General features: G+C 36.3%; 1 pseudogene; it reads left to right on the forward strand.

Annotated features, from left to right (window-relative positions):
* Positions 1–6531: 6531 nt before the first annotated feature.
* LOC702121 (elongation factor 1-alpha 1-like) lies at positions 6532–32971 on the forward strand (annotated as a pseudogene).
* Positions 32972–72089: the final 39118 nt, after the last annotated feature.

A 72089-nucleotide genomic window follows, 5' to 3' on the forward strand; every position in this document is an offset into this window, starting at 1 on the left:
TAGAGAACCAGGGAAGCCTGTGACATAATTCAGTCTGATTACAAAAGGCCTAGGAAACTAAGAGGGCTGCTAGTGTAAGTCCCAGAGTCCAAAGACCTGAGAACCTGGAATTCTAATGTCAGAAGACAGGAAAAGATGAATGTCGCACCTTCGAGAGAGAGAGAGAATTGGCCTTTCCTCTGCCCATTTTTCTACCTGCTACCTGGGCTCTCAATGGATTGACAGATGCCTGCCCACATTGGTGAGGGTAGATCTTCCTTAGCCTATTTTTTAAAAATATTTTTACTTGTACCTCAGTACTTACTCAGATTATTGATTCAAATGCCAGTCTCTTCTGAATATACTCTCATGAACATATCCAGAAATAATGCTTTTCCAGCTACCTGAACATCCCTTAACCCAGTCAAGTCGACATCTAAAATTAACTATCATAGCCTCCAGATTCCCATTCTTTGTTTCATGAATAGTGGAACTGTTTGTCCCCATTGGTCAACAGGAACAAAATGCCCATCAATCTGACTTGAGAAAACTTTAGTTGAGCTTCTCTCCTTTCCACAGGCCCCTCAACTTTGAGCTCATGTTATACTGGAGTAGTACTGGTTACAGTAGGTAGCTAGTCAGGCATAAGCAGGGCAGGAGAAGGCTCCCCCACGCACACCACTAGGAAAGTCAGGTGACCATCAGATGATGGTCAGGCGGTTGTTAACTGTTTCTCTAAAATAATAATTTGTCACAGCTGGGACCAGGGACAGGCAGTCTTCCTATATTGATAGGAAACACTTAAAACTGGGGATCAGCAGCTTCCTGATAAGATCTCAGGAGGTGGGTGAATGGGCTCAAGCATGCACATTATGAGGCAAAATGGCAGAGTATGGCCTTCCAAGGACATTCCATGGGTAAAGAGACAACGCCTCAAGTCAGTATGCCTACAACTCCAGTAAACACATTGCACATGCAGGCGGCCCACCCCAAGGGAAGAATAAAGGGAAAAGGGATGCAAGACACTGGAAGTAGGCCAGCATATAAAACCCTAAGTCAAAAGGTCAAACCACGCACTTGTCCTTCAAGTTGCCTGCTTGGGCCTCTTCCTTTTATTGTTGCTCTAAAGCTTTTTAATACACTTTCACTCCTACTCTGAAACTTGCCTCAGTCTTTCCTTCAGTCTTATGCCCCTCAGTCCAATTCTTTCTTCCAACAAGGCAAGATTTGAGGTTGCTGCAGACCCAGATGGACTTGCCACCAGTAACAGTATTATTAAGTAAATTCTATCTTTGCCACCTTTAATTAGTATCCAACTTCATTTTTCTTTAACTATCAGAGACTGCTTTACCCAGAGGTCAGTCTATCTTAGGAAGGGCCACTAAGAGGGGGTTGTGTGCTGGCTCTGGCTGAGGGTGGACCAAAGTTGAGGACATTTCAAAGGGAGAACAAAGGAGTAGTAAGGGGAAATGACTTGGGCAGGGGATGGGATGGGGATGGAGTTGAAGGGGCTTGAACAAAGTTAGAGATGTGAAAAATTACAAAAAGCAGGTAAGGGTGTTGGTCAATGTCAATGCAGTTAGGCCATCTGTGTTTGCTAATTGACACATACCTAAATTAGGCCTATCTTCCCACAGACACTAGGAGACAGGGGCTCTCTCCTTCCCGATGATTATATTTCAAAGGAATGGCTCTCAGATCATTGAGAAAGATGTTCCTGGGTTGTAGAAGATACATATATGTCTCAAAGGGACAGAAAAAGGGTTTGCAGTGTACGTTATTTTTAAAGTAAATCCTTCTAAGAAAAGGGAGTTCAGGGGCCTGTAGTTAGTTTTGGGTTGGAACATTCAGGAAAATTTTTTGGCAGCATTGAGCTTTCTCATGAGGGAACTTAAGGGTGCTGGGGTCATCATCCTAAAGACATGGCCTTGAGCTGTTAGACACTATGCTAGTGTTTGTTCAAGTCTCTTGGTATGGAGGGGGAGAGATACATAAAATTGTTTGTGCTGAGAGTGTACAGCTTTCATAGAACAAGGTTGAGGCCCAGTTAAGAATGGTCAGAGTAGCCTGAGTAAATTTTGGTCAAGAAGATAGTCTTTGTTATGATGTACTGTCAGATCATACCACATCCACACACTCATCCTACTCCCCAGTACTGTTTTTTTCTAGACTTGTTCACTTCTCCCTACAAAAGTAAAGCCCTTTTCTGCCTGGCTTTTGAGATGCTTGCAGAGGTCAGCATATTCCCCATTGTAATAGCCATCCACTTCTTCTGTCATAGTTCTTGTCCACCATCTTGCAATAATCCTTTGCAATAAACTCTCTTCTTACCTAAGCCTGGGTTTATTTTTTATTTGACATCATAGCACTCGATAATTATCATCTTGTATTATAACTACTTGTTTCATGTCTGTCTTCCTGTAAACTCCGTAAGAACAAGGACCATGTCTGTTACCCAGTGTTTAGTGCAGCATGTAGTATCAAATAGGTGTTCAATAAATATTTATTGACTGAAACACTTATGAAAAGATTCTGTATCGAGAATGTATTTATAATTATAATACTATATACAGAGTTACGTCATTCTCCTCTGTATATTGACCGCATTATCAAATATGAAGGTTTTTAAGGGTAAGGGGGAAAATAATGGTGCTAGTAATTTCCTTTGCTACAGTTTACCTCCTTCAGTCACTGAAGAAGAACAGAGACTGACAGTATTACCTTTCTTTTTTTTTTGTAGAAATATGAACCTTCCCTTTATAAATTGTAGAGAAGAAAAAACTTTTCTGCTATCCTCTTACGTTCAGGCCCCGGGACCTGTAAATTAAGCTGACAAAAGCCATATGAGCAAAAGAAAAGGTATGTGGTTGTGAAGCCCGAGTGTCTGAGATAGGTCTTGGGTTAATTCAGAAAGTTTATTTTGCCGAGGTTGAGGACACATGCCTGTGACACAGCCTCAGGCGATCCTGACGACATGTGCCCAAGGTGGTCAGAGCACAGTTTGGCTTCGTACATTTTAGAGAGACATGAGACATCAATCAATGTATGTAAGATGAACATTGGTTAGGTCTGGAAAGGCAGGACAACTGGAATCGGGGAGGGGCCTTCCAGGTCACAGGTAGATAAGAGACAAGTAGATGCATTCCTTTGAGTTTCTGATTAGCCTCTCTCTCCAAAGGAGGCAATCAGATATGCATTTATCTCAGTGAGCGAGGGGTGACTGAATGGAATGGGAGGCAGGTTTGCCCTGAGCAGTTCCCAGCTTGACTTTTTTCCTTTAGTTTAGTAATTTGGGGGCTCCAAGATTTATTTTCCTTTCACAGTTTTTTTTTAAAGCTTATATTTTTGTGTGGGTGAAGGCCTCACAGAAAACAAGTAAAAACTCAAAGAAGCAATTAGACTTGGGGGCTTATACCATTTTAACAAAAGGAAATACATTGTAGACAACTGACTAGACAAAGAAAAGAGAGTTTCATTTTCTAGGAGTGATAAATTGTGGGAAAGTGACTAGGAAATAGAGTAACTAATGGAAGGTAAAGCTTGTCTTAGTAAGATTGGTTTATGCAGACTTAGCATTAACTCTTATGTGATGATAAGTGTTGCTCTCCCCTTCCTCGTTGAGGGAGGGCACCTTTTTAATGGAAAATTTATTCCTTGCTTTTAGGCAGATAGGGGAGGACAGAAAGCTCTTCCTGCATCTACTGTTTCTCAGTTTCCTTTAGCTCAAAATAATCTCTATGCCAAAGTGGCTTATTTTAAAGTGGAATATTCTGATCTTCTTCAAGATCCTTGGCCATTTATAACAGAAAGAATTTGAGGATTTTTGTTTTGAGATCTAGTTTGTTGTTATTTCTTTTGATCAACCTGAAGATATTTTTCATTTGTTCCTATATTTCAAAAGTAAGTTAAAAAGGATAAAATTTATGTTTTATTTTCCATTGTTTCCCACTGGAATAGACTACACACTTAACTGTACTCTTTGGTAAACTGTTCAAATTAATCCCAATGATTATATTTAAGGTAAAGACCTATTTGCTGCGTATTTAGCAGCCCACTAAAATCATCGATCTCATTGATATCATGGCTCAGTTTCCAGAGTGAGACTGATAATTAACAATGTAGATTAGTTGCTACAGGCGAGATCTTTGTGTGTTGATATGCTGGCTTTCAGCTCTCTTTTTAAGAGTACTAATCACATTTGCATACTTTTTTCATTGTGAAGACTTTTATTGCTGTCTATAAACTTTGAAAATATCTTGAGCATAGCAGCAACTGTGCTCAATTGTTCATAGTCTTAGTTCCTTCGCACTTTAATTGTTAAATGAAAGCAGTATTGCTGAACAGAAAAGACATACCTCAATTTGAAGAAAAAGAAAGACACTTCTATTTTGAAAATAGCCAAATCTGAAATAATGTAAAAGATTTATAAGCAAATGGAATGAAGCTGCTTTGTGATTTAAGCTTTACAAAGGATAGCAACTAGAATTATTCAATATGAAGGTCAAGCTCAAGAAGCAGTGTTCACTTTTTAAAACAAATTTCTAGTTAACATGGCAAATATAAATACAGCACAATACAAGGGCAGAAGGAGGGGAGTGTCACAAGGTGGCCTACACTGTGTTTATAATCACAGCTGGCAATGTTTACCTAACTTCTAATCCAGTTAGTCAACCACTGTATTTCTATGTGAGCAAGATGATGTAGATTATTGAAAATATTCTATATGCCAAAATAAAGCCAACAGGCTCATGAGAAATAGTTTTGACTAGGTTTATTTGATTTGGCAGAAAACAAAGAAAATGACAGCAGGATTTGAGTGGTAGTTTGAGATTTAGTTTTCCTACAAAAATATGGCAATTAGTGTATTTTATTAGTATATTACAATGATTCCAGTATAATTTTTCATGACATAGCCAAGTATGGCTCAAGTATCTATAGTGGCTTAGGACAGACTGCAAAATGCATAGACCCTGTGGTGACTGAGACAGCTTCAGGTTCTGCAGGCAGAGATATAGCTACAGAATGCGTTATTGTATGCCCAGAGAAGGAATCAGTAACAGAGAAAGAGAGAGAATAATGGGATATCCCTGCAGATGGTCAAAGCACATTGATTCGAGTGATATTGTATGATCAAAGCTAGGAGGTGTGCAGCATTCCAGGAAGTCTACCATAACATAAGAGGGTTCATGGGCTATAGGCAAATCCCACGGATGAACATTACTGGTAAGACAAAGAAGTCCCCAGTCCTATAGAGATCTGAGTAACGGGCTATAGAAGAGGAAAAACCTTTTTCCCCCTACCCGTTTTAGGTTCATTGGCTGGGACCTGTGAATTAGACTGACAAAAGATAAATTAGCAGGAGAAAAGCAAACGATTTGATTAACATGTGCCCCATATATACACATTGAGCAACGGACACTAATGATGTGAAACTCAAAGGAATGGTTAAAATGTGGGCTTACATAACATCTTAACAAAATAAAAATAAATATTTAGAGAAGTGGCAAAACAGAGGAAAAGGACTTCGAGTTTCTAGGAAAGTAAATTTGGGGAAGGTAAACACACGGGGGAAACTAATGGAAGATAAGGGCTAGTTAGTAACATTTGTTATGAAGATTCATCTTGGGGTGTCCCTAGGCTGCTGAGGGTCTAGAGTTGTCTGTGATGATTAATTTCAATTTTTCTTGGTTGAGTGGTGAGGGGAGACACCTTTACAAATTCATACCCTGCTTTTAGGCAAATAGGGGCAGGGCAGAGAGCTTTTGTATCTTGTTATCTGCTTCTTCCCAACGGCTTTTGCCTCAAGAAAATCCTTAAGTCAAAGTGGCACATTTTGGGGTGGTATATTCTGCTACTCTTCAAGGTTTATTAACAAGACTCAAGGAAATAGCAGAAGCCAATTTTCAGAATAGAGGCATCTGGTTTACACTGGACTAGCAGAAATGTCACTCACAGCTGAGAGATGGGCTAGAAAGACTTCATTACCTCCTGATTAAGGATAGGATTAAGGACAGGATTGGTCCTTCACTGTAGATTGAGGTTAATCAGTGCAGTTGTGGTGTGATTAAAGACAAAAAAAGTGAGACAAGGTCAGTGACATTCAGAGCCAGGAAACAAACTTCAAGAATTCAGAGTAAAGTCAAGCAAAGGATGCCTTTAATTTGTTGGAATTCATTATCTGGTATTTCATGAAAAAGATGTGAATGCTTTGAACATAGGTAGAGGGCAGCCTTTTCACCTGCACACTCAATTGCATTGCCACTTACTGGCTCATGGACAATTAAGGTGTCATTTTTCTCCCTTTTTTAAATCTGTTTTTTTCCATCATTACTAGATCATTTCCATCATTATGAATTTGTATGTAAATTCGCTACGTTTTATCCCTGTGATGCTTGAATTTAATTGTTTCATATGACAAATTTGCTCATCTCAGGAAAGCTCCTTCAGGATTCTGGTTGCTCTCTGTGGTATTATAAAAAATGTATTTGGCCTTTTAGCAATGGGTTTGCCACCAAAACACAGGTGTCATGAAAAGCACACCTAAAAGCCAAAATGGGAAAGGAAAAGGCTCATGTCAGCATCATCGTCATTGGACATCAAGATTCGGGCAAGCCCAACACTACTGGCCATCTGGTGGACAAAAGAACCACTGAAAACTTTGAGGAGGCTGCTGAGATGGGAAAGGGCTTTTTCAAGTATGCCTGGGTATTAGATAAACGGAAATCTGAGTGTGAATGTGGTGTCACTATTGATATCTCCCCATGGAAATTTGAAATCAGCAAGTACTACATGACTTACTGATGCCCCAAGACACAGAAACTTTACCAAAAACATGATTACAGGCACATCTTAGGCTGACTATTCTGTCCTGATGCTTGCTGCTGGTGTTGGTGAATTTGAAGCTAGTATCTCCAAGAATAGGCAAACCTGTAAGCATGCCCTTCTGGCTTATACACTGGGTGTGAAACAATTAATTATTTGTGTTAACAAAATGGATTCCACTAAGCCACCCTGCAGTTAGAAGAAATATGAAGAATTTATTAAGGAAGTCTGCACTTACATTAAGAAAATTGGCTGCATTCTTGGAAGAAGTGGCATAGGTACAAAAAACAAAAAAGAAAACAAAATTGGCTAGAACTCCAACACAGAAGCATGTGTGCCAAGTTCTGGTTGGAATGATGACAATATGCTGGAACCAAGTGCTTAGCATGCCTTGGATCTAGCGATGAAAAGTCACCTGTAAAGATGGCAATGCTAATAGAATCATGCTGCTTGAAGCTCTGGACTGCATCCTATCACCAACTCATCCAACTGCCAAGTCCTTTTGTCTGCCTCTCCAGAATGTCTATAAAATCGATGGTGTTGTTACTGTCCCTGGTGGCCAAATGGAGGCTGGTATTCTCAAACCTGGCATGGTGGTCACCTTTGCTCCAGTCAATGTTACAACTGAAGTGAAGTCTGTTGAAATGCACCATGAAGCTTTGAGTGAAGTTCTTTCTGGTGACAATTTGGGCTTCAGTATCTAGAATTTGTCTGTTAAGATGTTCATCACAGCAACATTGCTGGTGACAGCAAACATAATCAATCAATTGGCTTCAGTGCTCTGGTGATTATCCTGAACCATCCAGGTTAAGTCAGTGCTGGCTATGACCCTGTACTAAATTGTCACACAGCTCACATTGCTTGCAAGTTTGCCGAGCTGAAGGAACTGATTGATTGCTGTTCTGATAAGAAGCTGGAAGATGGCCCTATATTCTAGAAGTCTGGCGATGCTGCCATCATGGATATGATTCCTGGCAAGCCCACGTGTGTTGAGAGTCTCTCTGACTATCCTCCTCTGGATTGTTTTGCTGTTTGTGGTATGAGGCAGACAGTTGCTGTGGATGTCATCAAAGCAGTGGACCAGATTGCTGTTGGAGCTGGCAAGGTCACCAAATATTCCCAGAAAGCTCAGAAGGCTAAACGCATATTATCTCTAATACCTGCCACCCCAGTCTTAATCAGTGGTAGAAGAATGGTCCCAGAACTGTTTGTTTCAATTGACCATTTAATAGTAAAAGACTGGTTAATAATAACAATGCATCATAAAACCTTCAAAATAAAAGGAGAATGTTTTGTGGACCATTTTGGGTTTGCTTATTTTTATTTTTATTTTTTTGCATGTGGCAGTTTTAAGTTATTAGTTTTTAAAATCAGTACTTTTTATTTTCTTTTTTCTGACTTTTATTTTTTAAGTTCAGAAAGTGTATGTGTGGATTTGTTACATGGGTGAATTGTGTGCCATGGGGATTTGATGTCCAGATTATTTTGTCCCCCAGGCAATGAGCATAGTACCACATAGGTAGTTTTTGATGCTCATCTTCCTCCCACCCTCCACCTTAAGTAGGCCCAAGTGTCTATTGTCTATTGTCCCCTTCTTTGTGTCCATGTGTACTCAATGTTTAGCTTCCACTTATAAGTCAGAACACGCAGTATTTGGTTTTCTGTTCTTTTGTTAGTTCATTTAGAATAATGGCCTCCAGCTCTATTGATATCAATGCAAAGGACATGATTTCATTCTTCTTTATGGCAATGTAGAATTCTGTGGTGTACATGTATCACATTTTCTTTATCCAGTCCACCACTGATGGTTATATAGGTTGCTTTCATGTCTTTGCTATTGTGAATAGTGCTGGGATGAATATATGCATGCATGTGTCTTTGTGATAGAACAATTTAATATTCTTTTGGGTTTATACCCAGCAATAGGATTGCTGGATCAAATGGTATTTCTGTATTAAATTATTTGAGAAATTTCCAACTGCTTTCCACAGTGGCTAAACTAATTTACATTCCCACCAGTGGTGTATAAATGTTCCCTTTTCTCTGCAACCTTGCCAGTATCTGTTATTTTTTGTTTTTAATAATAGCCATTCTGACTGGTGTGAAATGGTATCACATTGTGGTTTTGATTTGCATTGCTCTAATGATTAGCAATGTTGAGCATGTTTTCATATGCTTGTTGGCTGCATCTATTTTGTCTTTTGAGAAGTATCTGTTCATGTCCTTTGCCCATTTTTTAATTTTTTTTTTTTTTTGCTGTTAAGTTCCTTATAGATTCTGAATATTAGACCTTCGTCAGATGCATAGTTTGCAAATATTTTATCCCATTCTGTAGGTTGTATGTTTATTCTGCTGATAATTTCTTTTGTTGTTCAGAAGCTCTTTAGTTTAATTAGGTCCCACTTGTCAAATTTTTTTTTTTTTATATTGCTTTTGTTGTCTGCATCATGAAATCTTTGCCAGGGCCTATGTCCAAAATGGTACTTCCTAGATTTTCTTCTAGGTTTTTCGTGGTTTTAGGTGTTACATTTAAGTGTTTCATCCATCTCAAGTTGATTTTTATATATGTTGAAAGGAAGGAATCCAGGTTCAATCTTCTGCATGAGGCTAGCCAGTTATCCCAGTACCATTTATTGAATAGGGAATTCTTTCCCCATTGCTTGTTTTTGTCAGCTTTGTTGAAGATCAGATGATTGTCGGTGTGTGGTTTTATTTCAGGGTTCTCTAACCTGTTCCATTGGTCTATGTGTCTATTTTTGTGCCAATACCATGCTATTTTGTTTGCTGTATCCTTGTAGTATAGTTTGAAGTCTGGTTGGGTGATGTCTCCAGCTTTGTTCCTTTTGCTTAGGATCGCATTGGCTAGTCAGGCTCTTTTTTCATTCCTTATACTTTTTTTTTTTTTTTTCTGATTCTGTGAAAAATGTCGCTGGTAGTTTGATAGGAATAGCATTGAATCTATGAATTGTTTTGGGCACTATGACCATTTTAACAATATCAATTGTTCCTATCGATGATCATGGAATGTTTTTCCATTTGTTCATGTCATGTCTGATTTATTTCAGCATTGTTTTATAATTCTTGTTGTAGAAATATTTCACCTTCCTGGTTAGCTGTATTCATAGGTATTTTATTCTTTTTGTGGCTATTGTGAATGGGATTACTTTCTTGATTTTTCTCTCAGCTTGGTGCATTGATTTTGTATCCTGAAACTTTGCTGAAGTTGTTTATCAGATTGAGGTGTCTTTGGGCAGAGACTATGGGGTTTCCAGGTATAGAATCATATGATCTGGGAAGAGAGATAGTATGACTTCCTTTCTTTCTTCCTATTTGGTTGCCTTTTATTTCTTTTTCTTGCCTGATGGCTCTGACTGGGACTTTCAGCACTATCTTGAATAGGCGTGGTAAGAGTGGGCATCCTTGTCTTGTTCTGTTTCTCCAGAGAAATGCTTTCAGCTTTTGCCCATTCAGTATGATGTTGGCTGTGGGTTTGTTATAGATGGCTCTTATTCTGAGGTATACACTTTGATGTCTAGCTTGTTGAGGGTTTCTAACATGAAGGGATGTTGAATTTATTAGTATTGAAAGCCTTTATGGCATCTATTGAGATGATTATGTGCTTTTGTTTTTAGTTCTATTTATGTAAAATCAGTACTTTTAATGGAAACAACTTGCCCAAAAAAATATGTTATAGAATTTTGAGACCCATAAAACAAACTTCAATGAGAAAAAAATACATATTATAGATATTTGCTTAATATGTAAATATATTTCATATATTTATATAATATATTTAGCTAATATAAATATATAATAAATGTATATATAAATAAATGTGTTTATAAATATTTATATGTAAATATTAATATCTATTTATATTAACTAAATATATATTTATATTATATAATATATATTTGAAATAAATATATTTTTAGAAATATATTTATTTCAAATATATTTAGTTTATATAAATATATATTTAGTTTATATAAATACATTTTATTTTATATACTTGTATTTATTTTATATATAGATACATTTTTTATAATAAACATTAATTTTATATAAATATATAAAAGTTTTAGATAATAAATATGCATACTAATTTTATATTATATACATAAAGATTAACAAAGTAGATAGACAGCTAGCCAGACTAATAATAAAGAAAAGAGAAAAGAATCAAATAGACACAATAAAAATAAAAAAGGGAATATCACCACTGATCCCACAGAAATACAAACTGCCATCAGAGAATACCATAAACACCTCTATGCAAATAAATTGGAAAATCTGGAAGAAATGGATAAATTCCTGGACACATACACCCTCCCAAGACTAAACCAGGAAGAAGTCAAATCCCTGAATAGACCAATAACAAGCTCTGAAATTGAGGCAGTAATTAATAGCCTACAAACCAAAAAAAACCCAGGACCAGACAGATTCATAGCCAACTTGTACCAGAGGTACAAAGAAGAGCTGGTACCATTCCTTCTGAAACTATTCCAAACAACAGAAAAAGAGAGACTCCTCCCTAACTCATTTTATGAGGCCAGCATTATCCTGATACTAAAACCTGGCAGAGATACAACAAAAATAGAAAATTTCAGGCCAGTATCCCTGATGAACATCAATGCGAAAATCCTCAATAAAATACTGGCCAACTGAATCCAGCAGCACATTAAAAAACTTATCCATCACGATCAAGTCGGCTTCATCCCTGGGATGCAAGGCTGGTTTAATATACACAAATCAATAAATGTAATTGATCACATAAACAGAACCAATGACAAAAAGCACATGATTATCTCAATAGATGCAGAAAAGGCCTTCGATATAATGCAATGCCCCTTCATGCTAAAAACACTCAATAAGCTAGGTATTGATGGAACATATCTAAAAATACTAAGAGCTTTTATAACAAACCTACAGCCAATGTCATACTGAATGGGCAAAAGCTGGAAGCATTCCCTTTGAAAACTGGCAAAAGAAAAGGATGCCCTTTCTCTCCATGCCCTCTCTCTCCACTCTGATTCAACATATTATCGGATGTTCTATTCAGCACAATCAGGCAAGAGAAAAAATTAAAGGTATTCAAATAAGAAGAGAGGAAGTCAAATTGTCTCTGTTTGCAGATGACATGATTGTATATTTAGAAAACCCCATCATCTCAGCCCAAAAACTCCTTAAGCTGATAAGCAACTTCAGCAAAGTCTCAGGATACAAAATCAATGTGCAAAAATCACAAGCATTCCTATACATCAATAATAGACAAACAGAGAGCCAAATCATGAGTGAACTCCCATTCACAACTGCTACAAAGAGAATAAAATACCTAGAAATCCAATTTACAAGGGATGCAAAGGACCTCTTCAAAAAGAACTAGAAACCACCGCTCAAGGAAATCAGAGAGGATACAAACAAATGCAAAAACGTTCCATGCACATGGATAGAAAGAATCACTATTGTGAAAATGGCCATACTACCCAAAGTAATTCATAAATTCAATGCTATTCCCATCAAGCTACCATTGACTTTCTTCATAAAATTAGAAAAAACTACTTTAAATTTCATATGGAAACAAAAAAGAGCCCGTATAGCCAAGACAATCCTAAGCCAGAAGAACAAAGCTGGAGGAATCACACTATCTGACTTCAAACTATACTACAAGGCTACAGTAACCAAAACAGCATGGTACTGGTACCAAAACAGATATATAGACCAATGGTACAGAACAGAGGGCTCAGAGATAACAACACACATCTACAAACATCTGATCTTTGACAAACCTGACAAAAACAAGCAATGGGGAAAGGATTCCCTATTTAATAAATTGTGTTGGGAAAACTGGCTAGCCACAAGCAGAAAACTGAAACTGGACCCCTCCCTTACACCTTATACAAAAATTAACTGAAGACAGGTTAAAGAATTAAACGTAAGACCTATAAACCATATTAACCCTAGAAGAAAACCTAGGCAATACCATTCAGGACATAGGCCTGGGCAAAGACTTCATGACTAAAACACCAAAAGCAATGGCAACGAAAGCCAAAATAGACAAATGGGATCTAATTAAACTAAAGAACTTCTTCACAGCAAAAGAAACTATCATCAGAGTGAACAGGCAACCTACAGAATGGGAGAAAATGTTTGCAATCTATCCATCTGATAAAGGGCTAATATCCAGAATCTACAAGGAACTTAAATTTACAAAAAAAAAAAAAAAACCCACAAACAACCCCATGAAAAGGATATGAACAGACACTTCTCAAAAGAAGATATGTATGCAGCTGACAAACATATGAAAAAAAGCTCATCACTCGTCATTAGAGAAATGCAAATCAAAACCACAATGAGATACCATCTCACGCCAGTTAGAATGGTGATCATTAAAAAGTCAGGAAACAACAGATGCTGGAGAGGATATGGAGAAATAGTAATGCTTTTACACTGTTGGTGGGAGTGTAAATTAGTTCAACCATTGTGGAAGACAGTGTGGCGATTCCTCAGGGATCTAGAACCAGAAATACCATTTGGCCCAACAATCCCATTACTGGGTATACACCCAAAGGATTATAAGTCATTCTACTATAAAGACACATGCACACATATGTTTATTGCAGCACTATTCACAATAGCAAAGACTTGGAACCAACCCAAATGCCCATCAATGATAGGCTGGATAAAGAAAATGTGGCACATACACACCATGGAATACTATGCAGCCATAAAAAAGAATGAGTTCATTTCCTTTGCAGGAACATAGATGAAGCTGGAAACCATCATTCTCAGCAAAATAGCACAGGAACAGAAAACCAAACACCTCATGTTCTCACTCATAACTGGGAGTTGAACAATGGGAACACATGGGCACAGGGAGGGGAATATCACACACCATGGCCTGTCAGTGGGTGGGGGGCAATGGGAGGAAAAGCATTAGGAGAAATACCTAAGGTAGATGACGGGTTGATGGGTGCAGCAAACCACCATGGCACATATATACCTATGTAACAAACCTGCATGTTCTGCACGTGTATCCCAGAACTTAAAGTATAAATACACACACACACACACACACACACACACACACACATATATATTTATAAACTGATTCAAAGACAAGAACAAGATAAAGGAATTGGAGATGGATTAGCATAGAGAAGAGATGCGTAAGGAACTTGTACATTACTGCTTTCAGATTTTTGATAATGAAGTTGTTAACCAATTGGACAAAAAACAGAAGGGAGTTAAAATTAAAATTGCAAAGATTTCACTTTGGTCAAAGGGTGTATTTTTATTTTTATGTTTTAAATAACATTCTTCTATTCATTCACCAATCATTTTTGTAGCCTCCATTTTAATTTGGGCTATTCCAAGGTGCTGAAGTTTTTCAATGATGACCAATCAGAATCTCAGATTCTACTGGGCTTAAAGCTGGATGGAGCTGGATGTCAAGGTTATAAAATGCCAAGAAAAGGCCATTGAAACTCATTAAAGAGTCTCTTTGCATTGTTAAAATAAATAAATAAATAAGTTTTATTTAAATAAATATACATATTAACTTTATATAAATATATATTTAGGAAAAATATTTTAAATAAATATCATATACATGAATTGATGTAAATAAATATATATCATACAATATATATTTTTATATAATACATCATTTAATATGTTTGATCTTTGTACTCAGTTCTTGGCGCAGATCATTGGCAATTCCTGAGTGATAGTAGTGCCTTTTGTTGTTCTTAATGAGTCTCTTTTAACATCATCTGAGTTTATGCTAATGAAGTGACTAAGCATTGGGCCCCTAGATAGCTTTAGGTAGGGGGTTAGTCACCAGAAAGACAAAACTCATGATTAGAGGGTTAGAACTTTCAGTCCCATCTCCTAACATCTGGCGAGGGAATGGAAGCTGTTTGAGTTATCTGAAAACTCTTGGACAATGGGATTCAGAGAGCTTTGGAGCTATTGAACACAATGAAATGCTAGGAGAATGGTGCATTCATAATGGGAATGGAAGCTTCACATCCCCCCCACCATAACTTGCCCTATGTATTTCTTCCAGTTGGCTATTTCCATTTTGTAGCCTTCATAATAAACCAGTACACCTAACTAAACTATTCTCTTGAGTTCTGTGGGTTGCTCTGCTCAATTATCAAACCTGAGGAGGTATTTGGGATTGTGGAAACGCCTGAATTTATAGCCAATTGGTCAGGAGTATAGGTGGTTCTTAGGACTTGTAACTGGTATCTGAAGTTGGGGAAGTCTTGTGGGACTAAGCCCTTAACCTGTTGTTTATGTGCTGACTCTGGGAGTTAGTTTCAGAGTTAACCTGAATTACTGGACACCCAGTTGGTGTCAGAGAATTGGTTATTGGTGTCAGAATAAAACATGTACACAATTGGTTTCAGAAGTGGTGTCAGAGAAAACACCACAAAGTCTTGTCCTTTTTTCTTAGAAAACATAAAAAAAAGAAGGTTAGTGGTATGAGTTCTTGTTGCTATAGCTGTCTTGAGGCCAAAACTGATACTCCTAATCCATCTTTTTTCATATTTGCTAGATTACCTTTACCATCAGTTAGTACCCCTATTGATCCAGGGGGCTTACCTGGTGAGATGACCCATGATCTCTTCAATGGACTGAATTGTGTTCCTCCAAAATTCGTAAGTTGAAGTCCCAACCCCAGTCACTTGTGTGACTGTATTTGAATGTAGGGCCTTCAGGAGGTAATTAAAATTAAATGAAGTCATAAGCATAGGGACTGATATGGTTTGGCTATGTGTCCCTACCCAAATCTCATGTCTAATTGTAATCCCCACATGTCAGGGGAGGGGCCTGGTGGGAGGTGATTGAATCATGGGGCAGACGTCCTTCTTGCTGTTCTTGTGATCTGTTCTCACGAGATCTGTTTGACTGAAACAGTTCTCACGAGATCTGTTTGATTGAAAGTGTGTAGCACTTCCCCCTTCACACTCTCTCTCTCCTGCTTGGACATGTGAAGACGTGCTCACTTCCTTTTTGCCTTCTGCCATGATTGTAAGTTTCAGAGGCCTCCTGGTCATACTTCCTGCTAAGCCTGTGAAACTGTGAGTCAAACCTCTTTTCTTCATAAATTACCCAGTCCCGGGTAGTTCCTTATAGTAGCAATGTGAGAACAGACTAATACAGGGCCCTAATCTGATAAGATTGCTGGCCCTATAAGAAGAGGAAGAGAGGAGATTTCTTTCACTTTTCATGCAATTACACCAACGAAAAGATATGTGAGAACAAAGAGGCTGTCTGCAAGCCAGGAAGGAAGCCCCTACCAGAAACTAAACTTTTCCAGATCTTGATCTGGGAGTTCTAGCCTCAAGAATTATAGAATTAATTTTTGTTGTTTAAGCCATCTAGACTGTGATATTTTGTTAATACAGCTCTAGAAGACTAAAACACTCTCACCCCCAAGGGTTCTAGGTCCCATGTTACTGTCTTAGTCCATTTGTGCTAGTATAACAAAATACAAGAGACTGGGTAATTTATAATAAACAGAAATTTATTTTTTTACAGTTTTGGAGGCTAGGGAGTCCAAAGATCAAGGTGGTGGCATACAGTGTCTGCTGAGGGCCTTCTTGCTGATCCTCCCATGGTGGGAGGTGGAAGGGCAAAAAAGGGGATGAATGCTGTGTCCTCACATATTAGAATAGGAGAAGAGCCAAACTGGGCCTAAGCTAGTTCCCTCCAACCCTTTTATAATCCATTTGTGAGAGCAAAGCTCTCATAACTTAATCACTTCTCCAAAGGCCCCATCTCAATACCATGACAGTGGGGATTAAATTTCAACGTGAATTTTGGAGGAGACACATTTAAACCATAGTAGTCACTATGCCTTTTTCGGGTCATGGCTTCTGCCCTTGTCCATTTACTACAATATTGGGCAGGAGAGTACAAATAGACAATGGATAAATAGAATCCCAAATGTATTCTTCCCTGTTCCCATTATGTAATAGCTATCCTATCTCCTCCAGGTTATCAAAGTCAAATACCCCTGCCAATATGATAACTAATGTTTTTGCTTGTTGGTCTCTTGGTTCTAGGAGCCTAAAGTTACCAGATGGCAGCTGTAACTTAAAGTTAATATGGATTTTACTATATCCCTAGTTTAAGCATACTGTCCCTTGGAACCAGGTTTTCTAGACCCCTGAAAATTTCTATGTCCTAATCCCTAGTCACTGTGACTATGTTACATTACATGGCAAATGGAACTTTACAGATGTAATTAAGGTTATTAATCAGCTGACCTTAAGAGAGAGAAATTATTCTGTATATCCAGGTGGGCCCAAACTAATCACATGGATTCTTAAAAGCAGTAAAGTGTTCTCTAAATAGAGAAAGGTGCATTAGAAGAGAGACATTAGAAGAAAAAGTCAGAGATTTAAAGCATGAGAAGGACCTGATATGCTGTTGCTGATTTTAAGATGGAGGAGGCAACATGATGAGGAATGCAGGTGACCTTAATGAGTTGAAACAGGTTTCCAGCTGAGAGCCAGCAAAGAAATGAGGACCCCAGGCCTACATCCATAAAGAACTAAATTCGTCCAACAACCTCAAAATCTTGGTAGCAGATTGTATTCCAGAACCTTGAGATAAGATGCCACATCAATCAATACCTTGATATCAGCTTTATGAGACCCTTGATAGAAAGAGCCAACCATAACTTCTTAGCTACAGAACTATGGGTTAACATTTGTGTCATTTTTAGCTGCTAAGTTTGTGGAAATTTGTTACAGCAGCAATAGGAAATGAATGCATCCACAGAGTCTGAAGTTGCAGAGATAAGAAGCACACATTGCCAAGTGGGTCACTGAGGGTGATTATAAGCAGGGCCATTCCTACTTTTACCTTTTGGCTCTCAGAGACATGTATGATACCTACTAGGGACATGGCATTATATAAAGGTCATTATATAAAGGTCATTATATAAAGGCCATATCCTTGTGGGTTGTACCCCATCCTTTTAAGATATGGTCTCAAGCTGGCTACTCAATTGGTTCTTTATTATTACATCAATTTATAGGTGAGCAGCATCTAAATTATGCAGTATGTCATAGGCTCAGAGAATTTCATGGATATAAGCCCACTACTAAAATCCCTTTTCTGTCAAGCAGGTCCTTGATCTCCAACAAAATCGTGTGGTATCCTATTGAGGCAGCAAGCACTCTGTAAGTTCCCAGATAGTCATGCTGGCCAAAGGAAGAAAGGAAATCTCATAGCTAGGATATATGCCAGTTCCAATAATGAAGAGAATTGCCTCCACAGTCTGGGATGGAAGGCATCTGATGTAATTCCCTTGCCACCAAGGGGTTGATTGGTCTCCTTGAAGGAAAGTGCCATGATAGTGACTCAGATAAAGTCTCGTTTATAGCTGGGGTTCTACATTTGGCAGCAGCAGTAGCTAGATCAGTCTTGGTTAGTAAGACTCAACGATGTTTAGCCCCTGCTTAGCCTCCATACTTGTGACCAGGGCTTTTTCATTCATGTGTCCATTGTACCAGACTGGAGTAGCCTAATTGGCCTAATTATGTTTTCTTTTGTTATTTACTGCCTCTTTCATGCCCTCTGGTAAGTGTTAAAATGCAAAACAAATATCTTCACATTGCATGCCAATTCCCATAGGTCAGTCCACTATGTTTCTTACACTGACCTCTTTATCTTTGATTTTTCAATCTTTTTTCTTCTAGGTTCCTGACCAAACAGCCAAGCCATTTTCCACTGCCTGTAAGTTCACATACATTCTAACTTCTGGCCAATTTTTTTTCTCACGAATTGGATAATCTTTGGGAGGTGATTAGGCTCCACTCTTATAAATGGGATTAATGGGATTAGTGCTCTTATTAGAGAGACTCAAAAGAGAACAACCTTCCCTGATTCTGCCATATAAAGTTGAAATGACCATCTAGGAAGGGAGCCCTCACCAGACACTGAATAAACCAGCACCTCAATCTAGGACTTGCCAGCCTCCAGAACTGTGAGAAATAAGTTTCTGTTACTTATATGCCATCTGTTTATGGTATTTTGTTATAATAACCTGAGCTAAGACAAAAAAACATGTCAAATTATGTCACTTTTCTGGTCTAGACCCTTAAGTGGCTTCTTACGTCACTCAAAATAAAACCCAAAGTGATTGCAACGACCTACAAGGCCCCATATGATCAAGTACTTTCATATATCTTTGCCTTAATTTAAAACCACTATTGGTCAGGCACAGCGGCTCATGCCTGTAATCCCAGCACTTTAGGAGGCTGAAGCGAGTGGATCACTTGAGGTCAGGATGGATCCTGGGATAAACCTCCTGTAGCAAGAAGAAACTCAATGCAGACCCAAAGGGTTCTGGAACACAGTTATGTTTATTTTGGCAAGTCATCATTTTCTCTTTGAGAAACAGCTCCTAACTTGCTGATCTTGGCTCCACATCAAGTACTAATATGACCTGAGCTAGTCATGAGACAGGTGTAATTTGATTCACTAAGTCATAAACTTCGACATACAACAGCATTTCATAATTCAGGAGAAGTGGTATACACAAGATTAGACTTGAAGAGATCCTGAAGGCCTAAGTAATTTGTATGGGTAGATGACTCATACTCCCAATATGCCTATTTCAGCTGCACTGGCATTTTTCTTGCAAATGACACCTTTGACTTCCTGGAGATTTTTTGATGACCAGCTAACAAAGGAGAAAAAAATTTAGCCTGGTTTATAGATGGCTCTGAATAATGTGCTGACACTAGTTAAAAGTGGACTACTGCAGTATTACAGGCTCACTTAGAGGTTACCCTGAAAGACATTGATGAAGAGAAATCCTTCCAATTGGCTAAAATTCAAGCTGTATATCTCATTGTTCACTTTGCCTGGGAGGATATATGGCCTCAGGTGTGGATCATTAGTTATTCATGGGTAGTGGCTAATGGTTTGGCTGGGTGATCAGAAAGTTTGAAAGAATAAAATGGGAGGATTGGTGATAAGAAAGTTTAAGTAAAAGGCTTCTGCATGGATCACTTAGAATTGGCACCAACTGGGAGAATGTTTGTATCTCATGTAAACATTCACCCAAAGTCATCCTTGGCAGAACAGGCTTTCAATAATCATACAAAAAATGTCATTTTCTTATAATAACAGTTGGAGTCCTTTCCTCAGTCTTCCAGTGCTCATTCAGTGGGTTAATGAAAAATATGGCCATGATGGCAGGAATGAACTTTCTGCCTGGCATCAATAACAGGAAATCTCTCTCACCAAGGTTGGCCTTACTAAGTGCCCAATTTGCCTACAGTAACACCTGATTCTGAGCCTTATACACCCGGGGACCAGTCAGCCACCTTGTAACAGGTGACAACAGTGCAGTTTGTCATGAAGAGGGCTGCATTATTATTCTTTTTAATTTTATTTATTTATTTCTTTGAGATAGAGTCTCACTCTGTCACCCAGGTTGGAGTGCATTGGCATGATCTCCGCTCACTGCAACCTCTGCCTCTGGTGTTCAAGCAATTCTCCTGCCTCAGCCTCCCGAGTAGCTGGGACTACAAGTGTGCACCACCACACTCTGCTAATTTTTGTATTTTTAGTAGAGACGGGGTTTCACCATGTTGGCCAGGCTGATCTCGAACTCCTGACCTCAGGTGATCCACCTGCCTCGGCCTCCCAAAGTGGCTACATTATTATTATTATTATTATTATTATTATTATTGCTGGGATAAAATATTTTGATTTTCTTTCTTGCTTCTGTTAGCACCATCATTCATGTATTGAATGCCATAAACACAGTCATAATATCCCACACAATATTACCTTTAACAAAAGATTTATCTTTTAGCAAAAGAAAAGAAGTAAGGCAATGAGTTGGCTGATTTCCATGTGATTCACTGCTCTTGTGAAAAACTGCCACCTAGAAGCAAATTGGTTTTTGGAATGATACACTGTACTAAAGACACAATGATTATGCCAATTAGGAGACAGATATGTGAGGTTGGGGTACCCTTCTATGGGATGTAGTATTTCATCTAAACCAGTGATCAATGTATGGTCCAGCTTCTTCCATAATTATAGGTCCCATAGGTCTGGGAACCAATGGGAGAAAGTGGGAATGGCATCTCTTTCTCATTATTACACCTAATAAAACACTCATGATTTTCACTTCCCATTTCTTCAATTCTAAGGTTTGTTGATTGAAAGATCTTAGTACTCAAAGGGGTACTATTTTCACCTGGAGAAACAATAACGGTTACACTGAATTGAAAACTGAAATATCAACCATTCACTTCAGGTGCCTTATTTACATGGGTTAAACAAGCAAAACATGGAATTACATTAGTAACTTGGATAAGATTGCTGTTACACAATTTAAGTAGAGAGAAGTAGCATCCATGAGGGTGCTCTTAGTATAGCTACATCCAATGGTCAGTGATAAAAGGAAATAATATTAAAACTCTAATCAAGTAGAAAACACTACCCACAAATATGATACCTTGGAATTCAAAAAAAAAAGAGCAGAAGCAGGAAAGTTTTTCTGACCTTCTCCTGCCCCCTTTCTTCTGAAACAGGCCACTGCTTATTCCCTGGAGCAGGCCGTAAAAGCTACGAAAGTCATCCTCTGACCTTCTGCCTCCCTTCTTTCCGGAAGACTCTCATGTGATAGGTGTCCTGCCCTATACCCAGAGGGAAGGAATGTCAGACAAAGACACCAAGAAAAATCTGAACAGGCCTTGCTCAGTATCCCCCACCCATTAGTTTATTACCATGATATCATACCCTTTTGTCCTTCAATCATACTTCTGCAAGACTGTCCATAAAAATATATACACCTCTCTGTTTCTTTGGGTCTTCATTTCTGAAGGCTCCCTTATCAGGTGAAACTTACATTAAATAAATTTGTATGCTTTTGTCTTGTTCATCTGTCTTCTTTTATTGGGACCTCCGCCATTAATCTTATAATAAGTGAGGACAATATTTGTTTTTATCTCCCCTACAAGGCAGAACCACTGAGGGCTTAGATCCTTCAGGAATAAACATTTGGTCACTCACAGGTAAAGAACCCTAGCAAGTAAAGATGCTGGCCGAGAGAAAAGAAAAAGTGAAATGGGAAGCAGAGGAAGAAAGCCATTAACCCCAATTGTGGCCTTGTGACCACGTACAGAAAAGAGGACTGTAGCCTCCATCTATGTGATTCTCCTTGCTGCTGTATGCATTTGCATATTTTAACAAATTTTATCCTACCTTCCTAAGCATTAAACAGGCGTATTGTTAATCATTAAAATTATGGGATATTTGTTATCATTAAACTTACCAGTTAGAATATTGAGAAGGAATAATTTTATGTTGTAAAAAGGGGAACAATGGCCATTACTGAGACACCATGGTTTTAGAACTACATAAAGCAAGGAAAAGAACTTTTGGTTGATAACTTTTGCAGAGATAGCACAGTTTTGTTCAACTTAATGAATGATATTTTAGAATCAATAATGTATTTTTCTTTTTAGTAAACCTGATTGAAAAAGACATTGTTTAAAAAGATATTTTTCTTTATTAAATTATAAAGGTTTTTTTCTCATGTTAGAGAAAATTTGGATTTGATTGATTACTGGCTAAATATGTGTCCAATAAGTAAGTTTGTGATTTTCTTAACTGCATTCTTAAAATGTATATATTGTATAAAATTATTTTTAGAACTAGAGACACATTGCCATAGTGTGATATACCAGAAGATGTTTCAGAATGTATTTAAGAGAAAATTATTTTTTATGCCAAGATTTTCATAGTGGTGCTTGTGAATTTGGCTTTTGTCCAATTTTATTTTGATAAAGAAAATATTCTCCATGGTACAACTGATCTTCCTCTATTCCATTCTATAGTGAAATCACGTCCAGAAACTGAGACACTGAAAGAAAGTGACTATAATGAGATAAGTGGAGAGTTATTTTGACCTTATTGTAGAATCTAGAAGAAAGGGAATGTTGCTAAGAAAGAAACATCAGAACAACAGAAAATTGTTGGTTAATTAATAGTTTCATTTAAAAATATTCTTTGTTTTCCATTTTGCCTCATGTGAAAATCTCCTATTAAAATTTTACTAAAATGTACATACCTCCTGCTGTGAAAATCTGTTTTAAACCATCCTTAATGATTCTAATATGAGAGCTTCTAATATATCTTGAAGCAATTCAAGGAAAGGATGGCTGCAAAGGATACATTTAACTTACTTTAAAATTTTCTTTTTATTTATTAAGCTAGTTTAATTAACATTTGACTCTTACATGCTTGGAAAATCGAGAGAAAATACCAAATGCTTATTCTTACCAATGCTATTCAATTTTCCACTTTTTACTAATGACTTTTTATAGAAGGTAAATTTATGAAAGAATATGGTATAGTTTTTCAATGATAAAATATTATATTAACCTTAACTTTGAAAGGAGCACATTTTTGCAGAAGGGAAATGTATAAGCATGTGAATTATTTTTCTTTAGTTATAACTAGCAATTTGTTTCTGTGGAATTTGTGTTGCTGGTGGAGTATTCAGTGCACCTACGTTCATCTATTTTTAGCACTGGCACATGGTCATAGACTGAACTATATATGGAAAACACGCTCATACACTCTTATTTTCTAAAATACAGTGTTTAGTGCCTTGTTTTCCATCAACTCAATATAAGGGATTTTTCATGTGGAAATATAATTCCCCTGCCCTCTTTCTTTGAGCTGTGCTCCAATCTTAAAGCCAGTAAAATTCATGTTTACTATTCTCTAGTAAAAATAGCACAATGGTGAGAAAAATTATAATTGCACACCATTCACTTTAATACCATCATTACAATAAGAGTTTAATTTACCATCATCTGATATTTAGTAGCAAAATGAATGTAGTTCACTTTGACACTGCCCTGATTGCAGATATCCTAATGAATAGTTCTATGATTGATTGGGTAGATGACATCAGCACAATTATAGGCCTGTGTGAGCATTAAATAGCCAAATTGTTGGGGGGAGAAACACATGAAAGCCTGGAGTGGAATGTAGATAGAGTTGGAATATAAGCAGGGTTCGAGTAGAATAGAACCCTTCTTTATGGAAATGTGCTTGGAACAATTTCACAGGAAGCAGTTGCTGTTAGGCACTATTGCTATAGCTGGAAGAACAATTTTCTCTTTTGTAACAACAACAACAACAAAATGCACTGCCCCAGCATCACACCCTCTTTCTTAGCTTAGGTTGCCAAGACAGGATTTTCCCAACGAGATCTTCAATTCAATTCTATAACATGATTCTTTCTTTCTGATATTGTAAATTAAAAATCAATGAATTGAGAATCACAACCTTTTTAAAACAAAAATTCAAAAGCATGGGTTATGTGTGCCTAACTGAATTAAATAAAACCATTTCACCAATCAATTATGCTGTTCTTCATTCATCCTTATTCAGGATGTTGGTTTGAAGAAAATTTTACAGTGCTCCATTCTCAGTCGCTCCTTGCTCTCTTTTTATGCCCACCCCCCCTCAGTACACAGGCACACACACCCTACACAATTAGTTAAAACCAAACTAAATTATTTGGGTCAGAGTTTTCTTAAGCTTTTTGAAGCTCTCCCAGGATCGTGCTTAAATATTCCTGTTGTAGCCTGGATATGTAACAGTCCGAGGTATGGAATGGTGGACACACACGGAAGACTAGGTCATCAGTTTCACAATTTCGGCCCTTAATGGGTTATAATTCAGCTGTGCTAAGGCACACTATGTGCTGATTTACATGTCTTCAGTCGACATGGACATTTCCTGAAAATAAAACACTGGGATTAGTATTACAAGGCAGCTTCCAATGCAAAAGATTAACCTTTGTTAAAAAATAGGATCCACTCTTCAAAAGGCTACATGTAACTCATGCTGTACATTATATATCTTAAAATAATTATGTGAAGGATTAAGAAAAATACGATAGTGCTGTTCAATTATTTCTGGTCTCTCAGAGATTGGTACTATATGCTATGAGTTTGAGATATTGGAGACAACATAGTTGGGACTGAGTAGGAAAATAGCATAGCACCATCCCTCCTCATTGTATTTTAGTTGATACCAATGATATACTATATACATGGTTTCCCAAACTTGGATGCTAATCAGAATTAATATAGGAGCTCATTAAAAACAAGAATTTCTGGGCTTTAACCTCAGACTTACTTAGTCAGAATCTGTATTTTCTCCAGCACCCCAATCACTAATGATTTTGACATAGCCAGGAAGAAACTACGCTTGAAACCTCTCTGTATTAGATTGAACAGCTAAGCTCAGATCCTATTCTTGGCAGCAAAACTGGTTTGGTGTCCATGCTCACAACACTATTTCACTTCTCCAAACCTGTTGCACCACCCTAGATGTGAGGAGATATTGCTAAATACAAATAAACAAATTATTACTCTGGGCCTCAAACATCAAACAGGATCTTAAAATTATACTACACATAGGCTCTGCTTATACAAAATGAAATTAACTTTCATTTTGTAGGGACAATATAGGAACATGATTGCAACTTTTAACATTATGAAACATACAGGTTGGTTAATTTGGGCTTGTTTAAACAAATCACAGAAAAACTAGAGCCAAGGGACAATATTGCAGTTGAAGATGGTTAATTTAAGAGCAAATTAAGATCTTTTCATGAAGCAGGTAGTAAATCTATGAAAGTAATTAGAATGATAAATGACCAACTCCAAAACATAAATAGGTTCAAGAAGCATTTTAATCAGTTGTGGAGGATAAGTCCATAATGGATTTTTATGGAAGATAAGAAACCCTTGATATGACCCAGTATTCAAGCAAAAATGGGAAACAATGGAAGTGCAAATACAAGTTTTTCCATCTGATAAAAATTCTTGAAGACCCAACCACAGGTGGCTAAGATATAGTTTGCTTTTACATCAATGGATTTAAAGAATTTTGAGATTACTGAGTATTATTTTCTTTCTTCCACTACAGAGTAGGTTGCTACACAAATCAAACAGTCTCACTGATTTTTAGAACTTTTAAAATGATTTCAGTGTGGAAACTGGAGCTAGTGCTTACAGATTTCAGAGGTACAAATGTAATCTTAAACAAAGCAGCTCATTTTTACTTCTCATATAATGATGCGTCATCAAAATTAGACATACTAATGGATCATTAAGTTATTAAAGTTGTCTCTTTTAATTTGTTCTGGTACCTGGTATTCTGGTTAATTTATGGTGATTGGCAAATGTGCTGATAAGGTGCCCTGGGTCATCTGTATAAAACTCGAGGGTAGATGCTATTTAAATTAGCAGTTTTCTAAGCACACTTAAGCAATCAGTGTGGCTTCCACTTAAATTTTGGACAAGATGTAGAAGAATTTTCTATTAATTTCAAGCAGTTCAGTAATGCAAGTTGAGATTACTATTAGGTTGGTGCAAAATGAATTGCGGTTTAAATGTTTATGTTCAATGGCAAAAACTGCAATTACTTTTGTACCAAGCTTAATAGTATTTATAGTTGATCCATGGTATAATTTCTTTATCACCCCCACCCCAGCCCTCAGCATTTCTCTTCATTTATAATTCAAGGAAACAGTGGAATTGTGTGAATGCATCTCAAATCAATGAATCACCTTTTATCTTTCAACTTCCTGGAGTGAAATACACTTGACTTCAGTTCTCTTGGTTCCCAACCTGCTTCAGAATTTGAGTCAATTTTCTTTTTCAGTATTCTTTAATACTGATGTCAACTTTTAATTCTAGGATTATGAAAATCATCTAAAGTGAATAGAAAGAATTTCTAATTGGGACAAAATGAATTCTCTGCGATTCCCTACCTTATGCTTTTACCAAGCTTTTTCTTCTGAGGATTAGGAAAGTATATTTCGAATCTTGACTATTGGTTATTTTTCTCCTTTGCTGTGTCCTGAGAGTTAGAGCAAACTGAAAACATGACAAAGTATTAAGACATTTTTCTAAACTAAAGCCTAGTTTTCCTTGATGTCCTGTTATCACTGCCAAGGTCAAGGTTATAAGTACCAGCAGAGTTAATCTGCCTCTGCAACTATGCTGTAATATTCAACACAGAAAGCTTCTGTGCCTAGTGTATCTCTGACTCTACCAGTTGCTGGGAAATGGCAGATTGAAGGACATTCAGAGTGGTTCATAACTTTGAAAAATCAATTATCAGTTAATAGAGCCTTTAGGACACCCTAGTTTTCAAGCATGGCCTTCTGCCACAAAAACACTCAAAAACTTTTTGCTGTTACAGTTACATTGTAGACAAAAATCCATTCCGTTTCTAGCTCCTTTCGTTAAACAATGCTGGGACAACACCTAAGGATTTGTTCACTTAGAAGCAGGCACATTTGATCTGGAAATGCCTTAGTGTAGTCCAGGTATGTACCAAATTTCTGATTTTGACTAAGTCTTCCACTTTCTCTAGTGGACAGCTTCCTACATTTTATTTTACCCCATGTAAATGTAAGGAAGTTGACACTACATATATATAGAAGACAGCTAAACAAATTGATAAAGGTGAATAGAGCTGTTAAGAAAACAAATTGTCAGAGTTAGATGACCTCTCTGCCTCCTGCCATCGCACTAAATCTAGCAAACACAATTATAAGACAAAGTGGTCCTAACCTGTGGAACCCTATCTCATATCCTGATGGAAGTTTTTGGCAAAATAAGATTAAGTGAAGTCTAGTGTGACTGAGTGATCTGTTTAGCCTGGGGTTGGAAGGGTTCCCAGATAGTAGTACTTGCACTGCTAAAACTGGGACAGTCCTGGGCATTCTCGCACTGTCAGTCACTCTAGGCCTGATGACATTACTTTGTTTCTGAGCAGGAACACATCTCAATGAGCCTACAGACGCCCCGATATGTTGAAGACCGGGGCATATGTCGAAGACCAGGCCCTACTCCATATAACATACTATCATTCTTTGAGGTATTAATGATCCTTCCTTCTCTCTCAACCTCTGACTTTCCTGGGAGATAAATGAAAAGGAGCAAGAAAAGGCCATGATTTGGAGCCACATGATATAGTACTTATGGGAAATGATTATATCATGTAAAAATGGCAATGTAGTTGTAAGGAATCCTTGCCATCTTCGTATGCACCTTATTCGATGTGGGTTTATCACAGGGCTGAAGTACTTGCTTGGTTACAAGTACTGACAACTATTCAGTTCAAAATAATTTTTCAACATTTTCAGAGATATCAATGTCAATTAAAAAGCCTGGTTGCTATCTTAGAGGTGGAAAATAAAAATACTTATTTTTGTTTGTGTTCTGAGCTTTTAGTGCTTAATAAACTAGAAGTAATGCTGCATACAGATATTAGCAGAGTAATACAACATCTACCACCACAGACAAAGAGAATAACAAATGAAGACAAATTCCACTACTAATAGATACCTCTGGATCCGCAGCACCTAGAATAATGCTTGGTGTGTAGTAAACTGTCCCCTAATATATGTGGAATGAATGAATGATTAGCAGCTATGGCATCAAAACACATGCATTAAATCTATCAGCAAATGTTTATTGAATTTCTGCTAAGCACAAAGCACAAATCTGAAAGTTCAGTTGTTTTGCTTCTCCATTTCTTTCTGTTATTGTTTGAGTATTTTGTTTATCCATGTCAAAGTTCTGACCTATTAAGAAGTGCAGGGATAATAATAGTTTAATTTCTAGCTCAACTGATAGAAACGTTGTTAAGAGTCTCAGAAGTTGTTTTCTAAAATTCTGGGACTGGACACTTTGGATCCCTAATTATTATGTTACCTAGATTGATACCACTTTTTTCTTTTTCTTTTCATTCCTTCCTTCCTTCCCTCCCTCCTTCCCTCCCTCCCTTCCTTCCTTCCTTCTTTCTTTCTCTCTCTCTCTCTTTCTTTCTTTCTTTTTTGCCTTTAAGATAGGGTCTTGCTCTTTTGCCCAGGCTGAAATTCAGTGGTGTGATCATAACTCACTGCCGTCTTGACTTCCTGGGATCAAGCGATCCTCCCACCTCAGTCTCCCAAATAGCTGGGATCACAGGTATGTGCCACAAAGCCCAGCTAATTTTTTTTTTTTTAATTTTTATTTTTTAGGAGGTAGAGATTCCCTGTGTTACCCAGGTTGGTCTTTAACTCCTGGGCTCAAGCGATCCCCCTCCCTCAGCCTCCCAAAGCTCTGGAATTACAGGCATGAGCCACCATGCCTGCCAAGATGACACTTTCTAAATATAATGTTCCAACTAACTGTGGTCAGGTTTAATAGCTATGTGGTTCATATCACACTTTTCCATTTCATTGATGGTTGTATCAGCAGGAGAGAGTTGACAGCCTCAAAAAAGTTCCTTTTTCAGTCTATCTGGTCTACTGTATAAAGAGATAAATTTATTCTGATAGGATTTGGTTTTCACAAACCTATTACTTAATTTCTTTTTCCATTCAAATGGCCTGAATATAGATTTGGGGCAATTTTTCCAAACTTGTTTTATACAGGAAAATAAGGTAAGCTTAGATGTCTATTATTTCTAGAATCATTTTCCTCTTAGGGAAAATAGATAAATATAAATATATAAATATACCCTAACCATAACCCTACAAAAACTTTGACCTTATTTTTATAGAATTTTGGAATAAAAATCATCAGGATCTGCAGATTTTAACGCTATTTTTATACCTGAAAATTATCACGCAGTCAGCACAGTCTTTTGTTTCCTCTGACAATTAATAGAATTCTACAACATGATTTTTTTGTAGAAAAGGAATACAATACAGTCATGTATCCCTTAATGATGGGTGTGTTAGTCCATTCTCATACTGCTATAAAGAGCCACCTGAGACTGGGTAATTTATGAAGAAAAGAGGTTTAATTGACTCACAGTTTCTCAGGCTTAACAAGAAGCATGACGGGGAGACCTCAGGAAATTTACAATCATGGCTGAAGGCGAAGGGGAAGCAAGCACATCTTACCATGGTGGAGCAGGAGAGACAGTGAGTGAGCAGGGAAGTGCTACATACTTTTAAACCATCAGATATCACATGCAGCTTTGTCAAATGTGAAAAACCATTCACAGTCTATTTTGCTGTGTCTCATTGACCCAGTTCCAGAACAGGCAGAAACCAAAACATTAACTTGTATGTTTATCTTCGTATCTCATGGCAGGTTAGAATGATCATGTGTTCTATACAGGTTTGAGTCTCCCTTATACAGCCAGGAAACAAAAGAAGACAGGTTACGTGGAAAGACATTATAAAGCATTGAGAACTAAGGCTTTATAATTATAGGAACCTGGGTTTGCCTCCTTTCTCTTCCATCTTCTAACTGAACAACTTTAGCGTGTGTAAGCCACAACATCTGCAGTTTTCTGAGGCTTGATCACACAACGAACATTACCAACTCATCTTTTGTCACAGTTTACTACTACAACAGGAACAGAGGCAAAAGAGTGGGGACATAGACAGATCTAGGGTAATTTCTAGTCTATGCATGAAAGGAGTCCTTTAGTTTGTTATATGAGTTTTGACTCAGATATATTGCTTCCCTCTGATTGAGTTGCACAAGGGAAAAGCCAACTGAAAACACTAGCAATTAATTATTAAGTCATGTTTATATATTTATATCTTTCATACATATTCATCTATTTATTTAATATTTAGTGCTTTAATTATTAAACTGTTTTTGAACATTGTTTATGGGAGAATATTTTTGGCAGCCAAAATATATTTTCAAGTATAAACAGCTGAGTAAGAATCAGAGCATCATAGAAACAAGATAGAGCCTCCATCTCCTGAGTCCCTTATGGTGTTTTTGAAGTCAAAGTACTTAAAACAGGTAAAAGGATAGACTACTTTTCCCTATTTAAAAATATCAGCATGCAATCCATTCCCTGAGAAATTTAGGAAGTGATTCTACGCAAGAAAGGTCTTTATTTTAGAATTGTAAGAAAAAATAGCAAAAGTGCTCCTGTTATTTGGAAAGGTACAGAGAAGGTATCAAAAGTTTTTGGTATTTGAGGTTAATTTTATATGAAGAGTAAAATGAAGAACTAGAAGAATTAAAATGATTTGAAACTCAAAACTTTTAGAAAATGTTGTTATTGAACTGCCAGCAAATGTAAGGATATTCAGCAGGTTTAGTGCTTGATTGCACGATGAAGAGGGTAAGAAGTAATTATTGTCAAATTAAAATGGATTGACTTTGGTCTCATGTCATTTCTTATCTAATTATTTAATATAACATATAGTTGTAAAGGAAAGCAGCTTTATGTCATTCACATTTTGCAAAATTGAACTGTCCCTAGGTTACTTTGGAAGGGACAACTGCCTAAAGTTTCCTTTTTTCACACAAGATTGTCCACCACCCCACCAGCAAATTATTTTAAATTAATTTGTTTAGCATGAAAGGAAATAAGAAGACACTGAAACCACTCAAGGAATATGAAATTCAATCCAATTTCCCATTTAATGAGCACCTATGATGCTGCATCTATAAGCACCTATGAGCTGTTATGGTGGCAATGTATTGAGAATCCAAAGTAAAGAAGACATAATTCCTGCCCACAAAAATCTTATAATCTCAAACTGAAAGGAGAAAGGAGGACTACAGAGTACACAATAATTAAAATACTCATATTTAACTAGATAAGCAGTGGGCGAGTGGGGAGAGAAAGAGAGAGAGAGAAAATGTAGCCTTTCCATTATTTAGTGTGCAATGCCCTATGATTAGCATGATAATGGAGGATAGAAAATTGAAATTCTATAGTCACAGTCCCCGCTTAACTGTCACAGGGTGAACAACTCTCTGTGCTGAGTGTGATTCTTGGGTTTAAGGTTTATATTTTTTGTACAATCTGGTTCCTACATGCAAGTTAATTACTTTATCTACTGTTCAACCTAAGGGATAAACTTCCTGAGACATTTCTTTTCAAGATTAATTTGAAACTATATGAGTTTTTTATTTTCTTCTTGTATCTTTAGAACCCCACTCCCAAGTGAGGTTTGATTCTTCTGTTTAACTAACTAGGAATATGATCATAATGGAGTGCAAGAGGGATTAAATTCTTCCCAAGGGTGGTAAAGTGAAGGTTTCAAAAAGGATATGGCCTATGAAGAGTAAGATTTCAAGAGATAGATTAAAAGAAATGCTATTATAGGCAAAGTGAGTAGTCAACCACTATGCAAAGGTATAAAAGCATCCAATGTGTGACAAGTATGGACAATGTAAGTAGACTGGAGTAGGTAGTGAATGAGGCATTTGAGGGCAGTCATGAGTGGTAAGGCTAAAAAGCTAGGTAAAGTTAGATAGTGGTAGTTCTAAGAAGTACAGCCTTTGCTCTGTAGGTGGTGACAGTCAGTGAAGGTTGTTAGTGAAGTGATATCATACTTGTGTTTTAGAAAGGTAATTCTTAGCTGCTACCTCATGCCTCTGACCTGGCAGAAGTTTCTTTTTGTTTTCCAGAAAACCACAAGAAGAGAGTATAGACAGCCGTCGCAGTACATTGAGCTCCATAGAGATAGCAGTGAGGCAAGCAAGAGAGAACCAGATGGGCAATGGGTGACTCTGTGTCTTGCTGAGCAAAAATAACTAAATGTGGGCAAAGGAGGTCCTAAGAAGCTGAGAGGCACACTGTCATCATATGCATTCTTTTTGCAAACTTGTTGGGAGGAACACAAGAAGAAGTACCCAGATACTTCAGTCAACTTTTCAGTTTTCTTTTTTTTTTTTTGCTTTTTGTTTTTTGAGAGACAGATATCGCTCTGTCACCGAGGCTGGAGTGCAATGGCGTGCTCTTGGCCCACTGCAACTTCTCAGAGTTTCCAAAAAAGTGCTCTGAGAGGCGGAAGACCATGTCTGTGAAAGAGAAAGGAAAAGTTGATGACAGAAAAGACAGACAAGGCCCATTATGAATGAGAAGTAAAAATATATATTCATCCTAAAAGGGAACCAAAAAGAAACACAAGGATCCCAATGTACTCATGAAGCATCTTTCAGCCTTTTTCTTGTTCTCTTCTGAATATTGCCACAAAATCAAAAGAGAACACCCCAGCCTATCTGTTGGTGATGTTGCAACAAAACTGGAAGAGGTATGGAATGACACTGCTGCAGATGACAAGCGCCCTTATGAAAAGAAGGCCATGAAGCTGAAGAAAAAATACTAAAGGAAAAATGCTAAAGAAAAACCTGATTCAGCAAAAAAGGGAGTCACCAAGGCTGAAAAAAAAAAAAAAAACAAGAAAAAGAAGGAAGAGGAGGATGATAAAGATGAAGATGATAATGAATAAGTCGGTTCAAACAGTTTTTTTCTTCTCTATAAAGCATTTAACACCCCTGCACATAATTTACTCCTTGTAAAGAAAAAATGGAAATTTCAGGCTGTCTAGGATTTGTTTATAAAATGTACAGTGTCTCTTATGTGTATAGTTAACACACTACCAAATGTGTCTTTAGATAGCCCTGTCCTGGTGGTATTTTCAATAGCCACTGACCTTGCCTGGTACAGTATAGGGGCTGTATATTGGCATGGAAGTTTAAAGCATGTTCTTGTTGATATACAGAACAAATTCGTTATACATGATGAAATGGTTTGGCTCTGTGTCCCCATGCAAATCATCTCGAATTGTAATCCCCACGTGTCGAGGGAGGCACCTGGTGGGAGGTGATTGAATCATGGGGGAAGATTTCCCCTTTGGTGCTGTTCTCTTGATAGTGAGGGAGTTATCATGAGATTTGGTTGTTTAAAAGAGTGTGGCACCTCTCCCCTCTCTCTCTTCCTCCCTCTGGGGCCATGTAAAACATTCCTTTTTCCCTTTCACCTTCCACCATGATTGAAAGTTTCCTGAGGCCTCCCCAGCCATGCCTCCTCTACAGCCTGCAGAACTGTGAGTCAATTAAACCTCTTTTTTATAATAAATTACCCAGTTTCACGTATTTATTTTTAACAGTATGAGAATGAACTAATATATCTTCCTTATGATTTTCTTAATAACATCTTCTTTTCTAGCTTACTTTATTTTTGTAAGAAAACAGTTTATGATACATATAAAAACTATATTTTTGTAAAAAACTGTATTTATTACAAAACACTATTTTTATAAGCATACAGTTTATGATGCATATAACATACAAACTACGTATCAATAAACTGTTTACGTTTATTATAGCAGACAAGGCGTCTGGTAGACTAAGCTATTAGTAGTTACGTTTTTGCCGTGTCAAAAGTTATACACAAATTTTCAACTGCGGGGGAGGTCAGCATATCTAACCCCCATGTTGTTAAAGGGTTAGGTGTATTTTGTGGGAACAGTTAAACTACAGATACCCAGGTAGTCAAGGGCCAAAAAGGATACAGGCGAGCATGGTACCATTTATATATTTTTGCCACGCTTCTTGGGACAGGAGATAATAGTGACATTGGCATTTGAGCACTTCTGTGAAAGAATGAGTCCTTCTTGAACAGAGGCAGTAGGAGCTATGCCTGCTAAAACAGAAACCTAACATAGCTTTAAGGGGTCCTAGTGACCATGTAGTCCAAGGGTATACAAATTATAACCTGCAGGCCAAATCTGGCTATTTCTTATACAGCCCTAAGAGTGATTTTTACATTTTAAGAGGGTCGTAAGTGTGTGTGTTGGGGAAGGGGGGTGGATATATAACTATACATGTGGCCTGCAAAGCCCAACTTAGTTTTCATCTGCTCTTTTAAAGAAAAATTACCATAGACTAATTTTACCCTTTTCATATTATAGGTAAAAGCTAAGGCTTATTTATTCAACATATACCTACCTATATACATATATAAAATGACCTCTGAGCATTCAACCTAATGCCACTGAACTAATATTATTTTCCAAATATTTATATTAATTTTATTTAGGGAATCAGAGAGGGCCAAATTTGAATACCCTTAAAAGTCAGGCATGTTCCATGGCACATGGTACAGTACACATTTGTTACATTTTGGCACACCTCCCACCCATTTATTTTATGGTAGCAGTACCTTCAAATACCCTTGGGGAATCATTGATCTACATAGTTTAGTTGGAACTGATCTTACCTAGTCCTCCAGGATAGGGTTATCTTATTGGCCTAAGGCAATGCAAACATCCCATGCCTCTGGCCACAGTGATTGCATTAGGGATGGGCATATGACTTACTACAAAGGTCTGATAATCAGACCCAGTTCTTTATGTTAGCCCTTTTAGAAAGAGGAATATTCACTCTCCTTCCTGCTGAGTTCGAACATGGAAGCAAAAGTCCTGGAAATATGGACACCCACACACCATACAATCGAAACATGAGAATGAAGTCAACATAAAGGATTGAGAAACTGTGAGACAGGGTGTGGTGACATTGTTTGGAACCCCTGGATCAAGCTGTACCTGAAATATATTGATTAGGAGGATAAATACATTCCTTTTTAATTAAGTTTATTTAAGCTTTTTATAACCAAACTACATTGAGCATTTATAACCAAATTGCAACCCATGGGCAAAATCCAGCTCACTGACTATGTTTGTATGGCCGATGAGTTAAGAATAGTTGTATTCATTTTTAAATGATTGAAATAAACAAGAAAAACAAAAGACAAATACTATTTTATGACACAGGAAAATTATGTGAAATTTAAATTTCAGTGTCCATAACTACCGTTTTATAAAAACACAGCTACTCATTCATTTATGCATCATGTGTGTCTGCTTTTGTGCTACAGTAGCAGTGTTGAGTAGCTGTGACAGAGACTTTATGGACAACAATGCCTAAAATATTTATAATTTGGCCCTTTACAGAAAAAGCTTGCTGCCCCCTGGTCTAACTGAAGCAGCTGACTCCCAAGAGTTTTTTTTTTGTTGTTGTTGTTTAAGGTTTCTGTTGATCTCCTAGGTAGATGGCAATGGGGCACACTGAAATGTATGATTCTATCTAATACTAAAGAGTTGCAGTACGATCAGAGACAGAGAGGTAGGGGTCACTTCTAACCACTCAGGGAATAATTCAGTAGGTAAAGAATTTATTCACTATCAGGTAGGAGAAATTGTCAGTAAGAACAGAGAATCTGAGTAAGTCGTTAAATGTCATCAGGTGAAATGTTTTCTATGTGAAGCCTTGGAGAATCTATCTTATATCACCTGCTGTAGAGGTAGGGCGTGAAAAGGGGAACTAATATTAATTCATTTCCTATAATACATTAGATACCGTCCTAGATTTTATTTTTATGTTATGTTTGACTCATCCTCAAAACAATCATATAAGCTAGGTCATATTATTATTCTAGTTTTAGGATGAGAAAACTGAGATTTTGCCTTACTTTACTCAGCTAGAGAGTATCAGAGCTGAGATTTGAACACAAATGTATTGGGTTCCCAAATGCATGCTTTTTGTGCTACATCATGGGTTGGAAGAATCTGAGAATGAGAAAAACAAAGGAATTCTAAAAGTATGAGGATTGTGGGAAACTGAGTTAGAATATTCTATTTGGGAGTTTCATTAAACAAGAATTATAAACTGATGGAAGAGAGTCCTTTTCCAGTAAGAGGTAGCGCTTTTGAGAGTGAAAAGGAGCACTATAAATAATTATGCTGGGCCAACGGAATTAATGTGAGCTTGTCTTGGGCTAACCAGAATGTATGGTGACCCTAATTAGTAATAACAAGGGCCATCTGATGATAGGCGGAGTCATGACAATGAAGCAGTGACAAATGACCAGATTATATCAAGGTCAGCTGACATCATTGGAGCAGAGACTGCACTGGGATGGAGGAGATAAATGAATGCTAGCAGCTGCTCAGGACAATTATAGTGCCAATCCTGGAAAAGGCATAAGACACCAAGCTACCCAGCTACCTTGCTAGGGTGGTAAGGGAAGGACTTGAGGGGATTGGATTCTGGGTTTTTTTAAATTGAGATCAGAGTTAGAAATTACTATCACTGTAACTCAGCCCCCCATTAGAATCCCCCAAGCTGGGGAATCAGAGGTTAAACTTACCACCAGGAATATTCCTTTTCCTTTTTAAGAGTAAGGATCAAAAAGACCAGTGTAGGTTTGCAACTCCTAGCTAGCTTGCAGGTAGCTATTGTGTGGATCCGTCTGAGACATACCTGGTTGGGCTTCTCTGAAGAAATAGCTGAACAATAGCAACTCTCATCTTGCCTTACTTTACTCAGCTAGAGAATACCAGAGCTCCTTCCAGATATACTTCCTAGTTGGTCCCAGCCTTGTACCTGCCCATAGGGAATTGCATCCTCATTACCGTCTCACATGGTTTTGCAAGGCAAACAAAAACAAGGTTTCTATTTAGCCTTTCCTATTTTACTTCTTTCCTCTTTTGATGGTATCAATTTTCTGTCCCTCATCTTTAGCCTTTGCTCCGGTTCCTGTCCTGCTGTCTGATCTCTAATATGGTTACTTTATGAGTGGATGCCATTTTGAAGATGTGGAAATGAGCTTTTCTATTTTTCTGAGGATGTATTTATAATTAAATAAGGTAGCAACAGGGATAAAGGTATTCACTTTACCCATGTTTCCCTGCCTGTACCCCTGCTCACACGAGTTTTTTCTTTTAATCTGTAAACATTTTTTTGTGTGCTATCAAAACTCATAATAAATTGTAGAACTTGACAGCTGCACATTTATTGGCAAACACCAGTTTGAAAGGATGTGTCCCTAGAGGCTCCGTCTTGACAGTGTTTTTAACCAACACACATTGAAACACTGGTACAGACATCAGTTGACTAGAGCCAAGCTCTATTCATGGATTGTGCTGATTCTGCACACACCTTCACCCTCCATGACCAACTATTATTTGTTTATTCACTCCAAGTCTCATCAGCCTGTGCACTGCTTCCCTGATAGATGCAAGACAGTATCTTACATACTAACAGCATCGTGTATAATGCCCAGATTTGTTATGCTTTTACCACGAGGCTCCACAACCTAAAATTTAAATGTGACAACGCTATTATGTTATAGTTTGTCTTGAAAAACCACATACTTCTGGATAGAAAAGACAGGCAATGTTGTACTTAGGGTATTTGGATGTTTCTTTCAAGTACATTATCAGAAGATACTGCAGGGAAAAAGTGAAGAACCAGAGCTGATATGGGGGTACGAAGTCAGTCCTCTGGGCAAACAAAATTGCTTGTTCTTTACCACTAAACAGCATTTAAACACACACACACACACACACACACACACACACACACACACACACACACACACACACACACACACTAAGAAAACAGCCCAAGCAGACACACCAGAGACTTCTTCATATGCAACATAAAGGATAGTCAGGAGAAAATCATGATTCTGCAACTAACGTACTATTCTAAATGGAGGGCAGTAAAATGCTGCTAAACTTTATAAAACTCATGTTGCATTGGCTTTCTTTCTCTTAGGAATCACAGAGATTAGTTTTCCGGAAGCACTTTCCTTCCCTTTGCTTTACCGTGACTTAATGTGCAGAAAGGGAATTGTGTCCATTAATGAGGTTCCTACTTCCAATCAAATTGTGGTTTCTAGATTACTGTTTCCTCCTAGTTTTCTCTAATTAAGTGGCATCTATGCTGCTTAGCAATTAGCTCTAAGAGCCTCAAAATGGTTTGTACGTTTGCCTGGTTTGAAGGGTGGAAAAAGGATTATAGTTAGAGTGCCTTATGCTCTCCCTCAGTATTTTTGTCTACATGCCAAATTAAACAAAGTTGAAAGCTTTGTATTATTAATTTGAAGAAAATGGCTTTGTGATACAGTATACTCAATACCTGAAACATTTAAAGTATATTAGTACCTATCATAAGCTGTGCATATTAAATTCTAGCTATTGAAACAAATGACAAAAAAGGTTGAATTTAAATGATTTCAAAGGTCCAAGAAATAATTCCATTTGACTGTCTCTGATTTGACAGTTCAGTAGGCAATGGCGTCTTCATATACATTAAACATTTTATCAGATTTATTCATAGTAGATGATTATTTCCCAAATATAATACTCCTATTTTTAGTGGATGCATACATAATTTAAGTAATCTTGTAAAAAGAAAGTCAATTAATCTTTTGATAGCCAGGAAATTATGTTGTGGTAAAATTAACAATCTTAATGTAAGTGGAGAGTCTAATTTTAACTGCAACCCTTCACCACCACCCCTGTTGTCCTTTGGTTGCTACTTTCTGTGAGTATAGATAAGTTGTTTGATATTCCAACAGCATATATTTAAATGTATTTAAATGTGCTAGGGACCTTGTTAAATGTTGTCCTCAGTTAACTGCAGTGATTTGGATAAACGACAACAAATACAGAAACAAAGGACAAGCTAAAAACATTTTCTCATTTCTTAAAGCTTTGTTTGAGAATGATACTTTGAAAACTTCTAAAACTGTCAGAAATAGTTATGCTTTACTATACATGTGTGAAATTGTAGCTTAAAAATATGGAATTGTTCTGGTCTTTTTGATTTTGCCTAGTATGAAGAAATAAATACATTATTTGGATGCAGGAGATGATATTTGCTAAGTCATGAAGAAATAAACTTCTAAAGAATCTATAGCGGGGATTTTTGCTTTCTGTAGTTAAACTTTTATTATGCCAAAGCCATACATGAAAACTGAAAAGCTTTGCCAAGTTCCAGAACTTCTTTTATATTCCACCTGTCAGTTTTAGGACACATAATTAGAGGTCAGATTTTCCACAGTTAAAATGTACAGCTAATTTATATATATGGTAGCAATTTCCTGAGTACATGAAAATATCTAGATAGTTTCCCAGTATTTTCAGTTTACATTGGAGTGTTTAGTATCATATAAATCTAGGATGATTCTATAATACAAAAATTCAATTGCAGATGTTTTTTTAAATAATAAGTACTAAGATTTGAAAAACATATTAATAGAAGTTTAACTAAAATACCACTGCACCACTTTACTTCTACATAAGCCATCAAATGTTATGACTATGAACTATCTGACACCTGTGTTTCTGTTTCTCAGCAGTCTTGCAGAGGATCCTGAATAATCCACCTGACATTTATCACATGAGAAGATTAAGGCCCAAAGAGATACAACTGCTGGATTTACTGGGTGTTCAAATGACTATACAATAGTGAGCAACAGCAATACAACCATGACTCTTCCATTCACTCAAGAATCATCAGTTGGCTTCCTTACTATAAGTGAAGCACTATGATAATCATGAACAGTGCAAGAAAGCAGAACACAGTCTTACTTCATAAAGCTTTGATAATGATTATCTTAAAGTTTCTTAGGGTGTCATAAATAAATATGTTTCTATACCTGTGTAAAATTGCCATTTCTAGAAGCATAGAGTAAATTTAAATTAACTTCATTTATAAATAATAATACATTAACGTTTTGAGGGAGAAGATGATTAAATGTAAATGGGAGGGGCAGGCACTAAGTCAATGAGAATTTTATTTTATTTTATTTATTTATTTTTTTTGAGATGGAGCCTCACTCTGTCACCTGGGCTGGAGTCCAGTGGCACCATCTCGGCTCACTGCAACCTCTGCCTGTTGGGTTCAAGCAATTCTCCTGCCTCAGCCTCCTGAGTAGCTGGGATTACAGGCGTGTGCCACCACGCCCAGCTAACTTTTTGTATTTTTAGTAGAGACAGGGCTTCACCATGCTGGCCAGGCTGGTCTCGAATTCCTGACCTTGTGATCCGCCTGCCTCGGCCTCCCAAAGTGCTGGGATTACAACCTCAGCTCTGTTCCACAGGTCTGTTATGAAGTTGCATCTCAAGAAATCTTAACTGGGAAACCTTTCCATCTCCTCCATATAACAAAGGTATTCAAGATTTCCAAAGGTATTGGCTATAATAATGATTTATTATATCTCCAATCTTAGACATTCCCTATGATATTTGACTGTTGTTTTTTTGTTTCCCTTCCTAATTGAACTGCCAAATGCTCTATTCTCTCTTTCTCTCTCTGACACACACGCAACCCGTGTTTTTCTTTCTCTCCCCCTACAGAGCAATGTGCTGACTTTTTGGGCATCTCATTTGACTGTCATACCTTCTTAATTCTTTTTTGTTTGTTTGTATTTTTATTTCGATAAGTGCGTTTGATTTATCTCTTAAATTAAAAAATTAATTTTGTAGGCACATAGTAGATGCATGTATTTATAAAGTACATGAGAGGTTTTGATACAGGCACGCAATGCTAAATAATTACATCATGAAGAATGGGGTATCCAACCCCTCAAGCACTTATCCTTTGCATTACAAGCAATCCAATTACACTTTTTTAAAGTAATTTTTAAATGTACAATCAAGTTATTATTGTCTATAGTCACCCCGTTGTGGTATAAAATAGTAGGTCTTATTCATTCTTTCTAACTAATTAATTTTTTTGTATCCATTAAACATCCTCACCTCCCCCACAACTCCCTACTACTCTTCCCAGCCTCTGGTAACCATCGTTCTACTCTCTTTGTCCATGAGTTTTGATTTTTACGTTCCACAAATAAGTGAGAACATGCGATGTTTGTCCCTCTGTGCTTGACCTATTTCACTTAGCATAATGATCTCAAGTTCCATCTACGTTGTTGCAAATGACTGGATCTCATTATTTTTATGGGTAAATAGTACTCCATTGTGTATATGTGCCACATTTTCTTTATCCATTCATCTGTTGATGGACAATTAGGTTGCTTCCAAATCTTAGCTATTGTAAATAGTGCTGCAACAAACATAGGGGTGCAGATATCGCTTTGATATACTGGTTTCCTTTGTAGTTTTGTAGTTTTCCTTTCTCATTGTAGTTTTGATTTGCCTTTCTATGATAATCAATGATGTTAAGCACATTTTCCTACACCTGTTTGCCATTTGTATGTCTTCTTTTGTGAAATGTCTATTGAAGTCTTTTGTCCATTTTTTAATTAGATGATTAGACATTTTCCCAAGGAGTTGTTTGAGTTCCTTATATATTTTGGTGATGAAATCCTCATCAGATGGGTAGTTTGCAAATATTTTCTCCTATTTTGTGCACTGCATCTTTGTTGATTGTTTCCTTTGCTGTACAGAAGCCTTTTAACTTGAAGTGATCCCATTTGTCTGTTTTTGCTTTGGTTTCTTGTGTTTGTAGGCTATTATTATTTTTGTGGAATTATTTAGGTGTTTCCAAATATAAGAATGTATATGTGTGTGTGTGTGTGTGTATATATATATATATATATATGTGAAATTTTTGCCCATACCAACATCCTGGAGAGTTTCTCCAGTGTTTTTTGTTGTTGTTGTTGCTGTTTTTGGTTTTGGTAGCAGTTTCATATTTCGAGGTCTTAGATTTAATACAAAACCCTTCACCTTAACTTCATCCCCCTTTCTTTTTTACTTTTTGCTATTTCTAAATCATTCTATGAAGCCAGTATCATGCTAATACTAAATCCAGGAATGCAGATAACAAAATATGAAAACTACAGACCAATATCCCTTATGAACATAGATGCAAAAATCCTCAACAAAATACTAGCTAACTGAATGCAACAGCATATCTAAAAAGATACTATGCTATGATCAAGTAGGTTTCACTCTGGGGATGCAGGGATAGTTTAACACATGCAAGTCGATAGGTATAATACATCACATAAACAGAATTAAAAACAAAAATTATATGATCATCTCAATAGATGCAGACAAAGCATTTGACAAAATTCAGAATCTCTTTACGATTAAAACCTTCAGCAAAATTTCCATACAGGGGACCTTCCTCAAGGTAATAAAAGCCGTCTATGAAAAACACGCAGCCAACATTATACTAAACAGAGAAAATTTGAAAGCACTGTCCCTAATAACTGGAACAAGACGAGGATGCCCAGTTTTACCACTTTTAATCAACGTAGTACTGGAAGTCCTAGCCGGAGCAATCAGACAAGAGAAAGAAATCAAGGGCATCTGAATCAGTAAGGAGGAAGTCAGACTCTCACTGTTTGCCAATGATATGATCATATACCTAGAGAAAACTAAAGATTTATCTAAAAAGCTCTTAGATCTGATAAATGAATCCAGTAAAGTCTCAGGCTACAAAATCAATGTACACAAATCAGTAGCACTGCTATATACCAACAACAACCAAGCTGAGAATCAAATCATTTACAACTGCTGCCGCTGCCAAAAAAAAAAAAAAAAAAAAAAATCTTGAGAATATACCTAACCAAGGAGGTGAAAGATCTCTACAAGGAAAATTGCAAACCACTGCTGAAAGAAATCACTGAAGACACAAATGGAAGACATAAATGGAAATGCATCCCATGCTCATGGATGGGTAAAATCAATATTGTGAAAATGAACATACTGCCAAAAGCAATCTACAAATTCAATGCAATTTCCATCAAAATACCACCATCATTCTTCACAGAACTAGAAAAAAACAATCCTAAAATTCATACAGAATCAAAAAGAGCACACATAGCCAAAGCAAGACTAAGCAAAAAGAGCAAATCTGGAGACGTCACATTCCTTACTTCAAACTATACTATAAGGCCATAGTCACCAAAACAGCATGGTACTGGTATATAAATAGGCATGTAGACAAATGGAACCGCATAGAGAACCCAGAAATGAAGTCAAATACTTACAGCAAACTGATTTTTGACAAAACAATAAAAAATATAAAGTAGGAAAAGGACACCTTATTTAACAAATGGTGCTAGAATAATTGGCAACCCACATGTAGAAGAATAAAACTAGGTCCTCATTTCTCACCTTATACAAAAATCAACTCAAGATGGATCAAAGACTTAAACATGAGACCTGAAACCATAAAAATTCTAGAAGATAACATTGGCAAAAGCTCTTCTAGACATTGACTTAGACAGAGTTCATGACCAAGAACCCAAGAGCAAATGCGACAAAAACAAAGATAAATAGATGGCACCTAATTAGACTAAAAAGCTTCTACATGGCAAAATAAATAATCAGAGGAGTAGTCAGACAACCCACAGAGTGGGAGAAAATATTCACAAACAATGCATCTGACAAAGGACTAATATCTAGAATCTACAGGGAACTCAAACAAATCAAGAAGAATAAAAACAAATAATTCCATCAAAAAGTGGGTAAAGGACATGAATAGACAGTTCTCAAAAGAATATGTACAAATGGCCAACAAACATGAAACAATTCTCAATATCACTAATTATCATGGAATTGCAAATCAAAACCACAATTAGATACCACCTTAAGAATGACCATAATTTAAAAATCAAAAAAAAAAAAAAACAGATGTTGGCATGGATGTCGTGAAAAGGTAACACTTTTACACTTCTGGTAGGAATGTAAGCTAGTACAATCACTATGGAAAACAATATGGAGATTCCTTAAAGAACTAAAAGTAGAACTACCAGCAATCCCACTACTGGGTATCTATCCAGAGAAAAAGTCATCATATGAAAAACATGCATGTTTATAGGAGCACAATTTGCAATTGCAAAAATATGGAACCAGCCCAAGTGCCCATCAACTAATGAGTGGATAAAGGAAATGTGGTGTATATATATATATATATATATATATATATATATATATATATGAATACTACTCAGCCATTAAAAGGAACAAAATAACAGCATTTGTGGCAACCTCAATGGAGTTGGAGATCATTATTCTAAGTGAGATAACTCAGGAATGGAAAACGAAATACCATATGTTCTCACTTATAAGTGGGAACTAAGCTATAAGGATGCAAAGGCATAAGAATAATATAATGGACTCTGGTGACCTAGGGGGAAGGTTGGGAAGGGGGTGAGGGATAAAAGACTACACATTGGGTACAATGTACACTGCTCGGATGATGAGTGCCCAGAAATCTCAGAAATTACTACTGAAGAACTTATCCACGTGACCACAATCCTCCTGTTTTCCCAAAACTATTGAAATAGATTTTTTTAAAAAAGACAAATATCAATAAGAGGACTCACAATTAAAAAAGCAGCAATTCACTTCAAGTAAACATGGAAAGGGCTAAGTACCATTCTAAGTTTATTGACATTGTATTGTTTAATGATAACAATGACGTCAAACTTTGTGTACTGTTTTAGTCACCATTTAAAGATAGAGAAACTTAGACAGAGGAAATTTAAGTATTTTGTCCAAAGACACACATATGGTAAGTGTCAAAAACACAATTTGAATCCAGTCAGTCTGGCATCAATGTTCCTTAGTTTTCACCATTACTCCAAACTCCTTTTATTGGGATTAGTAGGAAATGGTGCTTTTCTTAGGAGAAATGAAGGGGTTAAAAGCTCTATCTTTCCTGGGATCTGATCTCCTCGCTAAACTTGCCCCCTTATATTTCAAGGTAAAATTGACTGATTCCTGTTTATGTGAGGCTCAGGGACAGGGAGGAAGAAAGTATGTGGTTCTCATTAGGCTGTAGAAAGGGGGAACTTTTCTTCGGCTTTGCTATTTTGTGCTGCTTGTAGTCAAGGTGGTAACATCTAGAAGGCTAGGGTCAGGGTATGCAGGCAAAACCAAGCCTCTTAAGATTCACATATGGCCCCTTGTTGACACCAGGGAAATAATTTTGGTTTCAAAACCCGAACTAAGAGAAGTACGTGCATTTGGCTGGAGTGTTCTCTGTAAGTTTTAACCTCAGGAAACCGGGACAAGTAAAAGCTAGTGAGGATTTAGGGGCATGAGGACCCCACGGAATCTTCATCAGAGAAAGATTAATATAGTCTGTCTTTTTTTTTTCTTTTCCCATATTTGTGCTAGTCTGGGCCATCTCTATCATCAGGTTATTGTAGTAGTTCCCATTTTTTGGTCAGATAATTTCACCTGCTTCCTACTGATGATTAAAAGCATTCAAAAGTATTTCTCTTGGTTGCACCCCCGGCCCCTTTCTGTTTTGTTTCTCATTTTTCCCTTTTGAACGCCCTGTATCCCACCCAGGTCCTGCATTTCCGGCTTCAGTTTCTTTGCCCGAAACTGTTTCCTATGCCTAAAATGCCTCTCAGTCGCACTTCCACATATTCAAATTTTTCAAGTCCAAATGCAAACTTGTCTTCTCCAAGATTTTTCTGATTCCTTAGTCTGTTGTAGTCTCTCACTCTTCAGAAAGCCGAGAGAAATGATCTGTTTTTCTCTTATGGTAGATATGAATTATTACTTTGCAGTAAATGAGTTGTGTTTTATCTACACCATAAGACTATACACTTCTTTTTATTTATTTATTTATTTATTTTTGAAACAGAGTCTTGTTCTGTCGCCTAGGCTGGAGTGCAGTGGTGCGATCTCGGCTCACTGCAGCCTCTGCCTTCTGGGTTCCAGCGATTCCCCTGCCTCAGCCTCCCAAATAGCTGGGATTATAGGCGTGCACCACCACTCCTGGCTAATTTTTGTGTTTTTAGTAGAAATGGAGTTTCACCATGTTGGCCAGGCTGGTCTCAAACTCCTGACCTCAGGTGATCCACCTGCCTTGGCCTCTCAAAGTGCTGGGATTACAGGCATGAGCCACCATGACTGGCCAGACTATACACTTCTTAAGGGCAGACACCACTAGGCATTTATATTCCCACAGCTCATAGCCTTTGCTCATTTATCCAGTCATTTATTTATTTAACAGTAACAAACAAAAGATAGGCATTGCTTACATCATGAAGCCAATATGGAATAGGGTAAGTACACACAGCAAGCCTTCAAATATCTGTTGAATGAGTGTTGATCATAGTTGAGGTATTTACTGGTTGTATTAGACTATGCAGGCTGCTATAACAAGATACCTTAGACAGTAATTTATAAACAATAGAAATTTATTGCTCATAGTTTTGGAGACTGAGAAGTCTAAGATGAAGATGCCAGCAAATGTGGTATCTCGTGAGGGTCTGTTTCTCACAGATGTCACCTCTGTGCCCTCACATAGTTGAAGAGACAGAGGGGAAAAGCAGCCTCCCTCAATATCCTTTTATAATGGCACTAATCCCTAATAGGTTAGGGATTACACTCTGCTCTCATGACCTAATCACCTCCAAAAGGCCTGTAGTAGTTTCTCCTTAGGCTGTAGAAAGGGGAACATTATCGTTAATACTACCACAATGGGGAGTAAGCTTCAACATATGAATTTTGGAGAAACACCAACTTTCAGACCACAGGACTGTTCTTTATTGTAATAAATAAGCCTTTAAGTATAAAGAAATAATAGGTTTATATTTAAGAGTACCTCAAGGTGTATACAAAGGTCTATAGGATTCCTTTAATATTTAAAATCCACAAGAAAGTTTATAAGAGACACCGTAAATTCAATGTAAGTTGATAATAATAGACACCTTAAAACATTTTAAATATTGTTTTAATTTTTAAGCCTATTATTTAAAAGCCCGTGAATGGGGGAATAATTATGCATTCTGGGCAGAATTTACATGGTATGGAATCAGGGTCTCAAGATTAAATCAGTCATACTCAGCATAGAAAATGCTCCTAATTCATTTTACTATTACAGTAAAATGGTCTATGGGCCCAGATAGTTTATTCTTGCCATTAAAACATTAATTCTAATGGTGTGAAAGGCAAATCAATTTCTCTCAGAGAAATTAGTGGAACTCTAGTTTGATATGTGCAAATTATAAAGTCAACAATAACACATAAGCAGCTAACGCAGGAGAATAGTATTTTTAGGAAAACTCCTGCCTTTAAGCCCAAGCAATTGTGATCACTTTGAGAATTGTTCTTGGTTATCTGGGATAATCCTCACTCCCCTGTCAAAATTGACTATAAAAAGCATCATATTTTATGTGAAGTTTGCTAATTTTAGGATCACTAGACAACAATGTCTCCTGTCTCCTCGAACTCGGGGACCTTGATAAACCTAGTCAGGAATCCTAGGATCGTTCAACTCTCATGTAGCCAGGGAGGTGGCAGGACTGTCTCCAAAGTCCTGCTGTCATTGGCCTTCAATGCATCTCACCTCTGATCCCTCCTTTGTGTGTGCCTAGCACTTCGTGTTTATGTCTTTAAGTGTACTTACAATATTGTATTCTAATTATCAGATTGCCAATCTCTGTCACTAAATGTGATGTATCTTGAGGGCAAGGACTGAGTCCTTACGTCTCAAGCAACTAGAATGAATCTTGAAATAAATATTTGATGACTGACTTAAATTGCATATGTTAGGCAGAGATGTCTTAAGAATAGAAATGGTGTCGAAAAATCAAGAAGAACACTTACTTAACCTTTACTTTCCCCCACTGATTAGCTGGTGACTAAAATCACTTACTTAGAAATTCAGTTCTTTTTATTTTCTAAAAAAATCCAAGTACTCCTGGTGTGGCTAACATACAAAAACCTATAGGTGATTTTTGGATAAGTTCAGTGGTTCTCAAACATCAGGGTGCATCAGAATCACCTGGAGGTATTGTTAAAACACAGATTGCTGGGCTTCACCCCCAGAGTTTCTGATTTAGTAGGTCTAGGATAGGGCCTAAGAATGCGCATTTCTAACACATTCTCAGGTGACATTGATGGTGATGGCCCCGGGGAACACATTTTAAGAACCGCTGGCTTACTGTAAAGGAACTGTCAGATCCTTACCAGAGGGTAGATTTTGATGGCTATAGACAGTGCGGGAGAGTATGAAAGGAGGAAGAAAGAAGGAAAAATGGAGAATAAAAATAGCTCCAAGACAAGTTACACTTTACAAATTTTTTGACGGCCTGAAATAGTAGAAATCTTTGAAGTGTAATGTGTAGTTGTGGAATTGGCACAGTGCACTCACCTTGGGAATAGAAAATACGACTTTCTAAATACAATATTCTTTACACCTTAAAAGGGGTATTTCAATAAATGCGATAAATGCTTATTTAAGAGTTTATAAATATAGCATGCTTTTTCCAAGTCATTTGGCCTTTAAAATGTGTGATTGCTTTTTTTGTCCAACAATAAGAGACTATTTTGTGCTATTTTCCCCATGAATACTGCTGTTATTACTTAATATTTATTAAATAGCCACCATAGTGGCTTTATTCTTACAGAAGAGGTTTTTCTTCTTTACATTTCTGTGCTAAATAGGATTTTCCTGCTGCCTGTCAAATTGAAACCATATTAAACAACACAGAATAACTTGAAGCAGACTGGGGTACAGGAATCAATGCCCACTTTTCTGAATTTATTAAAGCCAACAACAACAAACTAAACATTTCCTTCTTTTAGCTTGATCCTAATGTATCTATTAGGAATGCAGTTGCAAATACATCCAATCAATTAAACAGGTCACACACTGATGAGCCTTCAGATTTATTGTTTAGAAGTGAAATGTAGGAACATATCATGTCAAAGGGAATAGGATCCATAGTTTAAGGGAAGATAAATCAGACTTTGAAGGTAATAATCTTCAGAAAAGTCATTTTAAAGAGACACTGTACATGTTGGATTTGATCGCTTGAGGAGAATGAGAATTATAATAGTGCTAAAGGGTGAAGCTGAGAATTTAAAGACCAGGGAAAATTTAATAAAAAAGTCATGCTTTATGACATGGATTAGGAAACTGCAAGGATAGAATTCACAGTCCTAATTTCTGTTATTTGGAAAAAAGAAAAAAATCTATTTTGTGATAAGACATCACAATTCTAGCAGTCTCAAAATAATTATTTCTAGCTCAAAACTATATAATGAATCACAACACAAAATAAATATGCCTTCAGACATATCGAGGCTGGGTTTTTTTCTTTCTCTTTCTCCTCTGATTCCTCTCCGCCAAATGTGTGAATGCATAAATAATGGAAGAAAAGACTAAGAGAATTACCACACAGAACAATTTGAAGAAAGCATCAATTATGGCTCTATTATGGGTTGAACTGTGTCCCACAAAAAGATTGTTGAACTCCTAATCCCTCATACCTCAGATTGTGATCTTATTTGAAAATAGGTTTGTTGCAGAAGTAACTAGTTAAGATGAGGTCATGCTGGGATAGGTGGCCCTTAGAAGAAGTATGACTGGTGTGCTTATAAGAAGAGGAGAAGAGACACAGACGCCTAAGAAGAGTGCTATGGCCCGGCGCGGTGGCTCAAGCCTGTAATCCTAGCACTTTGAGAGGCCGAGACGGGCGGATCACGAGGTCAGGAGATTGAGGCCATCCGGCTAACGCGGTGAAACCCCGTTTCTACTAAAAAATACGAAAAAACTAGCCGGGCGTAGTGGCGGGCGCCTGTAGTCCCAGCTACTCAGGAGGCTGAGGCAGGAGAATGGCGGGAACCCAGGAGGCGGAGCTTGCAGTGAGCCGAGATCGCGCCACTGCACTCCAGCCTGGGCAACAGCGTGAGACTCCGTCTCAAAAAAAAAAAAAAAAAAAAAAAAAAAAAAGAGTGCTATGTAACAACAGAGGCGGAAATTTGAGTGGTGCACCTACAAGCCAAGGAATGCCAAGGATTGCCAGCCATCACCAGAAGCTAGGAGAGAGGCACGGAACAGATCTTCCCTCAGAGCGAACCATTCCTGCTGACACCATTTCAGACTTCTAGCCTCCGGAACTGTGAGAGAGTATGTTTTTGTTGTGTTAAGCCACCCAGTTTGTGGTGCTATGTTACAGCAGCCCTAGGAAACTGATGCAGTTTCTTTCTCAAAACTTCATATGTTTTAAGATTTGTTCATGTAAAGGGCTAAGCTTTCCTTCTACGTTAACTCATATTTCACCACTTAAGTCAGTCAAAACCTTTAGTGAAACTAAAAATTATGAATAAATGAGATGAGTTTTTATTAGGATGATTCTCAGGAATGTACATGTACTAGTGGAATAACAGTCAACACACATCTTAGGGCACACTATCCCAACAGAAATGAGAAAAGAGATAAAGTGGGAATAAAAATGCCTGAAAATATTCGATATTTTATTTTTAATAGTAAAAAACTTTTTTGTTCTCACTAATATGTTATTATAAATGTTACATATAGATTATATTTTAGTGAGAGCTATGCTACTGGATGTAGTTAATTACTTTTAAATTCTTGGTTTAATAGTTTATGATGCAATGATTTAACGGTCTGGTTCTAAATTTAGTATATCTTGATACCTGGTTTGAATGGTTATTATAGTCAAAAAACCTACTGCACTGTTGGCTGCATTTATTAAATGCTGATGTTCAATTCTTTGTTCCAACCACTAATTTTGTAAAGGTTTTGGTTAAATTACGTTGATACATTTCTTTTTATTTTAAATAATTTAGAAGTAAATTGCAAACATAGTACTTTCTCTTTTCACATTCAGCTTGTGTCTACTAATAATAAAGACATTCTTTTATATAACTACTATATTAATATGGCACCTAAGAAAAAAGACAGTAATTCTCTAATGTTACCTAAAATATAGTCCATATGAAAAATATGACAATTGTCTCAAGAATATCTTTTATAGCTTTTTTTGAACCAATGGGCAATGTAGATTCACATATTACATTTTTGTTTTTGTTTTATTAGCCTCTCAGGAAAGAATATCTGTCATTCATTCCTTTTATTTTTCGTGACATTGACTACTTTTTAGTCTAAGATTGCTTTCCTGTAGAATATCCTGGATTCTGGGTTTGTCTTATTGTTTCCTCCAGGTATTAACTTTTTACAAGTCACATGTATTTCTTATGAACTAAGAGTAAGGCCTCTAGAAGCTTGATTAAATTAAGGTTAAACGTTTCAGCAGGAATATTTTAAAGGCAATATCATTTATTTCAATTTGCACTATATTGATAGGCACACCAGATCTGGCTGCCCCTATACTAGTGACAGTACACTTGATCGTTTGCTTAAGGTGGTGACCTCCAGACTTCTCCACTATAAATGCACTTCCCCCCAGGCATAGTTCCACAGGACCAATATTCTTTCCACAACAACTTTTCACTAAACTGCTTTAGCATTCATTAATAATCATTGCCTTGATCAATGATTACTTTAGAGGTTACAAAATAGTGGTTTTCTAAATTTCTCATTTATTTTAAGTTTAATTTATTAACTGGTATTCTGGAAATAAGTGATCTCCTTTTATCTACCTTTCTCCATGTCTGGGGCAGGGAAAGTGCAAGATGAGACTAAAACATCTTGTTTCAGAGATCACAAGGTGGTGCTTGAAGACAAATAGAGACACGTCACCTCACAAGGGTACAGGATCCTCACAAGGGTACAGGATCCTCACAAGGGTACAGGATCCAGCTTGAAGAAGCTCCCACTCAAATTGTTTCAAATGTGGCCAGTGGGACCTCAGGCTTCTTGAGTGTCATTACTTACTTCTAGGACTATCAACAGCCAGAACTAGGAAAAATACTTTTTAAAATTATGAGTTCATCTTGATACTGTCATCTTTTTATTTTCAATTGTGGTAAAAATACACATAATAAAATGTACCATCCCAATCATTTTTAAACATACATTTTCATAATGTTGTGAAACAGAAACAGATCTCTAGTACTTTCATCTTGCAAAACTGAACGTCTATACCCATAAAACTCTGCCTTCCTCTTCCCCCCAGTCCCTGGAAACCACCATTTTACCCTCAGTTTCCAAGATTTTGACTATGTTAGATATCTCAAATAAGTAGAATTTTACAGTGTTTGCCCTTTTGTGACTGGCTTATTTCACTCAGCATAATGTCCTCAAGGTTTATCCATGTTGCAGCATATGAAAATATTTTTTTTCTTTTTTAAGGATGAATAATATTCCATTGTATGTGTATACCAAGTTTTGTTTATTTATTCATTAACAGACTTTTGGATTGCTTCTGCCTCTTGGCTATTTGTGAATAATGCTGCAATGAACTTTGCTGTGCAAATATCTCTTCAAAATATTGCTTTCAATTCCGTTGGACACACCGGGAAGGAGGATTGCTGGATCATATGGTAAATCTATTTTTAATTTTTTAAGGAAGATTTGTACTGTTTTTCATAGTGGCTTTCAGTTCATTTTTTTTTAAGTTGCAGAGCTTTTTTGTAATTTATTCATTACTTCTATCTCATTTTTAAAATCTTTTAAAATTTTTTTACCATTTTTAAATCAAAATGTTTGTTTTCATGTTGAAATAGTACTTGAAACTTTAGAAAATATACAACAGATATAAATTTCAGATCATTGTTACCCTCCAACACAGTGACATGGGAGCCAGTGGCATATTATCCAATCACCAAATATATACATTTAACATGATATTATGATTCGTGGAGTGCTTTCTATCATTCGTCCTTCTCAATATTTTATTTCAAGTAAACAACATATCATTTATTTGCTGAATATAAAGTTGGTCTACTTGCATGTAATTGTTATAATTGGGTACTATTATGGGTTTTTTTGCTTTTATTATTATTTTTAATTGACACATAACAATTTTACATATTTATGGGGTACAGTGTGATATCTCAATACATATATACAATGTATAATAATCAAATCAGAGTCATTAGTATATCTATCCCCTCGAACATTTATCATTTGTGTTGGGAACATTAAAAATCCTTTCTTATAATTATTTGAAAATATATCAAAAATTGTTGTTCATTCTAGTCAGTTGCCCTATAGTGCTATAGAACACTAGAACTGATCCCTCCTCTTTAGCTGTACTTTAGTATCTGTTAACTGGCCTTTAGCTATCTCCACCTTTCCCCTACCCTTCTCCACTTCTAGTAACCACTATTCTACTCTCTTCGTCTATGAGATCAATTTTTCTAACTTCCACGTATGAGTGAGAACATGTGGTATTTGTCTTTCTGTGTTTGGCTTATTTCACTTCACATAACGTCCTCCAAATTCATCCATGGTGCCACAAATAACAGAATTTCCTCCTTTAAAAAATTATATTTCTTCTCATTACTCTGAAAATATCGGTGCCTAACCACATGTATACATACACACACACTTATTTACATTATCCTGAAATATATCTAAATTAGTTTCAAAATTACAATCAGTATTAAAAATAAAAACAAACCTACTGAGTCTTTGCAGCTATTTTTGTCTTTTTACTATATTTAATTAAGGATGCACAGGCAGAGTATTGTGTTAAAAATTATTTTAAATAATTATTTTCTCTGTATGATTATTTTTCATATATATTTATGCTCATATGTTTCCATTTGTGTTGACAAATTTATGTTTTATAATTTTTAATTTAATTTAATTAATTTATTTGTTTTTGAGATGAAGTCTCATTCTGTCACCCAAGCTGGAGTGCAGTGGCGCAATCTTGGCTCACTGCAACCTCCGCCTCTTGGGTTCAAGTGATTCTCCTGCCTCAGCCTCCCAAGTAGCTGGGACTATAGGTGCCCACCACCACTCCCAGCTAATTTTTGTAGTTTTAGTAGAGATGGGGTTTCACCATCTTGGCCAGAATGGTCTCCATCTCTTGATCCACCTGCCTTGGTCTCCCAAAGTGCTGGGATTACAGGCATGATCCACCATGCCTGGACCAACTTAATTTTATTTTTGAAATAAAATTACAGCATTTGCATACTTCAAAAGTTAACAAGAGGTCAGGCATGTTGGCTCATGCCTGTAATCCCAGCACTTTTGGAGGCCAAGGCTGGCAGATAACTTGAGGCCAGGAGTTCAAGACCAGCCTGGCCAATATGGTGAAACCACCTCTCTATGAAAAATACAAAAAATGAACTGGGCATCACGGTGGCATGCACCTGTAGTCCCAGCTACTCGGGAGGCTGAGGGCTGAGAATCACTTGAACCTGGGAGGTGGAGGTTGCAGTGAGCCGAGATCATGCTACTGCACTCCAGCCTGGGCGACAGAGTGAGACCTTGTCTCAAAAAATAAATTAATCAAGTTAGTACGATATAAAAAGATACACTCAGAATACTCAGAGAAGGCGTGCTCCCTCCACCTATCCTCCATTTTCATTAGTTTATGATGTTTCTAGTTAGTTCTTCCATCCTTCCATACATTTTTGGCAAAACAAATCAAATCATCCTCAGTCTTTAAAAATGTTTCATGTACCTCACTTTGTCACTGTATCGTAGTTTATTGGACCAGTGCCTTATGAGTGAATATCTAAGCTGTTTCAAATTTTTGTTATTACAAATAATGCTGCAATGAATAACCTAGGGCATATGTTTCATTCCTCTGGAGTTGTATCTATGAGATAGATTCCTAGAAGTTGAATAGTTGGATCAAAAACTAAAACCACAGAATTTTTGTAGATATTGCCAAATGCCTCTCCATGGGAGTTTAAACATTTGCACACTTACCAACAATTTAAGAGACTATTTCTTTACACTAAGCTAACAAACTTTATCGTCAGTGTATATGAAAAATGCTACCTCAGTATGGTTTTAATTTTAATATCTTAGGTGTGAGAGTGAGTGTTTTCTCACATACAAAAACTCTTTTTTTTTTCTGTGAATTGTTTATGTCTTTTGTATTTTTTCTATTGCGTTTTCAATTTTTAAAGGTGCAGATAGAAATCTTTTACTTGTTTTTATAGGTGGCACACATAGTTTCTGCAATAAAATCACATAATGTTAGAAATATTTTCAAACACTCCTTTTAAAGATTATCTTTCCATAATGTGAGTTTCTTTTGAAAATGAGATGTCTTCTTTATTATTGTTACAATATCACTTTTCCTTTGAAGGTAGATGGGTTATTTATTCATTTTTAAACAACGTTCTAAGTAACACATTACTGAGAGCCTTTTGTCATCAGAGTAAAGGTCAGCACACTTGAAACACTTACCTTTTAGTAAAAGAAAAATGCCTAATGCATCTTTAAGTTCTAAAACTTCTTTAAGTACTTCGTCTCAAGGTAATCAAAGAACCTCTGCATAATACAAAATAGTTTCTGTGTCACTCACCGTATATGTATTGAAGATATGTCACCATGTATTGGTCTGTTTTTTTTTTTAAGTGCATAAATGACATCCTGTAAATTATAAGTAAAATCTTTTTCTTCTTGCATCCCCAAGGATCATGTTATGTGCTCCACTTTGGAGATCACTATTAAGTAGAATAGCCAGTGCCTATTCTGTCTAAGGCAAAGAACCACAGTAATGTCCCTGACACTAGACTAGATGGTTTTGTCTCTTCTAAACCTCAAAACTTTTTCATGTTCTACTTAGTAAGTCTCTAGATCTTGAGAGTTACAACTTTAGATTTTAATCAGGTCTAAAATATAATTTCCAGTTAATCTTGCCAGAGGTCTCATACACTGTTTTAAGCCATCAACCTAAAGTGAATACAAATTTTTATTTTTTAATCTACATTCCTTCTCTGTTTTTCCTGGTTAAGAATCCCATTTTGGTTTTTACGAATGATCCCTCCCACTACCTGGTGAAACTGTCAATCAAGGGATCCTCCTTTACTTGCAATCAAGTAGGCACAGGAGCTGGACTTGGCCAATGAGAGCACTTCGTCACCATAGAAAAAGCGATCAAGTCAAGATTGGCTATGTGACACAAATCAGACCAATGAAAGTTATTTGTAGGTATGGATTTTGATAGAAAGTAGGTCTCTAGTCTTCTAAGATAGTGAGTACTAAACAGTATGTGAATCATGAACTGCAAGGGGACATCTTTACCATATTGTGAAGACAGCTTATCTCAAAATGAATCTAATGGACAGCTAATTAGAGATTAAAAAGAGAGAAATTGAATCTTGATTTTGTTGCTGGAGCATCTGGGATCCAGCCACACCTGAAGGAAGACTATCCTTATAAATTCTATTTATTTTACTTATTATTATTTTTAATTGACAAATCATAATTATATACATTTATCAGGTACAGTGTGATGTTTTGATATATGTATACAATGTGGAATAATTAAATCAGGTGACTATATCCATCTTGCATACTTATCATTTTTTATGGTGAGACATTTGAAATGTATTCTTATTTTGAAATATATAATATGCTATTATTGACTATAGTTGCCCTGCTGTACAATAAATCTCAGAACTTATTCCTCCTGTCTATCTGAAACTTTGTACCCTTTTATCAACAAGTATAAGTGAGATCAGGTGGTATTTGTCTTTCTGTGTATGGCTTATTTCACTTAGCATAATGTCTTCCAGATTCACCTATGTTGTAGCAAATGACAAGATTGTATCTCCTTTTAAGGCTGAAGAGTATTCCATTGTGTATATATACTATTTTTTAAAATCTGTTTATCTGTTAATGGACACTTAGGTTGATTCCATATCTTGGCTATTGTGAATAATGCTGCAATGAACATGAGTGTAAAGATATTCCTTTAACATACTAATTTTACTCCTTTGGATATACACCCAAAAGTGGGATTACTGGATCATATGGTAATTCTATTTTGAGTTTTTTTGAGGAACCCATATAATGTTTTCCATAATGGCTGTACTAATTTACATTCCCATCAACAGTGTACAAAGAGTTCACTTTTCTCCATTTCCTTACCAAAGGTTATCTTTCATCTCTTTGTTAAAAGCCATTCTAACAGGTGTGAAGGGACATTTCACTGTGGTTTTAATTTGCATTTTGATTATTGATGCTGAGCATTTATCACTAATCTATTGCCATTTATGTGTATTCTTTCAGGAAATGTCTGTTCAGGTCCTCTGCCCATTTTTTTTTAAAAATATAATTATTTATTTTCTTGCTATTGAGTTATTTGAGTTCCTTATATAATTTGGATGTTAATCCCTTATCAGATGTATAGTTTGCAAATATTTTGTGTGTAAAGAATACACAATAGGGAAACAATAGTTTCATTAATAAGTAGTGTTGGGAAAACTGGATATCCAGATACAGAAGAATAAAGTTGGAACCTAGTCTTGCACTGTATACCACAATCAACTCAAAATGGGTTAAAGCTTAAATATAAGACCTAAAACTATAAAACTACTAGAAGAAAACATTGGGAAAAACCTATGCACCATTGGTTTGGATAATGATTTTTTGGCTATGACCCTGAAAGTGGAATCAGTGAAAGCAAAAATAGACTAATGGGATGACTTCAAACTCATAAATTTGAGTTATATAAACCAGTAATTTCCCTTTTTAGTTTCAGTAGGATTAAACTTGTCGTTTGCAGACAATTATCACTTGGGAGTGGCTGTCTAGCTGGAAACTGTATTTTCTAACTACTTTCATATCTAAGTAGGGCCTTGGGACCAGTTATTGCAAATGGAAGGAATACAACAGGTAGACCTTCTCTGCTTGTTCTCTTTTACCTTTTATCAGCTGAATACAGATGACTCTGGGGATCTAGAGAATGCTGGAGCTACAAAGAGAAAGGTACTGGAGTGCCGAAATAATTGTACTGAAGGTTGATGCTTGCACTGGATTATTTTATGAGCAGAAATAAATGTGTGAAGTTATTGAAATTTTGGAGTTTGCTAAAACAGCTAGTATGACCCTAACTAGTATACCAGATATTGTCTTATATTAGCTTGTCTTATATTATTTATTTGATTGTCTTGTCTCACTCTTAGATTGAAATTACCCTAAGGGTAAATATTAGGCCTTATTCATCTTTATATCTCCTGTGACAGAGGTACTCAATAAGCATACGTTGAATTAAGTGAGATTTCAGAGTGCTAAAAATATTTAGTTCAAAATAACTCAAATATGACTTGTGCAAATTAATTATGATTACATTTTTAAAAATAACAACTTTATGGAAATATGTTTCACTTACCATATATTTCACACATTTAAAGTATATAGTTTTTAGTGTATGCACACAGAATGTACAACCATCACCAAATCAATTTCAGAACACTTTCAATACTCCCTAAAGAAATCCCTTACATATTAGCAGTTACTCTGCATTTTCCTGTAACCTTGCTCTCCTTTTATCCTAGACAACTACTAGTCTACTTTATGTTTTATGGATTTTCCTATTCTATTCATTTCATATAAATTTAATCATACAATATATGACCTTTTGTGACTGACTTCTTTCAATTAACACAGTGTTTTGAAGGCTCATCCATGTTCTAGCACGTATCAGTACTTCATTCCTTTTTATTACAAAATAATATTCTTTTGTATGAATATGCCACTTTTTGTTGATCCATTTACACATTGATGAACGTTTGGGTTCTTTCTACCTTTTGACTATTATAAATAATACTGTTATAAACATTTGCGTACATGTTTTCATGTGGATGAATTATTTTAATTATTTAAAAAGTTTTATTTTATTTTATTTTTTTGGTAGAGATGGAGTCTTACTATATTGCCCAGGCTAATCTCTAACTCCTGGTCTCAAGTGACACTCCTGCCTTGGCCTCCCAAAGTGCTGGAATTACAGGCATGAGCCACCATGCCTGGCCAGGATGTATATTTTTATTTCTTTTGAGTATATACCTAGAAGGGGAATTTCTGAGTCATGTGGTAACTATATGTTTTAGCTTAGAGGAATTGCTAAACTATTTTCCAAAGCCTCTGTGCCAGTTTACATTCCAATCAGCATTGTAGGATGATTCTAATTTCTCTACATTCTCACCAACATTTGTTATTGTCTGTCATTTTTTTATTACAGCCATTCTAGTTGATGTGATGTAGTCTCTTACTGTAATTTTGATTTACACTTCTCTGATGACTAATGATGTTTCATGTGTTTACTGATCATTTGTGTATCTTATTTAGAGAAATGTCTATTCAGCTCCTTTCCCATTTTAAAACTGCCATAATTGGCTTTATGTTATTGAGTTGCAAGTTTTTATATTCTGGATACAATTACCTTATCAGGTATTTGATTTGTGAATATTTTCTCGCATTTTTGAGGAGCTGTCCTCTCACTTATTTGATGCAGAAAAGTTTTTAAGAAATGTTTGATGAAGTTCAATTTGTCTATTTTTCTCCTTTGATGCTTGTGCTTTTGGTGTCATAAGAAATTATTGCCTTATCCAAGGTCATAAATATTCATAGGTATGTTTTCTTCTAAGAATTTCATGGATTTAGCTCTCACACTAATGTCTTTGATCCACTTTGAGTTAATTCCTTATAAAGTATGAAATAGGGGTCCAGCTTAATACTTTGGCATGTGGATATCCAGTTGTTCAGCATCATTTGTTGAAAATACTATTCTTTTTCCATTAAGTTGTGTTGGCGCTTTTGTTGAAAATCAATTAGTCTTAAATATTGGGGTTTATATCTGGACTTCTAATTTTATTCCATTGATTTATATGTCTATCCTTATGCCAATACCACACAGTCTTGATTACTATAACCTTGTAGTATGCTTTGAAATCAGGACATGTGAGTTCTCCAAGATTATTTTTGGTCTTCTGTGTCCTTTTCCATTCCATATAAATTTTAAAATAACTTTTATCAATTTCTGTAAAGAAAGCAGCTGAAATTTTGATAGAGATTGTATTGAATCTGCAGATTAATTTGGGGAGTATTAGTTTCTTAACAATCTTAACTTTTCTAATCCATAAGCGGGGGATGTCTTTTTATTAATTTAGTTCTTCTTTTATGTCTTTCAATGATGTTTTGTCATTTGGGGTGTCAAAGTTTTGTATCTTTATTGTGTGACTTATTCCTAATTATTTTATTTTTGATTATGTTAGAATTGTTTTCTTTATTTCATTTTTGAATTGTTTATTGCTAGTTTGTAGGAATACAATTTTTTCTGTATAATGATCTTGTATCTTGCAACCTTCCTGAACTTGTTTATTAGTTCTAATAGTTTTTAAGTGTTTTAAAATAATTTTTTACATAGAGGATTATATTATCTGCAAATAGAGTATAATTATCTTTTTCAGAATATAATTATAAGAATATAGCAGACTGCAAGAAGACTTTTAAAGGGAGTTTTCTGCTGGTTTAAGAATACCATTTGTGTAAGTCTAAGCTAAAAAAGCATGCTTTTAAAATGCTGCCAGTTTTAAGGCCAAGGAAGAAAGCAGGAAAGATTCTGCTTTCTCAATAATCTTATTTATGTACAATACTTTCTTTGGCGATCCATGAGAGAAAATTCTAATTGCTGAGTTGGAGTTAATTAGATATGAAGATAGAATTGTTGTATAGTGTAAATAGACTATTACCATATACTTCTTATCTGATTAGAATAAAGATCTGGAAAGATGTTGTTGTATAAGATTTTGATTATTCATCCTTTCTCAGCAAACATTTCCTATAATAGGAGAAAGGAAACATTGTGGATAGATTACAGGAACCCACACCCCGAAACCTCTGTAGCTTTTAAATCACAAACAACTGTTCTGATGAAGCATCTACATTACTCTCCAAGTAAATGATAGAAACATATTTCTATCATTTATTTTATCTCCAAATAAATGATAGAAGCATCTACTTTACTCTCCAAATAAATGATAGAAACATATTTGTCAGAGTTACTCTATAGCATACACATCATATGTGTCTGTAAATGCTATAAAAACTCATCTATAGGAGCCAATTCCCCACTTAACACTAAGGATTACAGGATAACATAGCAGCAGGGAAGAACATAAATTTGGATTCAAACAGATGCAGGAAAAACAACAATAACAATGAGTTTGAATCCTGGCTCTACTACCTAGTTAGCTTTATGAGTCTCATTTCTTTATTTATGAAATTGAGATACTAATATAATAGTCTTAAAGGATAACATGAAATAGACAATCTCTAAATAGAGATTTGTGGTTGGTAATAGCCCACCTTTTACATATCTCCAAGTCTAAGAAAGCAACCAATAAAAGTTAGATCCCTTTACTCACCAAGGGCAAAATAATTCTCAGGATAACCCTACAGTCCACTGACAGGTCTAAATCACAGTAATCTCTTGTATATGTTGTAGATATAAATATTTTGGAGCCATTGCATATGCAGTTTCCCAAATTTATAGTGAACCTTGAATAATTTGGTGTCATACAGTTGCTTTAGTAGAAGTAACTCACAAATCATAGTTCGTGCACAGGTATTAATCTTCTCAACATAACCTTCCTTTGAAGAACCACTCTTGCCTCAATGCATTATAATTCTGCTAAGTTTATGTGCTTTCATTTACGTTGGTCTTCCACAGGGATGTGGGGTGAGGACAGCCCAGACCTGGCCAAAAATTGTTTCTCATGACTCTGGCCAGAATGATTAGCTCAGCAATAGCCATGTGATGCAATGCAGCCTCATCAGAACTTACCCTGGAACTTTATAAGAGCTATTAAGAAATACACTATCATTTTATCTAGGATTGGGACCTCTAAAAATAACATGGGTTTGAGGCAACTATCTTGTTGCCACATAGGGAAAACCCTCTGGGAAAGAAGGCAAGTAGAAATAAGCAGAGCTGTAGCCAAGAGTTTGAAAAAGAAGCAGTTTTAATGCTATCATTTCAACTGGATTTCACTGTGCATAAAAACACGCCCCCTGGCTTCTCCTCCTTCCCCACCTCCCTCATTTATTCAGCTAGTTTGGGTTTGGTTTCTATTTCTTAGAATTGAAAATATTCTGACCGACACATGTATTCTTTACAATACTGTACAAGTTCAGGACTCCTTCCACGACCCCATGCTGAAGTTAGCTGGGAATAATAGAGGAAAAGTTACAAAGCAGAGACATGGAAGAAGAGAAAAAGAAAGGACTCAAGAGAAAACAGTTCAAAAGAATAAAACAAAAAAGGCAAAATAAGTGGATACTCATGATAGTGAGGGATAGAGACAGTAGTACAAGCCAGTTCTTCTCAAGTAATGTTTATGTCCCTTACTCATAGCCTTTACCATGGAAATAGTTGAGGTTTAAATCATTATTTATAAAACTACAATTATTACCTATAGAACGTTTAGGAGGCATTCTTAAAATCACATGTATTTTAAGCTCAGTATGTGGTGATTCTAATGACACTGAAGAGCCTCAAGGAGCACTATGGTGATGTCAAACATTGAAGCACAAAGTTAGAATAATGGGTCTATTTTTTTTCCTCTTGATCAATCCATTAATAGAATTCTTATCCATCCTACCACATAAAGGCACACAAAAATCTTTTGAAAAAGTCATTATCAAAAGTTTGAGCTATTTTCTGATGTTATAGTTAAAGGGGGAAGTGTGTTAATTTAAGAAACCGAAGGCTGTGTGTCAAAGAGAAGATGAGACTGGTCACAAAAGGAGCTTTAGAAAATAAATGTCTTTGAAAGCCAACCTAAATGGCATCTTTGGCCATAAGGTATAAGGAAGGAGGTTTCAGGGCAGGTAGGGCACACACATAATTATAGGTGTACATTATGAAACCCACTTCTGTAGCAGCTAAGTTAGGAGTCAACAAACTACTGCCTTCGGGCACCATTGACCTATTGTCTGTTTTTATAGGGCCCATGAGCTAAAAATGGTTTTTATATTTTTAAACCATTGGAAAAATCAAGAGAGTAATAATGCTATGTTACACAGAAAATTATACAAAATCCCAATTCCAGTGCCCATAAATAAAGTTTAATTGAAACACAGCCATGGGCATTTGTTTCAGTATTTTTATAGCTGATTTGCTCTACAAACACAGAACTGAGTGGTTTCAACAGAACCCATGTGGTTAAAAGCGTAAGTTTGCAAACCCCTGAGGTGGAGCAATGGGGACAGAAAGCCAAGAAGGCTAAGGAGGTGATAGTGTGGTTGAGAAGACAGAGTGTGGAGTCAAATTTCCCTAATTCTGTTGGTTTATCCTGAGCAAGTTACTTAATGTATTTTAGATTCAGTTACCTTTGCTGTAAAATGAGGATGATAATATACCTGCTCAATAAGGGTTTTGTGAGGATCAATTGAAATAATATCAACAAAGCATTTAGCATATGGTAAATGCTACAAATGTTAACTATTAGGTGGATATGGCATTGTACATCTGGTAGGAAGAATTTGGGTCCCTTCTTACCTCCCCTTTGAACTGTGAGTTATTTTATTCCTTCACTCAAACATAATATAGTCCATGAGCATGCTGTTATGAGGCACAATTAAGCCACGAAAAGTAGAATATTTTGGTGAACAGCAAGGGATAACTTTTGTTACTTTTCATTTGTTGATTTGCCTATTACCTTCAGTGCATTTATCTGGCTGGTAGATCACTTTCCATACATGAATAAGACGTCTGTGCACTCTGACAATGAGCAAGGGCACAAAGCAAAGTGCCAAATATTCAATGCCCTTGAACCACACTCAAATGAGTACATGACAGATAGAAAGATTATAGTATTTTTTAATGTTTGAGTCAGTATGTTTATTGGTGGTTTTAAGAATAAACATGTTTATTGTTAACTGTTGTTATATTGTTCTTGGTTTCCACTATGAGCTCAAGGACTGGAGGACCAATTTGGTAGTTGAGAGACTTTTAGAAATTTTATAGAATGGATGATTTGTTGTGTGAAGACCCAAATACCTGGGCTAGTCTCTGTGTTTACATGCCCATGTTTGTCTCTTGAGATAATGCATTTTCCATTTTTATCTTCTTTACTTGGAAATCTCTTACTGCCTGTATTTTGGTGACAGAAACTGCAAGTGCATGAGCACATTGTAAATGAGAGTATAAAAGAATGTAAATGAGTTGTCTTAAGTGTCACAACCAGCAATGATACTGGAAATAAATCTCAAGAGTTTCTATTCCCAGATATGATTCTCTTTCAGTTTTCAGACCAATGAAAATTTAATAGTTGAGAAAACATAATTTCATCCTTTCATTATAGAGAGAGTATGCCTCAAAGTTAGGCAGTCAGAAGGCAGTCAAAAAGTCAGAAGGAAATAGAATAAAAGCATTTGCCTTTCAAAGTTAACAGTTGTCTAGGAAATAAGGAGGAGAATTGGTATCCCAAAAAATGTAAATAACAACTCATTACTGAGTAGTTATTACTTATCGGCTCAAAGTTCCATTTTAATTCTCCTTTCTTTACCTAGTTTCTGATTGTTATGTATCTGGAATTAGAAGTGAATAACAAGATGATTGTATTAGTCACTGTAAAGTACTGCTCACCTGAGGTAATTGGGTAAGGTGATTGGATGATTTAGAAAATAGAGATAAAGAGATAAAGTTTTCCCATCAAATGAATCAGTCTTCAGCCTAGGATTAGCATGACAAGACCAGTGTAGCCATGCTAGACCATCTCACCATGAGTTCTAGCAGGCAGATATGATCACTTGTGAAAGTCAAGATTGACTATGTTAAGGACCCTCTTCTTGCTAGGAAGAGCAAAAGCAACTGTTCAGGAGGGATCCTCTTTATCCAGCCTGACAGCCATGTTAGATCTCAAAGCCTGGAGAAAATATATGTGAATTGTTTTTGAAAAAATTTTAATCTAGACATTAAATTGTTAAAGCCTATTTTTTCTGCATAGCTCATATGTGAGTATTGATATCATGTGGTTCTTTGAAAACCAGTTAATGAACAAAAGCGCATTGTCACATCAACTTACCTAAAGTTTTAAAGTCAACTTAAGGCTGTTTATCAGATAATGCTGTTTGCCAAACTGATCATTATTTTTCAAAAATGCACTCCCTGTATAATTAATAAATTATATGTTGGTATGAAATATACCTATAGTCCCTACAGGTTTGGCACAAATCACAAGTTTTATAGAGTGCAAATCATCACAATTTGAAGATTTATTGACTATGGTTACCATTTTAGTTTTGACCTCTAAGATTGGCCAAATGACTCTTCAATTTAAAATAAACATAGTTAATGAAATTGGGATATTGATTGAAATAGATTTTAAAAATTGATGGACCAATGGGGATATTTTTATGTTATCATCTTTGATACTTACTCATTTTGACCTTGGTTTACTATTCATAGCATGTACAAATATTTGCTGTATGAATGAGAGAACCATGGAGAAAGAGTAATCCAGAAACTGTATTCTACACTTACACATAAGTATTTAAATATCATGGGGAGATCTGTTACTTTTCAAAATAAAGCAAGCTCTAATAATTCTTGATAATAGATCATGATGGCTCAAAAGAGAAAAGTAGCTGTGTTTGCATATCAAAATGCAACTTGAATAATTTCATTTTAAGGAATGATATGAATGGTAAAATGAAGCTACACAAAATTACCTATGGACCATTTAAAACAAAGTCAACTGAATAGCTTACTTGGAAAAAATGTGAGGATTTTTGAACTGAAATGTTTTTTTCTTGAAATATTAACATTACTTTTCTTGGTATTAAAGGAAATGCTCTTGACCATATTATACTGTTTGTGTATTTGCCTGAAAATTCCAAAGGGTATGGAAAACTTTTTCATCCATTCTGGATGCATGAAGGTCTTTTTTGTGTGGTTGATAACTATCCACTATTTGCAGATGATTCTTCTGTTTGTGCATATTACTTGCTTTAGCTTCAAGAAGTAAGAAGAAGAGCTAACGTTTTTTGATCACTTACTAAATCACAGCCACTTAATTTAATTAATTTAATTTTAAACCCTTAAAACAACCTACAGAATGGGAGAAAATTTTTGTAAACCATGCATCCAACAAAGGTCTAATATCCAGCATCTATAAAGAACTTAAATGCACAAAAAAACCGTTAAAAACTAGACAAAGGACATGAACAGACACTTTTCAAAGAAGACATATATGCAGCCAACAAGCATATGAAAAAAAGCTCAACATCACTGATCATTAAAGAAATGCAAATCAAAACCACAATGAGATATCATCTCACACCAGTCAGAATGGCTATTACTAAAAAGTCAAAAAACAACAGATGCTGGCAAGGTTGTGGAGAAAAAGGAACCATCATACACTGCTGGTGGGAGTGTAAGTTAGTTCACCCATTGTAGAAGACAGTGTGGTGATTTCTCAAAGACCTAAAGACAGAATACCATTCAACCCAGCAATCCCATTACTGGATATATACACAAAGGAATATAAATCATTCTATTATAAAGACACATGCATGTGTATGTTCATTGCAGCACTATTCACAAAAGCAAAGACATGGAATCAACCTAAATGTCCATCAATGATAGACTGGATAAAGAAAATATGGTAGACACACACCATAGAATACTATGCAGTCGTAAAAATGAATGAGATCATGTCTTTTGCAGCAACGTGGATGGAGCTGGAGGCAATTATTCTTAGGAAATGAATGCGGGAACAGAAAATCAAATACCACATGTTCTCACTTACAGGTGGGAGCTAAATGATGAGAACACATGGACTCATAGAAGGGAACAACACACAATGGGGACTACCAGAGGGTGGAGGGTGGGAAGAGGGAGAGGATCAGAAAAAATAACTAATGGGTAGTATGCTTAATGCCTGGGTGATGAAATAATCTGTAAAACAAACCCCCCGACACACATTTACCTGTATAACAAACCTGCCCTTGTTTCCTGAACTTAAAAGTAAACAAACAAACAAACAAACAAAAAAACCAAAATCATTAAAAGATAAGCCTTATCGTTATCCCAATTTTGCTAATGAAGAAACAGGATTTGACAGGTGTTGTGTCTAGGTGTCAAATAGTAGATGACACAGGCTGGATTTATGCAGAGCCATATTGTCTGTAAGGTCGATGGTCTATTTATTTTATAACACTTCCTTAATCTTTTTGTCTACTGAGCCTTTGCTATATCAATGGTATTGTAGTAGGTACTCAGATGCTTTACAAGCCACAAGATACTTGTGTTTATAAAGGATTCATTATTGTACCTTGTTTTTTCTGTGTTTTCTCAGATTTACCGTTCTATTTGTAGTTGTGCTTTCATGATCTTTTATTTACTTTATATTTTCTGAGTCTGAGCTTTTTAGGACATTTATTTGGACAATATCTGAATTGACAATATTATATCAACTAGTGATTTAAAAGTCTCAGTTCCTTCATTAGTAAAATAAGCTACTAATTCTGCGTACTTGTTGATGAGAAAATCTATTTAGTGTCCATTAAAGTGCTTTGTGTATCATCTTATAAATTTATGGTACCATTGACATTTGGTTATCAAAAGAATTTAATAATAGACAAACTTGTATTGCAAGGAAAATTGTTGGCAAACATATGAAACTCTTCTATGTAAAATTTGTTTTGTGCATTTTAACACAGTAATGGTGTATTCGTTTATACTGCTCTAACAAACCACCATAAACTGGATAGCTTATAAACAACAGAAATTTATTTCTCACAGTTCTGGAACTGGGAAGTCCAAGATAAAAGCACTGGCAGATCCAGTGCCTGGTGAGGACCCACTTTCTTGGTAATAAAAGATATCTTCTCGCTTCATCCTCACATGGCAGAAGGACACAAGGCAGCTCCCTGGGGCCCCTTTTATAAGAGAACGAATCACTTTCCAGAGGCCCCACCTGCTAATATCATCACTTCGGTGACTAGGTTTCAACATATGCATTTTGGAGGGACAAAAACAGACCATAGCAAATGAGTCTCAGTATCAGTAGCAGTGGGAGAAAACAAACAAGTGTAGCTGCCTGAAGAAATGTACATGCATTTAAAGATGATTTTATGAATGGTACAGAATTAATATACAGAGGATATTATATCCATACACATTTGTTTCATTATTGACTCCATGTAAAGTCACGTAATGAATGATTTTTATGTAAACTAATTAATGTAATTATGTTTACAATCAGCAAATCCAATAAATAGGTTAATACTACTATACCCTTTCATTTCTGTAACCAGTTCTTCCAAGTTAACAATCCTGAAATTATTTTCAATGAAGGAACAGAGCAATTAAAAATCAAACTTAAGACAACCTGTTTATTAGTGTCAGAGTTGTGCAGTTTATTATAAGCTATGATAGCAGTGAATAGCATTCAGCACATCTATTTTGTAAGTGAACAAAAGCTCAGATGACTTCTGATTTTATCCTTTTTTTTTTTTTTTTTTGGAGACAGAGTTTTGCTCTCATTGCCCAGGCTGGAGTGCAATGGCAGGATCGGGGCTCACTGCAACCTCTGCCACCTGGGTTCGTGAGTCTCCCGCCTCAGCCTCCTGAGTAGCTGGGATTACAGGCATGCACCACCATGCCTGGTTCATTTTGTATTTTTAGTAGAGACAGGGTTTCACTATGTTGACCAGGCTGGTCTCGAACTCCTGACCTCAGGTGAGCCGCCCATCTTGGCCTACCAAAGTGCTGGGATTACAGGCATGAACCACTGCACCAGGCCCTGATTTTATCTTAATTGGTTCATCTTTCCTGATTTTTATTCATCAAAAACTGCTTAGAGATCTAATTTCCTAGACCATTACTGTTACTTAATATTTATTGAGCTTCTTAAGCATTTGTAAAAGTAACCCTAGCCCTCTCACAATTAGTTTATTTATTTCTTATTCCTGCTTTGAAATAGACTTGAAATGTGGAGAGGCATACTTCTAAAATATTCAGTGAAACATTTCCACATTTAATGAGGTTCTGATTTGGTTAAGGATTTGTAGGTTTCAGACTACTCATTCCCACTTTATCTAAACAGGTTTGCCCGTCCTTCTTATGGATTTACACTAATGTCTTACAGCACCTTCACCTTCCTAACCCATTTGTGATTACACATCAATTTGCAAATAACTTAAAAGTCGATTATTTAAAATGTTTAGGGTTTTTTCAGTTATCTCTTAAGAATGAGATTACTTTAAACTTTGCACAATTCAGAAGGGAACCTTAGGTATTATTGGAGAATATGCCAATACCAGAAGAATTTTGTTCTGGTACTTTTCATTTAGCTTCTACTAAACACACTGGCATTTGCGTACATAAAAGTAAGTATCATATGACCACATCTTACTAAACATATCAACAGGAATATTACCCTGTTAGACTGACGTTGACCAATGTACAGCTCCTAAGAACCATCTAACCTTTTGGATCAACATGAGGGTCAGAATTCTACAAAATTTTAGTAATTACTTTCAGAGAATTATCAAAAAGTTAATTTAAACTCATCAAATTCAATTGATACTTTTAAAAGTAATTGATCTTTGTGAACATTAGTAGTTTGAGTAATAAGGCAGAAGTTATTTTAATCATCTTTCTTTTTGTACACAAAGGTATTCTGAATTCTTATTCTTTCCCTTAGACAAGATTCCAGAGGGTGTGATCATCTGTTCTTGAGAACCATGTTTTGAATGTGCTGTCTTCCCTTGATATTAGAGGGTAATGATTTTGGTCTTGTAGGACCTGGAGGTTCTCTCAGCTTTGAGGGCAGTTGGTGAGTACAGTGACACAATTTACTCTGCAGACCCCTGGATCTGGACTAGACCATACCTCGGATCAAGAGTCAGCGTGGGAATTGATAACCTATGCTGCCTGGCCAATATCTGAATCTTATTGGTGCCATGGAGTTGAAGAAGCCAACTGAGGCTTTAGTGGTATAATAATGAAAGTGTGGGCTCTAGTAGAAGGCTGCCTGGGTTTGTAGCCTAGTTTAATAGTTTACTACTTGTACCAACATGGGCAAATTGCTTAATTTTTCCAAACTCATTTCATCATTTTTAAAAAGGAGAGATTACTGGTGTCTATCTCATAGGATTATAATGGAGAGTTAAAGAGAGAACATATGAAAAAACACCAAGAATAGTACATGGAACATAGCAAGTACATAATAAACCTTAACTTTCATCACTGTTATTATTATTATTGGTAACCATAATGATAAGCATACTTGTATAACTTTATAAAATATATTTATAATAACATTGGTGGCACTTTTATTTTACATGGCATACCATATTTTGTTTCCTTAAAGAATATTCCCAGTTAAGGAAGGTCTAGATTGTGCCAGCTTGAGTCCAACAAGAAACAAATGCCAAGTCAGGATTAGAAAAGCAAGCAATTAATTGGAGAAAATACCTATGAAGGGTAAAGGTAGAGGAAGCTAGAGTAGGCAGCAAGAGTCTTTAGACAGCAATGCAGATCTGACACTTATGAAAAAAGAAAGAGGACATAAAGGAACATTGGGCAGCAAGAGGTACAGACTGCAGCCCACTTTTGAGAAGACCTTGGCCAGATAAATGGGAAATGAGAGGTCCCTGAGCCATGATTGTGTGCTACAAGGATCGCCTGTTGGATAGGAAAGTATCTTCATTAGTACCCCTACCATATTCCATCACTGACTAGGAGAACCAAGGAGTACGTGTGGCCTTGCCATTCAAAAGGGGACACATCTGAAAGCAGTCAGTTAACTGGGCACTTCACAGCAGTTTCTCTTGAAAGACTTCTAGGTAGTGTATCTCAATGGCTGCCATATACATTAAAAACAAAATAGATTTAAACTCATACATTAGATATTTTTAAAGTTAGTGATTTTTTTTCTGTTACAAATGGTCATTTCTTTACAGATGAGTCCACTACATAGATTAGGGGATCTCTTATTAATTTAGGTGTACAATTACTAATCTTTGATGTTAATGCTACAATTTCTCTTCGTTTTTATAAAGCAAAGTATTCCCAATGATATTCCTAGAAGTTTATCGACATTTTTTATCTTCCTAACAAACCAGCATTTGACTTCATTGACTTACAATACAGTTTATCTAGAACTAGAACAGTTTATGGCTTTCTATTCTGATATTTATTATTTCTATTTTCTTATTTACTTCTGGTTTCATTTTCTCTCTCTCTTTTTTTTTTTTTTGGATAAAAGTTGAATCATTGATTCGAGACTTTTAATTTTTTCCCTAATTTCTTTTTTAAATGCTGCTTTAGTTGTAATCCACAAATTCTGATGTATTATAGTTTCATTTTCATTTAATTCTAGATACTTTATAGTTTCCCTTGTTATTTCTATTTTGACCTAAGGGTCTAAGGTTCTTACTTAGTTTGCAAGTATTTGGGTATTTTTTCTGAAGATATTTGTTATTCTAATTTAATTCCACTGAGGTCAGAAAATATACTTTGCATGCCTTGAATACTTTCAAATGTGTTGAAACCTGTTTTAAGTCCCAGAATATAATCTGCCTCGGTGAATGTTCCACATGAGCTTAAGAAGAATGTGTATTGTGCTATTGTTTGTTGGACATGTTGTTTATGAATGTCAAACGTCATGTTACTTGATGGTGCTGTTGTTCAAGTCTTTTGTATCCTTACTAATTTTCTGTCTGTTTGTTCTTATCAATTTTTGAGAGCATATGTCTTAGTTCCAGGTGCTATAACAAAGTACCATAGGTGGCTTATAAACAAGACAAATTTGTTTCTCAGAGTTCTGGAGGCTAGAAGTCTGAAATAAGGGTACCAGCATAACTGGGTTCTGGCGAAGGCCATCTTCCAGGTTTTGGCCAGATGGTTTCTCCTTTTAACCTCACATGACAGAAAGTGAGCGAGAGAGCTCTCTGGGGACCCTTTTATAAGTGCACTGAATTCCATTCATTAAAGCTCCAGCCTCAAGACCTATTTACCTCCCAAAGGCCCTATAAAAGGGGAAAATTGATGGTGTCTACCTTATAAGA

The sequence above is a fragment of the Macaca mulatta genome, chromosome X (assembly GCF_049350105.2).
Source record: "Macaca mulatta isolate MMU2019108-1 chromosome X, T2T-MMU8v2.0, whole genome shotgun sequence".
NCBI lineage: Eukaryota > Metazoa > Chordata > Mammalia > Primates > Cercopithecidae > Macaca > Macaca mulatta.